Source organism: Helianthus annuus, chromosome 13, assembly GCF_002127325.2.
Source record: "Helianthus annuus cultivar XRQ/B chromosome 13, HanXRQr2.0-SUNRISE, whole genome shotgun sequence".
In the NCBI taxonomy this organism is placed as follows: Eukaryota; Viridiplantae; Streptophyta; class Magnoliopsida; order Asterales; family Asteraceae; genus Helianthus; species Helianthus annuus.
The window spans coordinates 94,270,545-94,342,633 of record NC_035445.2 but is presented as its reverse complement, the minus strand read 5'-3'; the positions used below and the strand labels follow the sequence as shown (position 1 = coordinate 94,342,633).

The 72,089-nt window shown below is 36.7% G+C and overlaps 5 protein-coding genes and 1 long non-coding RNA gene across 6 annotated transcripts; 2 read left to right on the top strand and 4 right to left on the bottom strand.

Moving 5' to 3' along the window:
• The first annotated feature begins 30,487 nt into the window (after positions 1-30,487).
• On the top strand, positions 30,488-32,280 carry LOC118479266 (annexin D5-like). Its single transcript, XM_022145583.2, has 6 exons — positions 30,488-30,647; positions 30,836-30,981; positions 31,107-31,325; positions 31,442-31,657; positions 31,752-31,841; positions 31,926-32,280. Exons 1-6 carry the CDS (start codon positions 30,572-30,574, stop codon positions 32,127-32,129), a joined length of 951 nt encoding a protein of 316 aa, XP_022001275.1. The 5' UTR covers positions 30,488-30,571; the 3' UTR covers positions 32,130-32,280.
• Positions 32,281-33,727: 1,447 nt separating this feature from the next.
• On the top strand, positions 33,728-38,439 carry LOC110898747 (annexin D5). Its single transcript, XM_022145582.2, has 6 exons — positions 33,728-33,884; positions 33,958-34,103; positions 36,961-37,179; positions 37,575-37,790; positions 37,898-37,987; positions 38,074-38,439. Exons 1-6 carry the CDS (start codon positions 33,806-33,808, stop codon positions 38,275-38,277), a joined length of 954 nt encoding a protein of 317 aa, XP_022001274.1. The 5' UTR covers positions 33,728-33,805; the 3' UTR covers positions 38,278-38,439.
• A 1,790-nt stretch (positions 38,440-40,229) lies between these two features.
• Positions 40,230-42,939, bottom strand: LOC110898746 (G-type lectin S-receptor-like serine/threonine-protein kinase SD3-1). The gene has a single exon (XM_022145581.2). The coding sequence runs from the start codon at positions 42,733-42,735 to the stop codon at positions 40,327-40,329; it is 2,409 nt and encodes an 802-aa protein (XP_022001273.1). The 5' UTR covers positions 42,736-42,939; the 3' UTR covers positions 40,230-40,326.
• A 1,738-nt stretch (positions 42,940-44,677) lies between these two features.
• Positions 44,678-47,547, bottom strand: LOC110903010. The gene is made up of 3 exons (XR_002571592.2): positions 47,413-47,547; positions 46,169-46,258; positions 44,678-44,825 (listed from the first exon to the last, which is right to left on the bottom strand). It is a non-coding gene; the product is annotated as an uncharacterized LOC110903010 (long non-coding RNA).
• Positions 47,548-56,407: 8,860 nt separating this feature from the next.
• On the bottom strand, positions 56,408-61,449 carry LOC110898745 (IQ domain-containing protein IQM2). The gene is made up of 9 exons (XM_022145580.2): positions 61,281-61,449; positions 59,865-60,262; positions 59,222-59,336; positions 58,829-58,894; positions 58,618-58,706; positions 58,099-58,189; positions 57,762-58,001; positions 57,579-57,680; positions 56,408-57,141 (listed from the first exon to the last, which is right to left on the bottom strand). The coding sequence occupies exons 2-9, from the start codon at positions 60,233-60,235 to the stop codon at positions 56,485-56,487; spliced, it is 1,731 nt and encodes a 576-aa protein (XP_022001272.1). The 5' UTR covers positions 60,236-60,262; positions 61,281-61,449; the 3' UTR covers positions 56,408-56,484.
• Positions 61,450-70,151: 8,702 nt separating this feature from the next.
• LOC110901346 lies at positions 70,152-71,003 on the bottom strand. Its single transcript, XM_022148178.1, has one exon. It carries the CDS (start codon positions 71,001-71,003, stop codon positions 70,152-70,154), a length of 852 nt encoding a protein of 283 aa, XP_022003870.1.
• Positions 71,004-72,089: the final 1,086 nt, after the last annotated feature.

Below are 72,089 nucleotides of genomic sequence, written 5' to 3'. Positions count from 1 at the left end.
GCAACATATTTGCAGAAGAATGGAAAGAGACAGAGAAACAGAGTAAGAGAAGGAAGAAAAGAGGAGAATACCTGATCAATCTTCGGACGAGATTATAAAGGGAGTTTCTCTTGAATTTAAATGAAAATTGATCCTATCTCTATCTCCTATTTATAATGATGATCTGCAGGGCTGTCACTTCTGTGACGTAAGAATTGCAACGGCTGGTCCGACTTCAACGGCTAGTTATCCGATTAACTTGTTGCGGATAAGATCAAGCAAAATATAACTCATTTATTTACAATATTACTCCTTATATTTTGGGGGCAATTGTTAGGGCTGGATTTTTATGACATATGATCCTTACATGTGATCCTAACCAGTGATCCTTATTTCTTTGGCAGATAGTGATCCTCAGAAGAGTTCCAGGATCAGGATCACGGACCATCATAGGGATCCTCATGCTAACAGTTGTTTTCATTGGATTTAATGTTATCTTGCAGGAATGTCTAGCAGGATCCGCTCTTAGCAACGTAATCAAGGGACTCGTCTTTACAACTTTGGCATATGCTTAATCAGAGATGAACGTTGTAGAGGATATGGAAACTCAGCATGATTTAAGGGCGATAATTTAGGCTAGATTTACTTTTATTCCTAAAGGGGTAATGAGCTGATAGTTAGTCTATTTACCTAAAATAGGGCTACTCACACTTGTATATATAGCACTCTTCCACATTCGGAAGACACACAACACATTCCTCACACGCTTAGACACAATACTATAGTGATCCTTGTACTCAGCTCGTTACCATCCGAAGTTGTAATCATTATTGGTTATATTGAAGTTTGGTGATCGGTAGTTGCCATCACCCGAGGTTTTTTATGCCGGAGATCGTTCATTGATCAAGGGCTTTTTCCTCGTATAAATCCTTGTGTCACTTGCATATTTCATACTAAAGTGATCCTTTACTTTTCCATCAAACCAAGCATCATTCCCCGTTTACATAGAGTTTGGTTGCATTATCCTTGTGTGATTTTTTGACCAAAACAGAAGTCTTTTAAAACTTCTTGGACTTCAGGATCCTCAATGCATCTTAAATATGGTCCTGCAAGAGATCGCTTATACAACATATTATTTAAGATTGTGAATTGAGATACCTTGATTTTGAAAGCCCTAGGATTTTCTCCCGTAGGAATCTCTCCGTGTTGTAAGTATCTCATGATTGGTGAGATCCATGATCCTGATCCTGAATAAGATTGAGTATCCTCACTAGGGATAATTGCAGAATCCTCCCCTATTTCCATGGCCACATGATCCTCGATGGCAGGAGCCAAGATATGGATAATGGGGATACTTATATCCTCCGGGGTCTTCAAGGATGATCCTAAGTTAGCCAATGCATCAGCTTCTGTATTTTCTTCCCTTGGTACCTGTGTCAAACTGAAGGAAACAAAAGAGAGTGCCAACTCTTTGACTATCTCTAAATATTTTGTTAGTTTTTCACCTTTAACAGTATAGGATCCATTAAAGTGATTTGCAATTAATAATGAATCTACATGTACCTCAAGATACCTGATTCCCATATGCTTAGCAATTTGCAAACCAGCAATCAAGGCTTCATACTCAGCCTCATTATTGGTGGTTTGGAACTCACAAGCTATAGGGTGGGGTATTATGTCCCCCTGTGGCGATTTTAGTAGTATACCAAGCCCTGTGCCTTTGACATTCGAGGATCCATCAGTATAGAGTATCCAAGGATCCTTGGTCTCCTATAGCTGCTGGACTTCTAACTCAGCTTCTTTTTGTAAATCACTACTGAAATCAGCCACAAAGTCAGCCAATGCTTGGGATTTGATGGCTGTCCTAGGCTCATATCTTATATCATAGGCACTAAGCTTCACTGCCCACTTAGCTATCCTTCCTGACATCTCTGGTTTCCTGAGGACATTCTTAATTGGAAAATTAGTTTTAACAATAATAACATGAGTTTCAAAATAATGTCTCAACTTAGTAGATGCCATGATTAATGCAAGAATAAGCTTTCCAAGGTGTGAATACCTGGATTCGGCATCAAGTAAACTCTTACTTACATAATAGACATGATGTTGTGTACCTTCATGATCCTTAACAAGGACTGCACTTACTGCTTTTGAGGATACTGCAAGATATAAGGATAGCACATCGCCTTTTTCTGGTTTCATCAAGGCCGGGGCTGAGGATAGGTAATCTTTGAGAGCTCTTAAGGCATTTTCATGCTTCTCAGTCCACTCAAATTTCTTGTTCTTCCTTAGGATATCATAGAATTCTTTGCACTTTTCTGAGGATTTGGATATAAATCTGTTCAAAGCTGCTATCCTGCCTGTTAGCCTCTGGACATCCTTAGCATTGGCAGGAGATTTGATATTCACTAAGGCTTTGATTTGTTCCGGGCTAGCTTCAATGCCTCTCTTGGTCACCATGTATCCTAAGAATTTACCTACTTTTACACCAAAGTGACATTTTAAAGGATTAAGTTTCATGTTATATCTGTCAAGGATATCAAATGCTTCCTCCAAGTCCCTTAGGTGATTCTCAACTTTTATGGACTTTACCACCATATCATCTATGTAAACCTCCATAGTTTGTCCAATCTGATCCTTGAACATCATATTCACCAGCCTTTGATATGTTGCACCTGCATTCCTTAATCCAAACGGCATAGCAATATAACAATATATACCGGTTGGAGTCATGAAGGCCATATCCTCTTGATCAGATGGTTCCATCTGAATTTGTTGAAATCCAGATGAAGCAACCATAAAAGTCAACAGTTCATGACCCGCCGTTGCATCCACCATGGAGTCAATGTGGTGTAATGGGAAAGGATCCTTGGGACATGCCTTATTTAAATCTGTGAAATCGACACATACCCTCCACTTTCCATTTTTCTTTTGAACAACAACCACATTGGCCAACCATCTTGGATACTTGACCTCTCCAATCATACCTGCCCGGAGCAATTTCTCTACCTCTTCCTGGATAATGGCATTTCTTTCCTGTGCAAACTTTCTCCTTTTTTGATGGATTGGTTTGAATGACCTGTCAATGCCAAGTTTATGAGTGATAATATCCTTAGATATACCTGTCATATCCTCATGCTTCCATGCAAAGGTAGTTTTCCTCCTTTTGAGGAAGGATACGAGGTCTTCTTTCATTTTGCCAAGGATCCCTGATCCGATATAGATTTTGGATTCAGGATCATCAGGATCCATGAGGATTTCTACCACATCCTGCTCTCTTGCCTCCAAGACATCCCTTGGAGGATACTTTGATTGCTATTGCTCCCTTGACTTCGAGGCTAGTTTTATTGATGAAGTGTAGCAGTACTTAGCCTCCTGCTGATCACTGTCAATCTTGACTATTCCCCAAGGACTAGGGAGCTTCACACATTGATGGTAGGTAGATGGGACTGCCTTCATATCGTGTATCCAAGGCCTGCCAAGGATAACATTACAACAAGACAAACAGTCAATAACACAAAATTTTTGATAATTATGTAATCCTTCAACATAAATTGCGAGTTTAATGTCCCCTAGAGTATTCTTAGTTTTGCCACTGAATCCCACGAGCACAGAAGATCTTGGTATGATATCTGATTCAGGTATACCCATCTTCTTTAGAACATCAAGCTGGATAATGTTCACTGAGCTTCCTCCGTCTATAAGGATCCTGCGGACAAAATGGTTAGAAATGAAAAGAGTGATAACTAAACCATCGTGATGAGGATCCTGGATATCAACACGATCATCCTCATCAAAGGTTATGACTTTTCCTTCGGAGACACTTGATGTTCGAGTGGGTCTTTCTCCATTATCCATTTTAGTTTCCTTTGCATGCCTTTTAGCTGCTGAGAAGGATGTACCACAGATGTCTGATCCTCCAGAAATAAAGTTTATTACTTGTGCATCTGCTGGAGGGGCCGGAGCTTTCTTAGGGATCCTTTCAGGATCCTGAGTCCTTGACTTTTTTCTACCCAACAATTCTTTTAGATGCCCCTTGCTCAACAAGTATCCAATTTCCTTTCTCAATACAATGCATTCTTCTGTTAGATGCCCAAAATCTTCATGGTATGCACACCACTTTGATTTATCTTTGGTTGCAGCTGGTCTGTCATTTTTTCTAGGCCATCTGGCTTTATCACCTAGGTTCTGCATCGCAAGGATTAGTTCATTGTTATCAACGGAAAAACAATATTCAGAAATTGGAGGATAATCCTCAGCATCCTCTTCTTGATCAACAGCATGCACGTTCTGGTTATCAGATCTGTTATAGGATCTGAACTTGTTATTTTTGAACGAGGATCCTTGCTTCTCTGGCTTTGAGGATCCTGCTAATCTCTCCTGGATCCTCTTGTCATCCTCTAGCCGGATGAACCTGAGTGCCCGGGTTCTTACCTCATCTAAGTTCCTGCATGGTGTCATAACAAGATCATCATAGAACAATGAATCCCTAAGCAATCCCATTTTGAAGGCCTCAACAGCTGTGGCTATATCCAAGTTGGGAATGTCTAAGGATTCTTTACTAAACTTGGTAATATAATCTCTAAGTGATTCATTATGACCCTGGGTTATCCTATATAGATCACTAGTTAATCGTTCAAATTTTCTACTACAAGAAAACTGATTATTGAATAAGTTAACTAGATTAGCAAATGAGGTAATAGAGTAGGGGGAAGACTTAGCGGCCATTTGAGAGCTGATCCAGTAAGAGTGGATCCGAATCCCTTGCATAGGCATGCTTCCTTTAACCTCTCTGGAATTGGATTGATCTCCATCCTCTCCCGGTATTGTGTTATGTGTTCCTCAGGATCCGTCGAACCATCGTACAGCTTCATGGTTGGCACATGAAACCTTTTGGGTATCTCAGCATCACAAATTGGTGGTGCAAAACGAGATATCTTATGGCTTCCATCTGCAATCTCCGGGATAGGTTTGACCACTCCTGGAACACTTGATATCATATCCTTCAATTTTTGCAACTCTCTGGCCATGGCATGGTTGATACCTGTATCCTGCATGAATCCATGGTTAGTTGTAAGAGAATTATTAAAAGTGTTACCTCCCATCGGGTTTAAATTGGGAACATCGGATGTGAATCCATATTGCTGGGACTCTGGAATGACCGAAGGGCCAGTAGAAGCAATGGTCTGCATCGGCATAAAATCTCCTTGATGGACGTCGGAACTTCCTGTTTGCAAACTCCTCAAGGATCCTGGCATCTGGAAGGATCCCTGAAACTGGGACGATCCTGGAACAAAGGAGGATCCTTGACCCTGAGATGATCCTGGAACAAAGGAGGATCCTTGACCCTGGGATGATCCCGGAACAAAGGAGGATCCTTGAACCTGGGATGATCCTGGAACAAAGGAGGATCCTTGACCCTGGGATGATCCTGGAACAAAGGAGGATCCTTGAACCTGGGATGATCCTGGAACAAAGAAGGATCCTTGAACCTGGGATGATCCTGGAATCTGCTGCGCTCCTGGGTATCCTCCTGAATTCATGAAGGATCCCATATGCTCAGGATAGGATCCTGCTGGCTGGAAATATGAACCTGATGCCTGAGTCACTATTGCTGATCCGTAGTGCACTCCTTTTGGTCCACCCACATATTGAACATCTGGAACCGCTGATGGCTGAGAAGTAATCACTGGAGTATCAAAATTCAACGATCTGGGCACCAGTGGGGAATGATCCTCTGCCGCTTTCTTTTGTTTCTTGAGATCTCCGATTTCTTTGAGAATCCTTTCATTGGTCTTATCCTGTTGCTGTATATGATCCTTCATCTGCAAAATCAAAGTAAACATGTCACTAGTAGTGGGAGTGTAAGAAGCAGAAGAAGTTGGAGGTTTGGAGAAAATGGGAGTTGGTTTCTTCTTAGCATTTTTCTGAGATCTAGCAGGTGGTGGAGGCAAAGGTGGAATGCCCTGAGACGAATTGACCGCAGACATTGCAGTAGAGGTATTCTTCAATGATGAAGCCATGTACTTGTATGCAATGAACCGGAATGATCACCAACAGAAAAACTTCTTAGGAATGAAGCACCAATTGCCCCACGGTGGGCGCCAAACTGTTTTGGTCAAAAATCTAATGAGGATAATGCAACCAAACTCTAAGTTACGGGGAATGATGCTTGAAATGAAGAACAATAATAAGGATCACTTCGATGTAAATTGCAAAAACAGCGCAAGGATTTATACGAGGAAAAAGCCCTTGATCAATGAATGATCTCCGGCATAAAAAACCTCGGGTGATGGAAACTACCGATCACCAAGCTCAAATAAATCAATAAATGTTTACAACTTCGGATAGCGACGAGCTAGGTACAAGGATCACTATGGTTAATTGTGTAAAAGTGTGTGAAAACTGTTAAGTGTTTGCTGAAAGCTTCAAGAGTGCAGTTGTACGAGAGTGTGTGTAGCTGAAAGTGACTAAGTGTTCTAATTATAGCTCGTCACCCCTTTAAAAATGAAAGCTAACTAAGCTAACAAACTATCTGATTTTTGTGCCATGCTCCCACGTTCTCCACAACGTCCATTTCCATTCAAACGTGTGCGAAATACCCGTTGAATATTCCATAGTTACGTTGCCAAGACCAAGTCAAGCCTATTACTCCTGCAAAACAATACGAAACATAAACAGCCAATCGTTAGTATGAGGATCCTTAGGGTGATCCATGATCCTGATCCTGAAGCTCTTCTGAGGATCACCATCTGTCACAGAAGTAAGGATCACTATTAGGATAACAAGTAAGGATCACTAATTGTTAGAAAATCCTCCCCTAACAGTAGGTAGCTTATTTCTTTTCTCAGGGCAATGCAATCCTCAGTAACATGTCCAAAATCCTCATGGAAGGCACACCATTTGGATTTATCCTTCCAATCAGCTTTTTGTTGATTCTTCCGAGGCCACCTGGCTTTATCTCCCAAACCCTGCATAGCATACATTAGTTCAGGTATATTGACAGAAAAACAATATTCAGATAATTCAGGATATTCTTCAGGATCCTCGTCTTCAACAGCATTCACTCGCTTGCTATCATTTCTGCCATATGGCTTAGAGCGATATGGCTTATATGAGGATTCTGATTTCCTGTTGGTTGATTCGTAGGTCGAGGTAGAATTCATCCTCTCTTGCATTTTCTTGTCATCTTCCAAACGGATATATCTCAAAGCCCTGTTACGAGCTTCGTCGAGATTCCTGCAGGGATTCATTACAAGATCCTGATAAAACTGAGAATCCTTTTGCAACCCCATCTTAAAAGCTTGCACGGCTGTTGCAACATCAAGATGTGGGATATCCAAGGATTCTCGACTGAATTTGTTCACATAATCCCTCAAGGATTCCTGAGGCCCTTGAGTTATCCTGTATAGATCACTGGTTAGTTTCTCAAAGCTCCGACTACAAGAAAATTGACTGTTAAATAAATTAATCAAATGAGCAAACGAAGTAATCGAGTGAGGATGAACGTTTAACAGCCATTTCAAGGCTGATCCTGTCAGAGTAGAACCGAATCCCTTGCATAAGCATGCTTCCTTGAGCTCCGGAGGGATAGGGTTTATCTCCATTCTTTCTCTATACTGGGCAATATGCTCTTCAGGATCCGTAGTCCCATCATACAGCTTCATGTTGGGAGTTTGGAATCTTTTGGGGATTTCAGCATCACAAATAGGACGTATAAACCAAGATATCCTGTGGCTATCCTGGGATACTTCAGGAATTGGCTGAACCACCCCATGTACACTGGATATCATATCCTTTAGCTTCTGAAGCTCCCTGGATAATGCTGATGTTACAGCTGCATCCTGCAAAGATCCAGCACTGTTAGTGGCAAAAGTAGTATTATTATTAGGCACGTTACCAGTCGGAGGATTCTGCCCATATCCTGAAGCATATCCTGAGCTCCTCACGGTTGAGATCCTAACCGAGGAGGGTATTTCAGGAGTATGATTCTGAGGGAGGCTGGGCACAATATTCCCCCTATTATCCTCAGTATATACAGCTGAACTAAAGTTCAAAGCTCTGGGTTGTAGTGGAGTGACGATATCCTCAGCAGATCTGCTCGAGCCGGACTTCAGGAGTTGTATTTCCCTCAACAGCATTTGGTTTGTTTCCTGTTGCTGCCTCATTTGTTCCTGCACACTTCCAAATAAGGTTAGAATTTCATCATTAGAAGCTAAAATCGGAGCAGATCCCTGAACACTCTGAGTAGGGATAATATCCTGAGGTTGTGAAGAAGATTGCATCCTTAGAGGAGGTGGTGGAAGCACCGGACCAGTAGTAGCAGAAGTTGTAGCAGACACGGTGGAGGAGCTCATGTTTGATCTCGAGGCCATTGTAAACAATGTGGCAAAAAGTTTTGAAAACAGAAAACTGATTAGCGATTTCACAAAAATTTTTAGTAAAGAGAGCACCACTTGCCCCACGGTGGGCGCCAAATTGTTTTGGTCAAAAATTACCTAAGTAATTAAGTGATCAAATTAGTTTTGTGAGGTAGTGTGCTAAGAGAATGTGTTCAAAAAATGTGTTAATTAAGTTATTTGCAAAAACAGTTTCAGGATACGGCTCAGGATATCGAGCTGTATCTATGATCAAACAATGAGCAGAAATGTAAAGGTTGACACGTGATGTACGAGGAAAGCCCTTGATCAATCTAGATCTCCGGCATAAAACCTCGGGAGCTGACAATCGCAGTTGCCTTGTTCTTCTTATTACTTCAAATTTTAGGATACAGTGCAGGATGTGGTGCGGATCGACTAAGTGTTACAACGTAATTTGAATACAAGTGTTTGAATGTGGTGTTTGCGGTGAGCTAGAGTAAGAGTGTACGAGAGTGTAAGTGGAAGATTGTGTGCCTTAAACTGATCCGCCCCCATCTATTTATAGTAAAGATAATGTAACTAACTATCCTATATAACCGGGATCCAACGAATATTCCTTAGCCGAACGTTGTAGACCTAGTCTTTCGGGTTCAACGTCTCTCCCTTTGTAGGATCGTGTATCGACCCGAACGAGTCATTCAGAGGAGTTTTCGTCAATTACAGGTGCGGAAAACAAGTAATCAACGTAGGAACAGCTATCAAATCACTTTAAACACCTGTTTCTATTGATATTTAACAGTTTACAGTCCAATCTCGATCCGGCAGCACTTCGGTACGAGTTTCAACAATAGTTACAAATGATTCGCTCTAGAGACTATATATAGGAGATGTAGGTTCGCTTCAATGGTCAAGGTTCGTATGAGCGAACCTACATTGGTCATATAAGCGAACCTAGCATTACATCATAAGCGAACCTATCAACATGCACTATAAGCGAACCTAACATGTCATATGAGTGAATCTCCCTCTAAACTCTCATACAATATCCTATTTTCTCGTAATTCGTGCCCTGATCTAACACTCTAAGACTATGACTCGATCCAAGACGAAGTCAACAGATGAAATGCACCAACAGACTCCCACTCAGATGTTGACGGAGTCGTCCATCGAGTCACGACACTGTTAAGTCTTCACATCTTCAGTCTTGATCAGTCACTGGGCTTCTCTCTCTTTATCTTCATCTCTTTCTCTTTTATCATCAACAGACTCCCTCACTTTGATGTTGACATCTTTTGAGTTTATCAAATCCAACATGTGCTCCCCCTCAAATGTTGATTCATCATACACAACAACTCAACCACAACATAAGTTTTATGATAGACATTTAAGCATAAAAACATCACTAATCACAAACTAATCGACCAATCAGATACTGATGAACCACTTGGAATTGTGACGTTTTTTTCTTATCAAAACAAACACAAACACCCAAACCAATTTTTCATCATGTTTAGCACTTAGAATTTTGAAAATCAGCTTTTCAATATCAGTCGTCGAAAATCTTTTTGTCTTTTCAAAAATTTATACTAAAACATACCAAAAATCTTTTTGGATTTTTCTGAAAGAAAATAAAATGCAGAAATAAAATATTTACAGACAATATTTTTTGTGAGCTCGTGCAAGAGGATCATATCAGTTTTGAGACATATCACTAACACCCTTAAGCTTTAAACATTCTCAGTTCTAAACAATTTACCTAGATTGTCAGTATATTGGTCCACTTTAAATTTTCACACAAATTTCAATCAATTCGAGATACGATATTAATGTTTTAGAAACTTAAACTTAATTGTGTATCACTCCACTCGAATATACTCCTGTATCCAGATCCCAAATATTCAGTCTTACAGGTGAGTATACCACCACTGATATCTGTAAAGGGTTATGTGCGAGGGCTGTGAGAGCTCAGGTCGATACTTCCGTATACGCAGAGAGATGACGGCTTCGACTTTAGGTGGGTCCCCTTTAGAGGATCTTTTTATTACAACAGCAGCGACTATAAATTTTATTGTTTCATCAGCTTGCTGAGGGCGATGCTATGTTTCAAGCATTTGCAGAAAGTATTATCCGGGGACTAGGTCAGTATTTCCATACAACAGAAGTCCCGGGATAATACCCCAGATATCACTGAGTATAAAGACCTAGTATCTCAGAATACGGGACCTTTCAAACAAGATTTCGGGGGTTACCCATATATCCAAGAATAGTTACCCACAAATCAAGTAAGTTTGAATTTAGATTTATATCTCGTTTCAATTTACTAAACGTGCGAAAATCTACTGACACATCCGCAGTAAGATTGTTTATCACATTTTTACTTTACATTTCTTTAGCGTGTTGTGATAGTCTACTGATGTACTATCATTTCCTCTTTTATGCAACAAGAACTCATTTTTCAGTTTTATCATGTTTTTGGCCTTTTCAAATTTTCTAATGTATTTGGATTTTCTGAAATTTTCTTACTCCCCCTAAAATGCAAACACATTAACGAAAATATGAAAACAAACTGTACAGAAACATGACAACCGATATCAAATCACATCAATTCGCCATTCACTAGTGCATAAACAATCAGAACTCCCCCTATCAACAAACTATTTTCCCATTTAGATTTCAAAACACTTAAGTTTGTTTTAATCAAAATGGTTTTTCCAGAAAATAAGTTTGATTGATTTTACCACTTGTAGGTTACCATTTGTAGGTTTATCAAACAAATGTTCGGGGATATGGTTCATCATCTTGTCTTCCAACCAGATGTAGGAAAATACAAGTACAAATTAATGTCCTTGATTTACCATTTGCAGTTCAGAAACCTCTGTACCACTTGTAAAACATAAACTCGTCAAATACCACTTGTAAGAAATACACAAACAAACCTTTTACCGTTTGTATGATTGACGTTACCGAATAAAATTCAAGAAAGATGCCGATTCATGCTCCACGCTTACCAACCTGGGAGCTCCGGCAAGTCCTGAGACTTACTGTTCATAATATGTACCATCCCAGTCACAAACCAGGGATGGTTCAACCTAGGAACAGCTATCAAATCAAGTAATCAACGTAGGAACAGCTATCAAATCACTTTAAACACCTGTTTCTATTGATATTTAACAGTTTACAGTCCAATCTCGATCCGGCAGCACTTCGGTACCAGTTTCAACAATAGTTACAAATGATTCGCTCTAGAGACTATATATAGGAGATGTAGGTTCGCTCCAATGGTCAAGGTTCGTATGAGCGAACCTACATTGGTCATATAAGCGAACCTAGCATTACATCATAAGCGAACCTATCAACATGCACTATAAGCGAACCTAACATGTCATATGAGTGAATCTCCCTCTAAACTCTCATACAATATCCTATTTTCTCGTAATTCGTGCCCTGATCTAACACTCTAAGACTATGACTCAATCCAAGACGAAGTCAACAGATGAAATGCACCAACACCCTTAACAGATACGTCCGAGTCTTGAGGAGATGAAGTCCATTTGACCGTTAGCAAGTCCCAGTCTTAACCTGCACGTGATTAATTCGATATACCTCAGGATATTACCCAGGATGTTAGCAATTCCCCGTCCAGTATCCTGATTACAAATAAACAATCACAATCAGAATATTAGTCAGGATATATGTTCAGAAAATGGCCCATAACACTAACCATCTTGGATACTTGACCTCCCTAATCATACCTGCTCAGAGCAACTTTTCTACCTCTTCCTGGATAATGGCATTTCTTTCTGGTGCAAACTTTCTCCTCTTTTGATGGATTGGTTTGAACGACCTGTCAATGCCAAGTTTGTGAGTGATTATATCTTTAGATATACCTGTCATATCTTCGTGTTTCCATGCAAAGGTAGTCTTTCTCCTTTTGAGGAAGGATATTAGGTCTTCTTTTATTTCGCCAAGGATCCCTGATCCTATGTAAATTTTAGATTCAGGATCATCAGGATCCATAAGGATTTCTACTACATCCTGCTCTCTTGCCTCCAAGACATCTCTCGGAGGATGCTTTGATTGCTATTGCTCCCTTGACTTTGAGGCTGGTTTCATTGATGAAGTGTAGCAGTTCTTAGCCTCCTGTTGATCACTATCAATTTTCACTATCCCCCATGGGTTAGGGAGCTTCACACATTGATCATAAGTAGATGGGACTGCCTTCATGTCGTGTATCCAAGACCTGCCAAGGATAACGTTACAACAAGATAAACAATCAATAACACAAAATTTTTGGTATGAATGTAGCCCTTCAATATAGATTGGGAGTTTAATGTCCCCCAGAGTATTCTTAGTCTCGCTACTGAATCCCACGAGCACGGAGGATCTTGGTATGATATCGAATTCGGGAATATTCATCTTCTTAAGAACATCAAGCTGGATGATATTCATAGAGCTTCCTCCGTCTATAGGGATCCTGCGAACAAAATGGTTAGAAATAAAAAGAGTAATAACCAAACCATCGTGATGAGGATCCTGAATGTCAACACGATCATCCTCATCAAAAGTTATAATTTTTCCTTTGGTGACACTGGATGTTCGAATGGGTCTATCTCCATTATCCATCTTGGTTTCCTTTGCATGTCTTTTAGCTGAAGAAAAGGATGTTCCACAAATGTCTGATCCTCCAGATATAAAGTTTATAACTTGTGCGTCTGCTGGAGGGGCTGGAGCTTTCTCTGGGATCCTTTTAGGATCCTGAGTTCTTGACTTCTTTCTCCCCAATAATTCTTTCAAGGGCCCCTTGCTCAACAAGTATCCAATTTCTTTTCTCAATGCGATGCATTCTTCTGTGAGATGCCCAAAATCTTTGTGGTATGCACACCATTTTGATTTATCTTTAGTTGCAGCTGGTTTGTCATTTTTTCTCGGCCACCTGGCTTTATCACCTAGATTCTGCATCGCAAGAATTAGTTCATTGTTATCAACAGAGAAACAGTATTCAGAAATTGGAGGATAATCCTCAACATCCTCTTCCTGCTCTACAGCATGCACATTCTGGTTATCAGATTTGTAGTAGGATCTGGACTTGTTGTTCTTGAATGAGGATCCTTTCTTCTCTTGCTTTGAGGATCCTGCTAACCTCTCCTGGATCCTCTTGTCATCCTCTAGCCGGATGAACCTAAGTGCTCGGGTTCTTACCTCATCTAGGTTCCTGCAAGGTGTCATAACAAGATCGTCATAGAATAATGAATCCCTAAGCAATCCCATTTTAAAGGCTTCTATAGCCGTTGCTATATCCAGGTTAGGAATATCTAAGGATTCTTTACTAAACTTAGTGATATAGTCTCTTAATGATTCATTATGACCTTGGGTTATCCTATATAGATCACTAGTTAAACGCTCAAATTTTCTACTACAAGAAAACTGGTTATTAAACAGGTTAACTAGATTAGCAAACGAGGTAATAGAATAAGGGGGAAGACTTCGCAGCCATTTAAGAGCCGATCCAGTAAGAGTGGACCCAAATCCCTTGCACAGACATGCTTCCTTTAACCTTTCTGGGATGGGATTGATCTCCATCCTTTCCCTGTATTGTGAATGTGTTCTTCAGAATCCGTTGAGCCATCATATAACTTCATGGTCAGCACGTGGAACCTCTTGGATATCTCAGCATCACAGATGGGTGGTGCAAAACGAGATATCTTATGGCTCCCATCCGCAATCTCCAGGATAGGCTTGACTACTCCTGGAACACTTGATATCATATCCTTCAGCTTTTGCAATTCCCTAGCCATAGCATGACTGAAACCTGTATCCTGCATAAGGCCATGGTTAGTGGTATAAGAATTATTGAAAGTGTTACCTCCCATTGGGTTCAAATTTGGAACACCGGATGTGAATCCATATTGCTGAGACTCTGGAATGATTGAAGGACCTGTAGAAGCAATGGTCTGCATTGGAATGAAATCTCCTTGATGGATATCTGAATTCCCTGGTTGCAAACTCCTTAAGGATCCAGGAATCTGGAAGGATCCATAAAACTGAGAGGATCCATGAACATGGGAGGATCCATGGACCTGAGAGGATCCCTGAAGCTGAGAGGATCCTTGAACCTGCGAGGATCCTTGAAGCTGAGAGGATCCTTGAACCTGAGAGGATCCTTGAACCTGCGAGGATCCTTGAACCTGCGAGGATCCTTGAAACGGCCAGAATCCTTGAATCTGCTGTGCTCCCAAGTATCCTCCTGAGCTAGCGAAGGATCCTATATGCTGAGGGAGGGATCCTGCTGGTTGGAAGTATGATCCCGAAGCCTGAGTCATTGCTGATGATCCGTAGTGCACTCCTTTTGGTCCTCCCACGTATTAAACATCTGAAACTACTGAAGGCTGAGAGGTCATGACCGGAGTATCGAAATTCAAAGATCTGGGCATCAATGGGGAATGATCCTCTGCCGATCTCTTCTGTTTCTTGATGTCTCCAATTTCTCTAAGAATCCTTTTATTGGTCTTATCCTGCTGCTGTATACGCTCCTTCATCTGCAAAATTAAAGTAAACAAGTCACTAGTAGTAGGAGTATAAGAAGCAGAAGAAGTTGGAGGTTTTGAGAAAATGGGAGTCGGTTTCTTCTCGGTATTCTTCTGAGATCCAGAAGGTGGTGGAGGCAAAGGTGGAATGCCCTGAGACGAATTGGCTGCAGACATCGCACTGGAAGTGTTCTTTGATGATGAAGCCATCTGTTTGGATGCAATGAACCAAAATGACCACAAAAACAAGAATTTCTTAGGAATGAAGCACCAATTGCCCCACGGTGGGCGCCAAACTGTTTTGGTCAAAAATCAGACAAGGATAATGCAACCAAACTCTCTGTTACGGGGAATGATGTTTGAACTATTGAACGATATGAAGGATCACTTTATGTTGTAATGAACAAATGATACAGAGATTTATACGAGGAAAAAGCCCTTGATCTTTAAAAGATCTCCGGCATAAAAAACCTCGGGTGATGGAAACGACCAATCACCAACTCAAATTAAACAATAAATCTGTTACAACTTCGGATGATAGCGAGCTAGTTACAAGGATCACTACAGTGCAAAATGTATGAAAATGTGTAATCGCCAAGTGAATGGTAACGAGCTGAAGAGAGCGGTTTGCAGTGTGTGTGTTTAGCCAAAAATAGCCAAGTGTTCTAAAATTAGCTTGCTATCCCCTTAAAAATGGAAAATATCTAAGCTAACTAACTATCCGCATTTCATGCAAGTCCCCCACGAACTCCATAACGTCCATATTGGTCAAGCACGTGCAGAAGAAATAACGAATATGCTCCAGGAATCTCGCCAAGACCAAGTCCAAGCTCGTACTCCTGTAAAACAACAACATATTCAAAGTAGACAACCGTTAGAGTAAGGATCCTTACCATGATCCATGATCCTGATCCTGCAACCCTCCTGAGGATCACTGTCTGAAGCAGAAATAAGGATCACCACATCCAATCATTAAATGAGGATCACTGATCATAGGTGAATCCACCCCTAACAGTATTTAATATACAAAAATACATTTATTTAATATGTGTAATACACATGGTTTTTAAAAATATAACTCTTTTTTAGATTTATTCAACACGTGTAACATACGGGGTTTTTAAGGATGTAATATTTTTATTATTTGGTAGATTTATTCAACCCGATTATACACGGGTTTTTTAAAGATACGACGTTTTTAGTATTCAGTATACAAAATTATATTTATGTAATCTGTGTAAGACACATGGTTTTTAAAGATATAACTATTTTTTATTATTTGATATATAAAATTACATTTATTTAACCCGTACAATATACGGGGCTCATAAAGATATAACTTTTTATTCTTTAATATATAAAATTACATTTATTCAACCCGTGTAATACACGGGGTTCTAACCTAGTTCTCCTATATATTAATAGTTTAACTAAATGAATAGTAAATTGTAATATAATAAAATATTAAATACAAATTTTTTATAGTTTTTTTATTTTCATACTATAATAATTGTTATCTTATTTACTTTTTAAGTTTGATACGCTTGGTCTTAACCGGTACTTGTATCGAAAATACCGGTCCGTTATCGATACATGAAGGTTAAAAACAGCACCAGACTGGTACATAAAACGCCAAAAGTCGGTACCGGATTGAGTTTGATAATCTTTTAGTTCGATAAATTTGGTACTACTACCCAGTACCATTTGTTCATCCCTGATCACGGGTACCGTACGAACAACAACGGTATCGTACAACTTTTTTTTAGTTTCAGGGGTAGGGATGAGCTCGGTACCAACTGATACCGAATCGGTATTGGTACCGAAAATACCGGTTACGGTTTCGGTATATGAAGGTAAAAACCGGTAGCGAACTGATACCAGGAACGCCAAACGTCAGTACCGAACTGGTAATAAATAAAGGACTAATTTTGACAAACCTTGAAAGTATAAAAATTCGAGGGTTATAAAATGTCAACAAGGGTAAATATACTGTATAGTATCCCTAAATAATGCTTAAACCTTCAAACGAATAAATTAAAGATCGTACAAAAACAAAACGCGGAAGAAAGTGAGAGATTACAAACTACAGGGGTTAACTGTGTCAACATGTTTAATAATACCTCTGAGTGACCCTTTAACGTTCCAAAGACTTTGTAACGGTATTATACCCTCACTAAAATAATATATATAAATTTCGCGAAGTTTCGATATGAAACAAGAAAGTTACGATCGAATTCGTAGAAGAAGGGTTAAAAGCGTCAATAATGAAAGTTAAGGCTTTCTGAACAATTAAATAAATAAACCGGGGACTTAATAAAGCGGGTAAATAACACGAGGCCCCTATCGGTAAATAACCGAGGGCCAAACCGCAAAGTTACCCCTTCAAATCCGAAAGGTCAGGCAAATCATTACGAAAGATTTCGTTATTAATGGCCCGATTCTGTAATCATTATAAAAGATTTGAAAAATTCAGAAAATATAACCTTAGGCGACCCGCGTGAAGTTTAAGGTTTAGTTGAGGCGGGCCGCGAGCCTCTTAAATAACGCGTCTGTTATATGAACTTTAGGCGACCCGCGTAAAAGAAGCATGGAATGTCCATGCGGGTCGCGTAAAGTGCCCAGATGCAGAAACTTTGTAGTTTCTTGACTTTTGGAGCTTGTGAACGATCATGCACATAATTATGGGGCATGGGCACCCTATGCTCGACCCATAACACTTAGGGGACACCTACCATCACCTCTGGTCTGATTGTGAGAGTTGTAATGATCAAAGATGCTTGGCATTGGCTATAAATAGCCACCTTAAGCTCATATCATTCACACAACTCAAACAACTCCCATCTGATCATTTTAAGTGCTCCCAAGTGTTCTTCTCTGCTCCATATTCAAGTCCTAACTTCTGTAAGTTGCCTTGATCATTCATACTTCAATTTATGCTTAGTATTTAGCTAAAAAACCAAACCGTCGTAAGTACGGTTTGACTTTAAAATAACTCAGCGATGGTTCAGTCTTATGACGAACCAAAAGTAGTTTTGAGTTGGTAGTTATGTGGGTATTAAACCTCTAAAATGGTTCCCCCTGATCACCACTCTAACAATGTCAATTATCGAGTCAAACGTGCGGTTAAAAAGTCAACAGAAAGCTATTTTAGCGATTTATGCATAATCTGTAATATATATGTTATGGAACCTATTTTGACAATCATAAAACATGATAATAAGTATATAAACCTGTTTGCGCTCGTTTGAATCGATCATTTACTATATAGAACCGGTTCGGAGCCGAATATCGCAAAAGTTTGACTTTTGCTTTGACTTCAGTTCTGACCCGTTTTAGTGAGGTATAAATATACCTTAGGACTCTCTTAGGACCAGGTCACATGTTGGTATAAGCCTCTGTGGTCGGTTCATGAGTTATCCGAGTCTTTAGCGCATTTCCGTCATTCGCCTAAAAGTTGACCGTAACGGCCTTTTAAAATAAAAACGAGTATTTCGGACACGTGAACGGACCAAAACCTTGCTTATTAAATTATAAGCATGTCCCTAAAGTTTCACGTCAAACCAAGGTCTAGAATGAGAGTTATGCTAAAAGGCGCACTTTTAAGAAAGTTTTGTAATTAACGGCGCAATTAGCATAACGCCCATCTAACCCAAGTTTTCGTCACCAAAACTTTTACCCACTGTGGTAAAATAATATTTTGGGAATTTTAAAGATTTTTAATAATTTTTACCTTGCTCATAACCTGCGGTTATGGCTACGGTTCGGTTAATACCGAATATGCCCTTTTTGGCCAAAACGGGAGTTCTACAAGGTCTTTTGACCCGATTCCAATTGCCACTGGTTTTAAATAATAAATAAAGTATTTTAAGCTTTATAAGCTGTTCGGGAAACTCAGATTTCCTGTAGAACTCGAAAAGCCCTTTTTAAAGTCTTTAAAATGACCGAAAAGCCCCTTCGGGGCATAATATAAACTTAAACTCGTTACGGGCATTGCGGAAGGTATCCTACTGATACCAAAATACTTTTAAGGCATATTGACTTAGGAAATAAGCGTACGACTCTTATGGTTAACCGTTTCGCCTATTTGCGCACACGGTACGGCTCATGGAACTAGTTTTCGTGCAATAGCCGATATGGGTCAAATTATATTATTTGAACCCCAAAATCCAGAGTATGAACTATAAACCCATATAAAACAAGTCTCTGAACTTGTTGGGTCCAAATCATACTCCATTCTCGGTTTTCGCCTCTTCGTGCGAATTAACCATATCTATATATCGGAATCAACCGGTTTAAGCTACGGCTAATACAAGGACCGTTAGGATTCTAAGAGGTTAATTAAAACCTTCGTTCCAGATTAGGAGCCCCAGTAAAAGCTATCGGTGACTTGATCTAAATTAAGGATTAATACTTGCAAAGGTAAATACTTTTGACTTATTTCCCCTATATGGGCTTGGGTTACGGTATATTAATACCGCTTGATTGAGCATTATATAATTCCATCGCTTAGGTGGTTAATTGATTAAATATGATCGGCTCATTTAAACAGTTTTGTTGCTTATAAGCCTTTGGGGGGTTTAATGACCGTTGTCCCGGATATCCTCGGCATCATTTTACGAAATGGCCACGACCATCGACATCCCGGTGTAGGCGTACACCCGGTATAAAGTGTCGACATTAAAAACTAAAAGACGTAGCCGTTGGTTTCTGTACTACGGTTTTACGCAAACGTGGTGTGTCTATAAATCTTTAACCCGGCACGACCCGGGCTACTGAACGCATAAAAGAACATGTAAAACGTTCACAAGATCATTATGAATTTTCCCAAGTTATAAAAGAGTTTGTGCCTTGTGCATTCAAATCAATTTTAATAAACATTTTCAAATGTGTCAGTTGAATGTATTTACCAGTGTAAACTGACGTATTTTCCCCAAAAAGATTAAGTGCAGGTATCTAAACGTAATTGGCTGGTATTAGCTCCCTAGCGTCGGGATAAGCCTCGCAAGCTTGATTGCAGTATCTGATGGAACAATAATTTATGACTATTTACGATCCACTGTGGATATTCGACTTCTGTAATACATTTTGATATTACAATCAGAGGTTGAAATTTATATATTTATCTTATGCTTCCGCTGTGCATTATATAATTGTGTGGTTTGACTATATTGTTGCCAACATCGTCACGGTAATCCCCCACCGGGCCCACCGGTGAGACACGTGGAAAACGGGGTGTGACAGGTTGGTATCAGAGCCAACATTGAGTGAATTAAACACTATCCTATTTGTGTTTAATCTCAATGACACAATTGCACATACTTGAGTCTAGACAAGAACTTAGGACAAATTCGGATTAATACTCCTTTTTGTCTTTATTTTCGATTTGATTTTTAATAAGTTTTGGAGCAGGAAAATGCCACCTGTTATATTCCGAGGAAGAGGAAGGGGACGTAGAGGCCGAGGAGAAATCGTGACACATCACGATCAAGAAGCTGGACCATCTGGTACAAGACATCCTTCGATGACACGAAGCGAAGAGCCACAACGACGAAGAGATCTTTACGAACCAGCGAGGCATTCCACTTCGCACAGCTCAACGCCATCCTACCGGCACTCCTTTGGGCCAGATTCAGAAAATGATCCCCAACAACCCACAACCTTCCTTCATACCTCTACAACGTTCGGTTTCGCACCGGAATTATGACGACCCTACTCCATACTACGTAGCTCAGTTTAATCCGGCTGACTACATACAGGAACCTTCAGGATTTGTTCCGCTTGGTCCTCAAGACCACTTTTCTGAAGATCCCATGGAGGAAGATGAGGATCCAACTGAACCAGCTCGTGGTACGCCCACACATCCGATAGAAGTATCTGATGGATCTTCATATCATGGTCCACAATATCAAGGCCCAGACAGCTTTATGGCCTTGTTTGACCGACATGAGTGGTACAACACACCATCTCATCAGACACAACAACCGAGACATCCACAGGATCCATCTGAGGATTCACGCTTTGAGGCAGTTACGCCACCACCTCCGCCACCGGCACAACCAGTAATACCTGATCCGCCGAGGCGTAGGAGGACCAATGCTCGTATGTCTACACGAGGAGGAGGGGGTAACCACTTCAGCACTCCTCGACATTCTAGTAGTAGCCACTATCCGCCACTACATGAAGAAGGACCTTCAAGTCCTATACAAGAAGCGAACTCCGCACCTACTGCACGAAATTCGCCACCATTTGGGTATGACCAACCCATACCAGCTTACACAGGTCCAACGGCTTACAACCCGTTTGAACCGTCACAAGCACAATACAACTACGGCTATGAGCGTGACCCATATGTGGTGTCGGCTAGATATAATGCGCGCTACCCTGACGGAGCACATGGAAACATGGGACCACCGGACTACTCAGCTCATGGGTATCCAATACCTCCCAGACCTCCAGTTCCACATCAAGCGCCACTACCACGATTTTCTCCTCCTGAACAGGAAGAAATACTCCATCGACTAGATCGTGTGGAGAGAGAGTTCGAGGAAGAGAAGAAAAGCCACCGAGGATTTCTCAAGGGCTTGGCGAACCTACTAAAGGGCAAAAAGAAGAAACGTGACCATAGCCCTTAATAGTAGTACTACTGTAATTTCTACTTTGAAATAAGTCCCTGCGTGGACAACTTATCGTATTTCAGTCCCTACGTGGACTTATATTTAGTCCTTGCATGGACACCTACCTTGTATTAGTCCCTGCGTGGACTTGTCACTTATTTTAAAACCTCTATGGAGGTATGTATTATTTGAAAGACCCGTTTAGGGCAATATGTAATTGTATTTGAGGTTTTGGAATGTATGTTATGAGTTTTGTTTTAATATATATAAAAATAAATCAAAACCATTCCTTTTACATTGATCTGCCTAAATAAAGAATCTTAAGGGGGTGAAACCTAGCTTGGGGTCTTTTAAGATCAGTCAAGATGGTACGACCTAGCTGAAAAGATTCTGATTCCCTGTTAACCTCTGTACGCATGTTAACATTCATGGCAGATGTGATTCGTTAAAATCACGCACGTCATTCTTATACAATAATCCTTTAAAGGATTTCAAACCCAACTAAATGATTTATAAATCGTGGGTTAAATCACCAATGAAGGTGATCAATACTAAAACATCCATTAGTGATGCAGTGCCTACGGGCCAGAACTATTAAAACATCCATTAGTGATGCAGTGCCTACGGGCCAGAACTATTAAAACATCCATTAGTGATGTAGTGCCTACGGGCCAGTATTATAAAGACATCCATTAGTGATGCAGTGCCTACGGGCCAACATATTAAAACATCCATTAGTGATGCAGTGCTTACGGGCCAGAATTATTAAAGACATCCATTAGTGATGCGTTGCCTACGGGCCAATATTATTAAAAACATCCATTAGAGATGTAGTGCCTACGGGCCAACCATATTAAAAACATCCATTCGAGATGTAGTGCCTACGGGCCGACCATATTAAGACATCCATTAGAGGTGTAGTGCCTATGGGCCATAATAATTGTCTTATAAAGACAAAAGGCAGTGGTAGTCTATGACTCCCTGTCAAAAGGAGATAAAAGAACTACGGTTCAAATCTCTATGCCTTTGATTCTATGAAATCTCGGCTAATATTATAAAACATCATCATGATTAGGCTTTATGCCGCCAATACTATTTATATAGTTAAAATAGGATATATTCAGATCCTAATATTTAATGAAATAAAAAGTTAACCAAATATGGTCTCTGTACCATGGTTGACAAATTGTCATAAAAGACAATCATATAATAATCTCCTAAATTAAAATTTTGTTATCTTCTGTAACAGATTCAAGTTACAATGGCGGATCCCAATGGAGAGAACAGCCACACAAATGAAGATGACTATGACAATGCGTCAGTACATTTGACAGGCGCACAACTGAAGGCTCTGATCAACAATGCTGTCCAGGCAGCGATTGATCGTCAAAATACTGAGTCTCAAGGCAGAACTGTGTCAAAACCACCCTCTAAACCAAAGACACACTCCAAACCACCCTCTGAACCCAAGAAAGATGACGACAAGCATTCGTCTACTGAGCACAGCGTTCATCGCGACAGAGAATATACCGATGCGTCCAGTGCTAAGGGTTGCACCTACAAATACTTTGTATCATGCAAGCCCCGTGAATTTACAGGGGAGAAAGGTGCGGTTGACTGTATAACCTGGCTGGACGAGATGGACACGATTGTGGACATCAGCGGGTGCGCTGAGAGGGACGTGGTTAAGTTTGTGTCCCAGTCATTCAAGGGCGAGGCCCTGGCATGGTGGAGAGCTCTGGTGCAGGCTTCAGGTAAGTCTGCCTTGTACAAAATGTCATGGGGGGAGTTTATTACCCTCATAAAAGAAAACTACTGCCCTCAGCACGAGGTTGAGAAGATTGAGGCTGATTTTGTCTCACTAGTGATGACAAACCTGGATTGTCAAGCTTATCTGACAAGCTTTAACACTATGTCACGCCTGGTGCCATATCTTGTGACACCAGAACCTCGAAGGATTGCCCGATTCATTGGGGGCTTAGAGCCGGCAATCAAGGCCAGCGTAAAGGCTTCTAGGCCAACGACCTTCAGGTCAGTTACTGACCTCTCCTTGTCTCTTACACTTGATGCTGTCCGTCTGAGGGCACAAAGGAGCAAGGAGGCTGAGAAGCGAAAGCGTGAGGATGATACCTCACGAAAGTCCGGTAAAAAGCACCGTGGAAACGGTGAGGGCAAGAAAGGGTCGGAGGCAAGGAAGGAGGGGCAAGCTGATGGAAGACCTTACTGCAAGGTCTGCAAGAAACCTCACTCCGGAAAGTGTAGGTTTGCGTCTGGTTCGCAGTCGCAACAAAGGACTCCACCCTGTGGGCTATGCAAGTCCAAGGAGCATAAGACAGTGGAGTGCAAAAAGATAAAGGACGCAACCTGCTTTAATTGCAATGAAAAGGGGCACATAAAGAGTAATTGCCCGAAGTATGCCAAGAAGGCGGAAGAGACTAAGAAGACAAATGCGAGAGTTTTTCGCTTGGATGCAAAGGAAGCGGTCAAGGACGACAATGTGCTTACAGGTACCTTTCTCGTAAATAATATATTTGCAAGAGTACTGTTCGATTCTGGCGCTGACAAATCCTTTGTAGACCAGAAATTTTGCCAACTACTAAATATGCCAATCAAAACCCTAGACGTAAATTACGAAGTAGAGTTGGCAGACGGCACGATAGAAACCGTCTCTACCGTTCTAGAAGGATGTGAAATATCCATTAGGAACCATTCTTTTCCTTTATCTCTACTTCCTTTCAAACTTGCGGGTTTTGACATCGTGCTAGGCATGGACTGGTTATCCCATAACCAGGCCCAAATCATTTGCGGTAAAAGGCAAATAGTTTTAAAGACTCCGAGCGGTGAATCTCTTACCATTCGAGGGGATACGCATTACGGATTGCCCGAAGACGTATCTATGTTGAAAGCTTCAAGGTGTTTGAACAGAGGCTGTGTAATTTACATGGCTCAGGTGATAATAGAAGAACCAAAGCCAAAGATCGAGGATCTTCCTGTCATTTCTGAATACCCCGAGGTTTTTCCTGAAGAACTACCTGGTTTGCCACCAGATAGACAAGTGGAGTTCAGAATTGACATCATTCCTGGAGCAGCTCCGATAGCAAGAGCACCTTACAGGCTAGCTCCAACGGAAATGAAAGAACTGAGGACCCAGTTGGATGAACTGCTGGCGAAAGGTTTTATCAGACCTAGTTCATCTCCCTGGGGAGCTCCTGTCCTATTTGTAAAGAAGAAGGACGGATCGATGCGGTTGTGCATCGACTATAGAGAGCTGAATAAAGTTACCATAAAGAATAGATATCCTTTACCAAGGATCGATGATCTATTCGATCAGCTGCAAGGAGCAAGCTACTTCTCCAAGATCGACTTAAGGTCGGGTTATCATCAACTAAGGGTCAGAGATGAAGATGTACACAAGACTGCATTTAGGACTCGCTATGGTCATTACGAGTTCCTAGTGATGCCTTTTGGGCTCACAAATGCACCGGCTGCGTTCATGGATCTCATGAATCGCGTTTGCAAGCCATACTTGGATAAATTCGTCATAGTCTTCATCGACGATATCCTTATCTATTCTAAGAACCAAGATGACCACGAGAAGCACCTCCGTTGCATTCTCGAATTACTACAACGTGAGAAACTCTACGCCAAATTCTCGAAATGTGAATTCTGGCTACGAGAAGTTCAGTTTTTAGGACACGTTGTGAGTGAGCGTGGTATCCAAGTGGATCCCGCTAAGGTAGAGGCGGTCATGAACTGGCAAGAGCCAAAGACGCCTACCGAAATCCGTAGTTTCCTGGGATTAGCAGGATACTACCGGAGGTTTATTGAAAATTTTTCAAGGATTGCTGCGCCTTTGACTTCCTTGACCAAGAAGAAAGAAAAGTACATTTGGGGCCCGAAGCAGCAAGAGTCTTTTGAAATACTGAAGCAGAAGCTAAGCAACACACCTGTGTTGACCTTACCTGAGGGTACAGATGAATTCGTAGTTTACTGCGATGCATCACATACAGGCATGGGGTGTGTGCTTATGCAGAAGGGCAAGGTGATTGCCTATGCTTCAAGACAATTAAAGGTGCATGAAAAGAATTACACCACCCATGATTTGGAGTTGGGTGCCGTTGTATTTGCACTTAAGTTGTGGAGGCACTACCTTTACGGTATTAAATTTGTGATTTATTCAGATCACAAAAGCCTTCAGCACCTGTTCAACCAGAAAGAGTTGAACATGAGACAGCGCCGCTGGATGGAAACCCTGAATGATCATGACTGTGAAATCAGGTACCATCCCGGCAAGCAGGAAAGAAAGGGTAAAACCCATTCGAATCAATGCCAAGAGCATTGAGGTTAAGAATAATTTGATGGAAAGGATATTAGCTGCGCAGCGTGAGGCTGTGTTGGAAGCTAATTATCCAAATGAAAAGCTGGGAGTAACTGAGGAGCAGTTGACTCTTAGCAAGGATGGAATTCTTAGGCTCAATGGACGTATATGGGTTCCGATTTATGGGGGACTACGAGATGTTGTTCTCCAGGAAGCCCATAGTTCCAAATACTCAGTCCATCCTGGTGCTGATAAAATGTACCAAGACTTAAAGGCAAATTATTGGTGGATAGGCTTGAAAAAGTCTGTAGCCGCCCATGTAGCAAAGTGCTTGACTTGTGCTCAAGTCAAAGCCGAGCACCAAAAGCCGTCTGGCTTGCTACAACAGCCTGAACTTCCCGAGTGGAAGTGGGAATGCGTAACTATGGACTTCATAACCAAGTTACCCAAGACCAGGAAAGGAAACGATACAATATGGGTCATAGTCGATAGGCTGACTAAATCAGCTCACTTTCTACCCATCAAGGAGACGTATAGCTCCGATATGTTAGCCCAACTATATGTTGATAAGATTGTAGCCTTACACGGCATACCTGTGTCTATTATCTCCGACAGGGATACTAGATACACATCTCACTTCTGGAAAAGTTTCCAGCAATCTTTGGGCACATGTTTGAACTTTAGTACGGCTTACCATCCACAGACGGACGGTCAAAGTGAGCGTACTATCCAAACGCTAGAAGACATGCTTCGTGCATGCGCGATCGATTTAGGTGGAAACTGGGATAAAAACCTACCCCTGATCGAATTCTCCTACAATAATAGCTACCACACCAGCATAAAGGTTGCGCCTTTTGAGGCATTATATGGTAGGAAATGCAGATCGCCTGTTTGTTGGGCGGAAGTAGGAGAGGTCCAATTATCGGGACCAGAGATTGTTTTCCAAACAACGGACAAGATTGTCCAGATCCGAGAACGTCTCAAAGCTGCCCGCGATAGGCAGAAGAGCTACGCTGATCCAAAGCGTAAGGATTTTCACTTCGAAGTAGGTGAAAAGGTATTACTTAAGGTGTCACCCTGGAAGGGGGTGATGCGTTTCGGCAAGAAGGGCAAGCTGAGTCCGAGATACATAGGGCCTTTTGAGGTCATTGAACGAGTCGGATCAGTGGCCTATAAACTAAACTTGCCTGAAGAGCTCAATGGAATTCACAATGTGTTCCACATCTGCAATCTTAAAAAGTGCTTCGCCGACGAATCGTTGGTGATCCCACACACAGATGTGCATATAGATGAGAGCTTAAAGTTCATAGAAAAACCTTTGTCGATTGAAGATCGACAGGTGAAGAAGCTTCGCAGAAAGCACGTACCGATTGTAAAAGTCAAATGGGATGCTCGTAGAGGTCCTGAATTTACGTGGGAAGTCGAAGCTACAATGAAAGAAAAATACCCCTATTTATTTGAGTAAATCTCGGGTCGAGATTTATTTTAAGGGGGTGAGGATGTAACACCTCGAATTTTTGTGTCCAATGATGTGCTAACACGTGTCATTTGTTTACATTCATACTTCAATTTATGCTTAGTATTTAGCTAAAAAACCAAACCGTCGTAAGTACGGTTTGACTTTAAAATAACTCAGCGATGGTTCAGTCTTATGACGAACCAAAAGTAGTTTTGAGTTGGTAGTTATGTGGGTATTAAACCTCTAAAATGGTTCCCCCTGATCACCACTCTAACAATGTCAATTATCGAGTCAAACGTGCGGTTAAAAAGTCAACAGAAAGCTATTTTAGCGATTTATGCATAATCTGTAATATATATGTTATGGAACCTATTTTGACAATCATAAAACATGATAATAAGTATATAAACCTGTTTGCGCTCGTTTGAATCGATCATTTACTATATAGAACCGGTTCGGAGCCGAATATCGCAAAAGTTTGACTTTTGCTTTGACTTCAGTTCTGACCCGTTTTAGTGAGGTATAAATATACCTTAGGACTCTCTTAGGACCAGGTCACATGTTGGTATAAGCCTCTGTGGTCGGTTCATGAGTTATCCGAGTCTTTAGCGCATTTCCGTCATTCGCCTAAAAGTTGACCGTAACGGCCTTTTAAAATAAAAACGAGTATTTCGGACACGTGAACGGACCAAAACCTTGCTTATTAAATTATAAGCATGTCCCTAAAGTTTCACGTCAAACCAAGGTCTAGAATGAGAGTTATGCTAAAAGGCGCACTTTTAAGAAAGTTTTGTAATTAACGGCGCAATTAGCATAACGCCCATCTAACCCAAGTTTTCGTCACCAAAACTTTTACCCACTGTGGTAAAATAATATTTTGGGAATTTTAAAGATTTTTAATAATTTTTACCTTGCTCATAACCTGCGGTTATGGCTACGGTTCGGTTAATACCGAATATGCCCTTTTTGGCCAAAACGGGAGTTCTACAAGGTCTTTTGACCCGATTCCAATTGCCACTGGTTTTAAATAATAAATAAAGTATTTTAAGCTTTATAAGCTGTTCGGAAAACTCAGATTTCCTGTAGAACTCGAAAAGCCCTTTTTAAAGTCTTTAAAATGACCGAAAAGCCCCTTCGGGGCATAATATAAACTTAAACTCGTTACGGGCATTGCGGAAGGTATCCTACTGATACCAAAATACTTTTAAGGCATATTGACTTAGGAAATAAGCGTACGACTCTTATGGTTAACCGTTTCGCCTATTTGCGCACACGGTACGGCTCATGGAACTAGTTTTCGTGCAATAGCCGATATGGGTCAAATTATATTATTTGAACCCCAAAATCCAGAGTATGAACTATAAACCCATATAAAACAAGTCTCTGAACTTGTTGGGTCCAAATCATACTCCATTCTCGGTTTTCGCCTCTTCGTGCGAATTAACCATATCTATATATCGGAATCAACCGGTTTAAGCTACGGCTAATACAAGGACCGTTAGGATTCTAAGAGGTTAATTAAAACCTTCGTTCCAGATTAGGAGCCCCAGTAAAAGCTATCGGTGACTTGATCTAAATTAAGGATTAATACTTGCAAAGGTAAATACTTTTGACTTATTTCCCCTATATGGGCTTGGGTTACGGTATATTAATACCGCTTGATTGAGCATTATATAATTCCATCGCTTAGGTGGTTAATTGATTAAATATGATCGGCTCATTTAAACAGTTTTGTTGCTTATAAGCCTTTGGGGGGTTTAATGACCGTTGTCCCGGATATCCTCGGCATCATTTTACGAAATGGCCACGACCATCGACATCCCGGTGTAGGCGTACACCCGGTATAAAGTGTCGACATTAAAAACTAAAAGACGTAGCCGTTGGTTTCTGTACTACGGTTTTACGCAAATGTGGTGTGTCTATAAATCTTTAACCCGGCACGACCCGGGCTACTGAACGCATAAAAGAACATGTAAAACGTTCACAAGATCATTATGAATTTTCCCAAGTTATAAAAGAGTTTGTGCCTTGTGCATTCAAATCAATTTTAATAAACATTTTCAAATGTGTCAGTTGAATGTATTTACCAGTGTAAACTGACGTATTTTCCCCAAAAAGATTAAGTGCAGGTATCTAAACGTAATTGGCTGGTATTAGCTCCCTAGCGTCGGGATAAGCCTCGCAAGCTTGATTGCAGTATCTGATGGAACAATAATTTATGACTATTTACGATCCACTGTGGATATTCGACTTCTGTAATACATTTTGATATTACAATCAGAGGTTGAAATTTATATATTTATCTTATGCTTCCGCTGTGCATTATATAATTGTGTGGTTTGACTATATTGTTGCCAACATCGTCACGGTAATCCCCCACCGGGCCCACCGGTGAGACACGTGGAAAACGGGGTGTGACATTTTATTAAAGAGATTAGTGGGCTAACTTGTTTACGTAATTGGGTTGGGTTTCAATCCGTGTTCACAATTTTTTTATATAAATTCCTAACATATTTTTTCTAAGGGGTGCGGACCAAAATCCAAGGGGTGCAGTCGGAATTTTCCAAGGGGTGCGGTCGGGATTTTTCACGGAAAATAGCACTAATTTATTTTTCAAGGGGTGCGGCCACCCACCCACGCCATAAGATGGGTCCGCCCCTGATCATAAAGTTTAATGATTGTCGATGCCGTGACAAACCGAGCCGGTACCGACATCGGTACAGGTTATCAGAACCGATATCGGTTATCGTTTTTATGGTTTTTAGATCGATGTAAAACACAGGTCGGTATCATTTTAGGTATATCACGACTTTATTTTTTTTCTATTCTCTTTCGGATGTTGTACCTAACGGCTAACGTTGGTCCTATAACAAAACGAACCAATACCAACTGACTTCCCACATAGTTAAATTATATTATATTGTCTAAATTGGAACTAATGGCTGTAATTATCATAAACTCGATCTTCTTAGAATGCTCTCCTAGTGCCTAAACTTTAAAATTCTAGGAACGTGATTGGCTAACTTTAAGATATTATAAAATAACAAAGTTAATAAAACTAGTCAACTATAGACAATAGGTGTGAATCAAATCCAAAAGCACATGACTCAAATTTCAACTAATCATTTTATTTTTAACTTCTTAGACGACTTGGCTGACTTTGACAAGTCTACTCGAGTAGGATCAAAACTAAACGGTAGAGGAAACATGACTTTGTAACACGTTTATGACAATCAGGTAAGTAGTTTCTATATAATCCCTTCATTTCTTTCTCTAAACTCACTTCATTTTATTCTCTCTAAACGATCGAATCGATTATGGCTACTTTAACTGTTCTTCCATCAGCGGTTTCACCCCGAGAGGACGCTATTCAGTTGTATAAAGCTTTCAAAGGTAATCGCCTTGTACATATATGATCCTTCGATATGATCAGATGAACAAAAGGTTAAGCCAAATATGGTTTTGACTGATGCACTCTTTGTATTTTTTTATTATTTTTTTTTTTTGTTTTCCTATTTTTAAATATAGAATGTGATTGTTTGGATTCAAACTTCATCCAATATCTTTAATGAAATAAACAGGATTTGGGTCTGATGATGTGGCCGTGATTGGTATTCTTGCTCATCGAGATGCAACCCAACGCGCGTATATCCAGCAAGAGTATAAGACAATGTATTCCGAAGACATCCTTAAACGTTTGTCTTCCGAACTTAGGGGCAAATTAGAGGTATATTTCAAAGTTCTAGAAATGTTATTATCCTATATAAATTATTGATCACAATGCATAAAACCATGAAAGTGAATTTTTAATTTGGAAATCATAAGGTTTGACTGTTTACAATCATGTCACAGACCGCAGTTCTGCTTTGGATGCCTGATCCAGCACAAAGGGATGCCAATATATTAAGGGACTCATTGAGCCCGGGTTTTATAGATCTTGAAGCTGTAACCGAAGTCATATGCTCTCGGACATCTTTGCAACTACAAACTCTCAAGCAAATTTACCACTCGACTTGTGGAACTTATCTTGAACATGACATCGAACTACAAGCTTCTGGAGATCACCAAAAGGTCGAATCTTTACCCTTTTTCGTTCACCAAGTTATAGTATTGAATTTTGCGTCATTTTCTTGGTCTTTTGAATGATGAGAAGACTTCATGTAACTGAAAATGGTCTTCTTGTGTAGATTTTGCTTGCTTGTGTAAACAAACCGCGTTATGAAGGACCGGAAGTAGATAGAGAAATGGCTGCAAAGGATGCAAAGGCTTTGTATAAAGCTGGTGAAAAGAAATTAGGAACTGATGAAAAGGTTTTTGTGAAAATTTTCAGTGAAAGAAGTAATGCACATTTGATTGCTATAAACACATGTTACCATGACATGTATGGTGGATCACTCAAAAAGGTTCTCAAGAAACATGAAATTTTTTTCTTTATGTTCCCTCAAGATTGTTTACCAGATTTTGCTAACCAATGAATTACACATGTTTTTTAACCAGGTTATAAAGAAGGAAACTTCGGGGTTATTTGAACGGGCACTTTTGACAATCTTACAATGTGCTGAAAATCCCGCGAAGTATTTTGCAAAGGTGAAATCTTTAGTTAACCATAGTTCGGTTTAAGGTTAGAAGATGATACTCTCATGCTTATATATAGTTTGAAAATGATTGTAGGTGCTATATAAGTCAATGCAAGGCTTAGGGACCAATGACACAACACTTATAAGGGTGATTGTGACCAGAACTGAAATCGATATGCAATACATCAAGGTTGAATACCATAAAAAGTACAATAAGAGTTTGAATGATGCAGTTCACTCTGAAACGTCAGGCCATTATCGGACTTTTCTTCTCTCGCTTCTTGGCCCAAATCATTAGCTTGATAATTCATTGTAATTTTCTGGAATTGTTCTTGTAATTTGTGTTGGTTTGGCTATTTGCAGTCGGGCTTGTACTCGTTTTCTTTTTGAGTCGTGTCATATTATGTAACGTTGCGAAAGCAAGAATAAATGAGAAAATAATTTCAAGATGTTACATATTTGATGATTAAACCAATATATAAACTCTCTTTTAGAGTAAATCAAATATAGTAGGTCCGGCCAACATAATTATGAAATGACTTCCTAAAAAGACACATGTTTTTACATTATAAATCAAAGGAATTAAAACTTATAAATTTAGAAAAATTATTGAGAGTTTGAAATCAGGACTCCTAAAAATGGAATTCATGTTCGAGAGTTGGGACAAAACCCCCGTCTAGACGTTTTTATTTATTACTTATAGAATTGTAACGCCAGGCACACCCTAGAATATGTCATTTATAAGTTACGTCTTTTTCTAGCTCGTTTGCCTATCTCTAGTCCAACTGGTTCGTTCAAGTATTGCTTTGTTTACCCTTGTATCCATGTTGTATATTTTCAATAAGTTTCATTAAAATTCTTGAATTAGAGATTTTAAGACTGCCAAGATTTAACATTTATCCGGGTCCACCTATTAAAAAAAGAATTGGATGTTGGAGTCTTAGAGTGGTATGAATCACTTTCAGAATGAAACAATTTTAAGGTTCACTTAAATTTCTCAATCAGATAAAACTCTAAGAAAATCTTCCGGAACAAAGTATGTTATCTATGATGTTTTTGGTGAACCATATTGTATGACCCAATAACTCCTATCAAGCAATCATCAAACAATTCAAAATTTTGTATTCAAATTGCTTTAAAATCAAGCAATTATAAACAATTTAAAAGGCTTAGTTTTGCTATTCAAAAAGTGATAGCGGCGCAGCTTGTTGCCCGTTTACCAACTATCTCGATGTAAATTACCTGTAAACACTTTACGGTTTATAGTCAAACTAAAAAAATTCTAATTGCTTTAAAAATGGAGCCAAATTCTATCCCGTAATTTAAATGCAATTTTCAGAACCCCAACCCAGGGCTCAACCCTTGCACCCCGCTAGAGGCTACCGCTCCTTGAACCCCGCTAGTTGCCCCTTGAAACCCCATTGCTTAGTGCCTAAGACACTAAGGGGCTGTTTGACAACTTCTGAATGGTTAAGTGTTAAACCAATAAGAGGTCTGAACCATTAAATGTTCAACCAGTAAGAGGTCTGAACCATTAAGAGCCAGTACAATATTTAACCGTTCAGAAGCAAATGTCTGATCAATTTAGATTAGAGATTTTAACAATTCAGACTCAATATAATGCTTAACCATTCAGAGTCAAATGTCTAAACTATTCAGACATTTGTTCGCGAAACAAACAGTCTGAATCATTAAGTACAAAACCAGTAAGAGATCTGAACCATTAAAAGACTCGTTAAGAAGTAAACAAAGAGTCCTACTCATTGATGATAAGATGAAATTTTAGATAATCTTTTTATTTCATATTTTAACTCTTTAGACGACTTGGTCCACTTGGATGACTTTAACAAGTCAACTCAAATTTAATAACAGAGAAAAAAAATATGACTTCGACTCTTTATCTAGTTAATCCCACCATTTGTTTCTCTCCAAACTCAACTCTATTTTTCTCTCAGAAGTCTGAACCATCGGTCAATGATGGCGACTCTAACGGTTCCTCCATCACTGGTTTCACCCCGAGAGGACGCAATTCAGTTACATAAAGCTTTCAAAGGTAAACATAAACACCATGAATTTAAATCTTTGTTTGTTTGTTTTTTTTTTTTTTCTGATTATTAGGTTTCCAGGATATGGGTGTGATAATGCTGCTGTGATTGGTATTCTTGCTCATCGAGACGCAACACAACGGGCGTATATCGAACAAGAGTACCGGACAATGTATTCTGAGGACATTAATAAACGTTTGGCTTCTGAACTTAGTGGCAAGTTAGAGGTATGGTAACAGACTTCAGTTTTGACTTTTACAGTCAAACAAAGGCTAATTCATATACCTATATTCATATACCTATATTAATTTCAAACATAACTGAACAATAGTGAATTGACGGTAACGGCCGTTAATATGTTGAAATTAGAGTAAGAAAGAACCAAAGTAAACTCACACTTGCAGTTTTCTACACCGATGAATGACAGAGAGATCGGGTCAATTACATATCAGAAATTTATTTATTTTCTGGCCAAAAGTATGCTAAATCGTTTTGGCCACCAGAAGAAACCGTTAAACTTCGGAGGAAGAACCGCCGACACCGATTTCAACGGCGTCGGTGGACCTCCTAGAGTGGCGGTGACTGTCGGTGGGTTTCTGACGAAGACGAGGAGACTGCGTGTCTAGATCTATACCAGATCCGGCTTCGGTAGCGACCACGTGGTTGTTCAACAAGATGGTTTTTTTACAGGGACTTTGTAAACATATACGTTCTAGAGAGAGAAAGACGGCGATGTTCTACAACGTTCAAGAAGAACCACAGTGGAAATGGCGGTGGCGTGTATGGAGGTACATGGGTGGGTGAACTGGTGAAGGAGAAAGAGGGATAGATATGAAGTTAGGGGTTGTGAACCCTAGGTGAGTATGAGTTTTTGTAAGGGAATGAGGTTGTGTTCAATTACCGGTGGTGGTTGCGACGGTGTTTACATTTGTTCCATTGGTTTTGTTTTTTTTTTTTTTTTGGTCAACATAAGAACATTTTATCATCCCAAGCATGGATTCCCTTCGCAAGCAATTAAGGGGAGCCCAATACAATCACAATCACCAAAGGAACAATACTAAACAAGTAAACATACAGGCCAAAAATACAGAGAAACAAAACGACAAAAAAATAATAATACTCACACTGGAACCCTTCAAATCTTCACCATTTTTTCAACTTAAGACCAGTTTTCCGGTGATTGTGCCATGGTGGATGAATTTGGAGAAGTTGGATCTTGGGGTTGGGGGTGGGTAAAGGATGAGAAAGCAGAGTAACATTTGCTTATGGAATTCTCTATGTTTTAATTTAAATTGATTTAATTAATTACTAGGCATAAACATATTTCATTGTTTGTATCATAAACATATGGGTTTATTTCATTGTTTGTATTTCAGTTTCTAAAATTCATTGTTTGTATCATAAACATATTTCATTGTTTGTATTTCAGTTTCTAAAACTTATATGTTATTTAATCGCTTTTGCTCTCTTATTAAACTTTTTTTATATCTATAATAAACAGTCATAGCGCCTCTTTTATTTTTAGGTTTTCCTTTTCGATAATAATAACGTAAAGAATCGAATTGCTACCGATTAAAAGCCGCCGCGGAGCGCGGCTGGATTTACATCAAAAAGGTGTTACCCTTGGTTGATGTACACGAGCCTTTAAAAGAAAAAGGAAATTCACTTGGTATTTTATCCTTTGTTTTTTTTTAAACCATAGGCTAATTTGTTTCTAAATTGATTGGTTTAACAAATGTCAAACTCCAATGTGGAGATACGTGTTCTTAAGCGCCTTGCATCTCTTCTTGAAGATCTGATCAAGTCCGATCGTTTGGTTATGGAAAAGATAAATACACTAACCGAGCGTGTTAGGAAGATATGCGACGAACATTCAAGTCATTGTTGTCATGTTTAGCCTAAAAATGTTAATAAGAACTAATATGTTTAGGTGTTATAATAGTTTTACATTAATTGTAAAATTTGTAATATTTTTATTAACAATCAAATGTTATAATGCATCACAACGGGCAATAAAAAAAGCAGTTGACTAAAAAAATTAGTTTCGGAAAATAATCCGAAATCAATCTGATGGAAAAACCGGGGACTATGAAACCGGATATACTGAGCCGGATCCAATTCGAATTTCAAAAATTTTAACCCACTTGAATTTTTTTCCCGGATCTTCTCGCATTGGATCTAATCCGGATAATTTGGATCCGAATTCAAAAAAACTGGTTTCTTATTTTTTATATGATATTTATTGAGGTTAGCCTATATATTTTTTATTTATCAAGTATTTTTTATCTGGTTTATATTTTTTATAAATTTGGTTTTATATGATCCGGCTTTGACCATCGTTTGATTTATCCGGATGGGATAAAAATGTGATCCAGTTTTTTTAAGAAATCCGATTTGTGCACCTCTAAGGAACCAGAAGAGGTATTAAAACCGGTTTGGCAAGAACCGGTTAGGAAACAGGAACCGACCCGAAACATAAGGTTGATATTGGGTTGTAACACTATACTTTCAGCCTGGTTTCAAACAGCTTAAACGAGCATTAGGCTTTCTTCAACCCAGTTCCAACCCGGACCGATTTGAAAAAAAAAAAAAAAAAAAAAAAAAAAAAAAAAAACCCAGGTTTGTACACATATGCTCTCACACTCCTTAAAAGTCCAAACTCCCAATTGTTGTCTATCAAGGCCAGGTGAATTAGAGAAAAGAGTTGGGCCAATCCAAATAATGACTTTTTTTTAGATTTGATCCCTAAGTTTTCATAAGTACACGGATGATCCCTGTGGTGTGCACTTTGTAACGCAATTAGTCCCCAGCCAACAAATTTAAAGGTTTTAGCATGTTCAAGTTAGGGACTAAATGCGTCAGAGAATGCAAACCACAAGGACCATTCATGTAATTCTGGAAAAAGCTCAGGACTAAATGCGTTACAAAGTGCAAAACACAGGGACCATTTGTGTACTTTTGGAAAGTTAGGTACTAAATCCAAAATTTTGGTAAGGCATAGAGACTAATCCGTGTACTTTACGGCTTACATTCTACATGAAAGTGAATTTAAATTCGAAAATCATCATGTTTGGCATGTCTTAGACTGCAGTTTTGCTTTGGATGCATGATCCAGCAAAAAGGGATGCAACTATACTAAGGGGAGCACTGTACACAGGTGTTATAAATCTTGGAGCCGTAACCGAAGTCATATGCTCCCGAACTTCCTCGCAACTACAAACTCTCAAGCAAATTTACCACGCGACTTTTGGAACTTATCTTGAAAATGACATCGAAATACAAGCTACTGGGGATCACCAAAAGGTAGAATCCTCACCCCTTATCGGTTTTACCAAGTTATAATTTTGAATATAATTTAACAAGTTAACTACCATTTTCATCCTTGTGGTTTATCCAATTATACCAGTCCAGAGTTCCAGACCAAATTTTAAATTTGTACCATTTTCGTTACTGAAATTCTTGGAACATGTCAGTTCTGTCCAAAAAAAACTAGCGTATGCTCACATAATTGGACAAACCACAGGGACGAAGCTGGCATAACAATGTTAGTTTTTTGGATGGAACAGGCATGTTTCAAGAATGTCAGACGGAAATTGTACAAATTTGAAATTTGGCCTGGACTGATATAATTGGACAAACCAGAGGGACGAAAATGGCAGTTAACTCTAATTTAACTGAAAAACGATCTTCTCGTGCAGATTTTACTTGCTTGTTTAAGCAAACCGCGTTATGAAGGCATGGAAGTCGATAGAGAAATGGCTGCAAAGGATGCAAAGGCTTTGTATAAAGCTGGTGAAAAGAAATTAGGAACTGATGAAAAGGTTTTTGTGCAAATTTTTAGTGAAAGAAGTAGAGCACATTTGATTGCTATAAACACATGCTACCATGACATGTATGGTGGATCACTCAAAAAGGTTCTCAAGAAACATGAAAACATTTTTTTTCTTAATTTTTCTTCATGCTTCTTTCCAAAATTTTGCTTACCAATGCATTTATACATGTTTTTTTTATTATTTTACAGGCTATAAAGAAGGAAACTTCGGGCTTATTTGAGTGCGCACTTTTGACAATTTTACAGTGTGCTGAAAACCCCGCAAAGTATTTTGCAAAGGTGAAATCTTGTTAACCATAGTTAGGTTTAACTTTACAAGATGATAAATAATCTCATACTTATATGTAGTTTTAAAATGATTATAGGTGCTATATAAGTCAATGCAAGGCTTAGGGACCAATGACACGACACTTATAAGGGTGATTACGACAAGAACTGAAATCGATATGCAATACATAAAGGTTGAATACCATAAGAAATACAATAAGAGTTTGAATGATGTGGTTCACTCTGAAACGTCAGGCCATTATCGGACTTTTCTTCTCTCACTTCTTGGCCCAAACCATTAAGTTGACGATCCGTTGTATTTTTCTTGAATTTTGCTTCTGATTTGTGTTTGTTTGAATATTTGCAGACGGAGTTATACTCGTTTACTTTCTAAGTCATGTATATGTAACGTATAACGAAAGCATCATTAAATGAGAAAATAATATCAAGCGAATATTACCACCCGTAGCTCTAGGCGTACCCAAGTTATGTCATTTATAAGTAAGGCTCTTTTTTAACCTGATTGTCATTTTACAGCCTACATGAGGTCTAAGGGAATACGGTGTGGGAGCGGCAAACTCACCATCACCGATCGGCAACCCACGGCAAACCAATGCCAACCCTTTGCCGCGTGGGTGTTTGACGAAATGGGGGGGGTAAATCGGTGATGGAACACCGATTCGGCAAGAGGGAGAAGGAGAGAGAGGGAGGGTATTGTGGGTGGGGTCCATTCCTATCTCAACCAATTACACCTTTTTCCTTTTTTTTTTAAAATAGTTTACCACTTCACCAAGTGTTTAAACCATTGCCAACATTTTTCACCAAAGTTTAAACACTTTTGCCTAATTGACATGGCGCGCTCTCATTGGTCGGTTTTTTGGTTTGCCACTTTAAAGTGTTTAACCACTCCTTATACCCTAAGTATGATTTTGATAACTCCGTAAATTTCAAGTACGAGTCCGCTTGCTTCTAAATTATCTTTGTATCAATATACTAGGGCTGTAAACGAGCCGAGTCAAGCCAAGCTAGACCCAGCTCGAGCTCGGCCCGGTTCGATCTAGCTCGAACTAACAAAAAACCCGCAAAAAATACTACTTAAAAAGCCCTTAAAAATGAATTTCTTCATAGACTAAGGGCCATAATTGCCATTTAATTTAACCATATGGCTAAATATGCAAGTATAAGTAGTTAATTTACTTTGTAGATTGTCTTTACCTTCTTTTATAGGAGAAACTAGATTTTAGCCAGTGCCGCGCGTTGCGGCGGCAACGTCACGTCTGTAACTTCGTTACATGGGATACGATGATGACATTAACGTGTGATGCTCACACGTGATGTGACGCGTTTTTTACTTTGTTATACATATTGCGTTAGTAACATTAACTTGGTTAGAAATAAATAAAAAGATATGTAAGAACTGCTCAATTTACTTCAAATATAATTGTTATGATTTATGACAAAAATGATATGTAAGAATTTCTCTAGTTTCGTAATGGTTGTAAAGTATTTTGATTAGTGTTGTTTTATTTTTCTAAACAAAAGATTATGAGAATGTAAATGATTATTATTATTACGCTTCATATAAATCATTATGAGAATATTAATGACTATTATTAGGCTTCTTATAAATTAATGTATTATCACAATATATGAAGGTTGTCATATATTGAAGGTTAAAAAAGAAAGGTTGTTAAAGGTTGAGGGTTAGTATGTATATATATTAAAAGGTGAAGGTTTAAAGAGAAAGGTCCACATATATGAAGGTTGTCATATATTGAAGGTTAAAAAAGAAAGGTTGTTAAAGGGTAAGGGTTAGTATGTGTATGTATTAAAAGGTTAAGGTTTAAAGAGAAAGGTCCACCGACCTTTCTCTTTAAGATATAGTTAATATTCCCTTAGTTTTTGTTTTCTAAGCGATGTGGGACAAAAAAATGAAGGATGTAAACCTTATCGAGCCAGCTCACGAGCCGAGCCAGACCAAGCTCGAGCTCGGCTCGTTTACAAACCGAGCCGAGCTGAGCTGGCTCGTTAACAACCGAGCCAATTTCGAGCCGAGCTTTTTTCAAGCAAGTTTCGAGCGAACTCGAGCCACAAGTTTTTTGAACACCCCTACAATATACATATACATATGTATACACAACACAAAGTCACAATACCCTTAATATTCTTCAATTTAGGATTTCAAAACTACCAAGATTCATATTCACATGGGTCCATCTATGAAAAAAATTATTGGAACCCCAACAAAAAAAAAAAAAAAAAAAAAAAAAAAAAAAAAAAAAAAAAAAAAAACCTAGTAAACTACCATCTAAAGTCAGACTACTATTACAAAAGTCAAGTAAATTACAAAACTACCCTTTAGACACTTGTTCTATTTCTCCACCACCTGCATCTGTTATCTCTTGAACATCACCATTTCTATAAGCAAAACTAGCAGGAGGTCTATCAACAGAAAGTGTACCTTCTAAAACCTTCACCACTTCACCAACTGAAGGTCTTAAAAATGATTGATTTTGCATACACCACAATGCAATTCTCACAACTCTTTCAACCCCTCTTAAATCCTCACTATCTAAATACTTTTGTTCTTGCATCACTTGATCCATCACTTGATCTAAACTTTCTCCGATCGCTTCTCGACTTAACAACACAATTTCGGTCAGTAGTTTCCCGAGCATGTAAATATCTCTCTCGGATGGCGACTCGCTAGATGAACACGCGCCATCGCTTTGTAAAAAACTCTTGATCCCGTAATCCGTCACTTTCGGGCTTAAATTTTCATCGAGCAACACGTTTTCGAGCTTCAAGTTCCCGTGTGGTATGCATACTTGACATTCGGTATGTAGATACGCGAGTGCGCGTGTAACTCCAACCGCGATATCAACTCTTTTTTCCCAGTTTTTCTTGTTTTTGTCGAATAACCATTTATCAACGGACCCGTTTGGGACACACTCGTAGATTAACACCTTATGTTTCGGCTCGAAACAAAATCCCTTTAAAGACACTAAGTTTCGATGGTGGGTCCCGCCCAAGATCGAAACCGCCTTCATAAACTCCTTTTCGGTTAAAACCGTTGCATCAAGTACCTTTGCAACTACAACCGTTTCTTCGAAAAGTAAACCTTTGAACACGAAAAACCCGAGTTGATTCGAAAACCCCGATGTGAGTTCGTGTACCTCTTTATACGATAATCGAATTAACGCGCTATTTCGAAGATTCGTTTTCGCCCCGTTTAGTGATCTTTTTATCGGATCGTTTCGCCTTTTTTGGTAAAGAAACATAACTACGAACATTTCAAGCACTAAGATAACCAAAACCGTCACAAGAACTACGAAAGCGACCGCGCTTATAATCTTCCGATAATTACCTCGAAACGGGATAGATACGACTTGCGGGGTGGAATTCGGATTCGCGCCTTTTGCTGCAACCGCTTGTGGGACTAAACAAACTTTCAAAAACGAAGTTGAAGGGATCGAAGGGGACGTGGATCCACTTATAAACCCGGTTCTTTTCAACGTGCATAAACCCGACCCATCGTTTTTCGAAGTCAAAGCGTAACAAGTGGTGTCATTAGAACAATATTCTTTACAATCTTCTTCGTTTAACATCATATCAACATCATGAGGCGGGAAAAGTCCGTAAAGAACCGTTTGTTTCAAAACCAACATGCTCGTATGCGCTTTACAATTTCCTAAATCGACCATTTTATTACAGTTTCCGTTACCAGAATCAGATAACGGAAACTCATTACTCCGATCTAACGAATCGGAATACAAACAACCGCAAACGGGTGCAGTTGAATTATACCCACAAACACTATACAACCCACACGAACCAAACACGTCGCATTGATCTTCCACCGCTTGCCAACCGACTCTCCAAGTATGAGCAACCTTATCCCATGAATAAATCCTCAAGTTCCCATCTTGATCCATTCTTAAATGCCGCAAACTCACCGAACTTTCGCCAAAATCTTTACTCGAAACCGACCAAACAATCTTTTCCATTTCATCATACATTTCCAAAACACCGTTCGGATTAAATCTAACGTCTTTAACACTACTAGACAATGAACTCAAACGGGATTGCCAATAAGTGACATTACTTTCCCACATTAACGCCACCCCTTCACGATCAACCACAAACGTGTAGTAACTAGTAACCGATTTCGTCGACGGGGCTCTAAGGTTTCGAGGGTAACTAAGGGTTTGACCGGGGAGCAACGTGTTCGTCGGCCGGTCAAAGCTTTGCCAAATCACTTTACTTTCACTTCCCATTAGTACCAAATTACCATTATTCAAAAGGGTAAGTTTTTCCACATTTAAATTTGAAGTATCAGTGCTCCAAATTATGGAATTTTTAAAATTTTCAAACAAGATTAGTCTCCCATCCATTGAAAGTGTGAATGTTGAGTTAATTGAAACCCTAACTCCCCCACCAACAGTCCAAACAGGAATGTTAACTAATTTTGGGCCTAAATTATACCTAATACCCACAACAAATTCACCATCTTTTTCCAAAAACCCAAACTCAAAAACCCCATTTTCAGACATCAAGGTGTTAGCTTTATCATCATTATTACTACTAAACCCTTTAATTTGGAAGCCTAATGAAGCTGAATCTTTAGAAAGATTATCACATAATACAGAATTAGGAAAACCCAACAAGATTATAAGAGTGAATGAACAACATATGATTGTAAAGGTGTTACCTTTGACATTCTTGATGGGAATAAAGAAAGATTGCAGCATTTTTAGCATAAAGAAAGGGGGAAAGATTGTACCTTTTTGGGTGTGTGATTGAAGGGAATGAAGATGAGGTTGTTGTTAAATTGAAGGGATTGTTATGTGTTGGTGTGGTGTGGTGTGGTGTGGATTCAAAGTGATTAAAGTGGGGTAAGAGTTAAAGAACTAGAGAAGCATGTTGAGAGATTGAAGGAGAGTAGTGTTTTAGGATGGTGGACCTTGGTTGTGTGTGTATGTGTGTCAGTGTGTGTTTTGTAGGGGTCAAATCTTTTTTATTTTTTAATTTTTTTTTTTTTTTTTTTTTTGGATGGTGACTGATTTTGAATCTTGAGATGATGGGAAAAAACAAATTTTGATATACTGTTTGGGGATATCCAGGTTGGTATTAATATTATAATCTTGATTACTAATTTCTTTTCCACTAATCAGGGAATCTTGCTTAGTTCACTCCTTAAATTACTCATCCAACCATTTGGTTTTAGATTATATGTGTTTTAAGTAGGAGTGTTAAAATTCGGATACCCGAAAATTTTGATCCGAAATTTTCGGATACCATATTTCACTATCCGAATCCGTATCCGAAATTTCGGATATTCAAAATTCGGATATCCGAAATTTAGAATATCCAATCGGATAGTAAATCGGATATCTGAATATCCATTTTTTATTTAATTTTTAATTTTTATTATTTTTTAATATTCAGAACTGGATATTTTGGATATACGAATATAAATTTTCGAGTATTTATCGGATATTTCTCGGATATTCGGATATTTTTCGAATATTTCGGATATTTTTGGATATTCGGATATCCGAGAAAAATAAAAATTAAATTTTCGGATATTTCGGATATCCGAAATATCCGAAAATTTTTAAAATCGCTATCCGAATCTAAATCCAAAAATTCGGATATCCAAATTTTTTAATATTTCGGATTCGGATATCGGATAATTCGGATCGGATTTTCAGATACGGATAATTTTGACACCCCTAGTTTTAACAGCAAACTAGCCTACTCTTCAACCATCAATGTTTGCACCTTCAATGATTTAACACTCCACTTCAAGAATAGAAAAGAGACACCTTACCTTCATACCATGTCCTTTGTGGACAGTTTTAGACTATGTAATGTAGAGTACAACATCTCTACATCATACCCACGTTCATGAACCGCGTCGCGGTGTTGTGAGCCTGGTTTTAGTGGGGTAGGTCATGTTCGCGAGTGGAAGATTTCGCTTGGGTAGAAGCTTTCTGGCTGCTAGATATAACATGAAAACGTTCATAGATACCTAAACTATTTGTTATTATTTTTCACACTTCTCACTTTCTGTTCTCATATGATTTGTAACCTCTCTCCAAAAGGTTTCTAAACATTGGATTCATCGTCATTGTCATCTTCATCATCGAGGCCGGTGAGATTTTCACGGGTACAATCATAGCCGTCATCATCACCACCCAAACTTTGTAGATTTTTTCAAGGAAGAGAAACAAGCAAACGCATGAGGCGATCCACAACCAAGAAATACATAACAAACTTCGCGCAATAGCATATTTGAAGTCTTGATTTACAAGATTATGACTAGTTTTTATTTATGTATTTCTATTTGAAGTGTTTTTCTTTATAAATATGTAATGTTAAAAAAATATTATATTAATATTAAGAGTAAAATGCCAAAATGCTCCCTAAGTTTAGACGACTTTTGCCACTTTAATCCAAAAATTAAATGTTTTGTATCTGGGTCCCTAAGATTTCAATTTCGTTGCCAATTTCATCCAATTGGCGAACTGGGTTGGAATTTTTTGTTAACTTCTTCCCTTTTTGTCTTTTTCCTCATTTAATTATGTAACACCCTAACACGCTTTAACTAAAAAGACGCAGCGGAATTACGTACCATAAAATTTCTTTCATTAAAGACATTTTATCTTACTTGAAACTTCATTATAAAATAACCTTTTACAATATACGCATCCTTCGTACTCATTTACAAAATGAAAGTTTAACTTATGTCTAACATTTTACATACTCCAGGATCCCCGTACAATCTATCTTGCAACTCGGACCTTGATCGCTACACCTCATGATGATAATTTGTCATTCGTACAACCTGCACCCACCACATACATTCACAGCATTAGTATACATCATATACAAACAAGATTCTTAATCATGTAGTCTCGCTACGTTCTATCCACATATACTTTTCGTCCCGTTTTATTTCTAGATCTAGTCATTCCATCCGGGCGTCTAATCCTTGACGAACTTCAATATAGTACCTGCACCATATTTCATTCTCGAGGCACACTGTTAATAACGTCAATACTTAAATGTATTGAAACTACGCATACATTACATACCTGACTGTGTACATACATCCCTACCCTCATACATGCCTACATACATACATAACTACATACAACCATAAATACATGCATACTTTACTACATACAAACATACCCTTTTCACATACATACATACATACATACATACACACACACACACACACACACACACACATACATACATACATACATACATACATACATACATACATACATACATACATACATACATACATACATACATACATACATACATACATACATACATACATACATACATACATACATACATACATACATACATACATACATAACTACATACAAACATACATTCATAATACGGATCATAACTACACATGTGCATACCTTCGCTCACACGTACATGTACTTACCTGATGACATAAATACATTCATACTTACATACTACCTCATATTCATGATTACTTATTAGCTTAAGCGTATTGGGAAGAAGTTAAATCTATACATACTGACCCACATACTTAATTCGTTTCCCGCACACGCGCTTACCCTTTTCCATTCTTACTCATGCTTCCTAAACACTCTTTAGGTGACTTTCGGGTACATTTCGGATCTTAAAGATGAGTTCCATACTTAACCGTAGCTTATCAAGCCATTTGGTAGGGTTGAGGTGCATTATAGAAGCTTATCGGGGCTTGGGATGAATTCACGAGGCCCGAAATTTAAAGGAAAACAAAGAAATGCATAACTTACATTTTGCACCTGACCTCCACCGTAAGCTACGGTGGCTACCGTAGCTTACAGTGGCCCCAAAACCCTTACGGTGGCATATAACTGTCTTACGACAGAAGGAAGGGCCCAGCACCCACCGTAGCTTACGGTGGGCACCGTAAGCTACGGCGATGCCCAGACCAGCCCCCTATAATAATACTAAAATTTGCATAACTTTCTCGTTTTGCATCCGTTTCACTTGAAACTTGTTTCAAATTGTTCATAAAACATTCCCCTACCTAATTAACTAAAAATTCATACCTTGGGGTCCTTAAACTTTATAAATTACATTATCGTTACACGATTCATGCATATATGTTCGACCCGCTTGATCTATATCATGCATTTCCCAACTTACCTTGAGCATCCGTTTTCGCATCCGCTTCCTTGTCTCCTCTTGACCCGTTTGTCTTTCTTGCTTGAGTCCATTTCCACATGATCCCTAATGCTTTCGTGTCGCCACAATCACATCCTTGTTAGTATATATGATTTTACATATAAATGATCATGTCGAATGCATAACTCGCAATTAGCTTTCATAGTCAAGTCTAACAAACATAAGGCATACGCCCAAATCATATCTTTTCAAACTCATACAATCCATCATGTTAACGCATAAAACGCATATTAATTTAACACATACCATATGGCGTTCCAAGATCTTACATTTGTGTCAAAAATCTAGCTATGTCCCTTATGTCCAGTTGACTTCCAAAAGTCAACGGTTTAATGTATAAACTTCCGACTTAACTTCATATATTCACTACATCATATTAGGCTATACATATGACACTATATACATTTCCTACTTATGATGCAAATGTACTTACAACCACATAATCATACACGCATACATATTTACTCACACATACATTCGTTTCATTACACACACGTTCTTGTTAGCATATGAAATTATACAAGGGAACAACCATATTAATTCACAATTCACATTCGACTTCCATTAAACATATCAATAACATGTGGTACACTCATGGTGAGATACTCATTTAATCGCATGATCACTTGTTTACATGTACACACCATACTAGAAACCTCATTAATTCTACAATTGCACCATAATCCATACTTAGCAATGAACTATATCTAAACTCAATTCTCATGTTAATTTACTATCAAACACCCCTTTATCACCTTCCATATCTAATTACCACTTTCTTGCATACTATTTCACCTTCTAAATTCACCTAGTCATTTCATCGAACACTTGGCATGCGTACAAGTTTCTAAACATAATGTACAAGTAACCTTCATTCTTTTCTTCCTAGTTCTTGTTTTCAATCATCCAAACTACCAATAACAATTCAATTTCATACCATGTTCAATATAACTAACAATTTGGTCACATGCAACATATCATATCAAGAATCAAACAAAGGTTGGACATGGGTGACATACCCATGTCGCCATTTCTACTAACCCCAAGTGGGTTTCATCTCCAAGTCTCAATTAACATCAAATCTTGTATAATTCACATTCCAAATGATAATTCTAACATATATTCATGCTTAATTTTAGTAAATTTTGTGGATTGATCCTAAGCCACTTCATACAAAAATCATCAAACTCAAAATTACAACTTACCATATGTTTGTTAGGGTTAGATTATGAGAAATCTTCATCCATGCACGGCTTTCCATTCGATTTTGGCTTTGATTGGGCTGAATTTGTGTTGTTCTTAAGAGCTAGGGTTCACACCCCTCTGCTCTTCTCCTGGACGATCCCACCACGCACACACACCTTGTGTGTGTGTGATATTTTGTTTTAATAACTTGAGTTTCCATCTTGGCACCCTTAGTCCCTCAAGTTTAACATATCATCTTAATTGCCACAAACCTCATTCTTTTATTTATTTATTAGACACTTAACTAGGCCTAATAACTTAGTTATTGTACTTCATCTAATTACATAAGGTAACCTACTAACGAATTTAATAATTCGAGTTTTGGGGTGTTACAAATTAAAATATATTATGACATAAATGACGATTATACCCTTCACTTAAATGAGGAAAAAGACAAAAATGGGAGAAGTTAACAGAAAATTCTAACCTAAATTGCCAATTGGATGAAAATGACAACAATAATGAAACCTCAAGGACCTACAAAAAGTAAGTTTTATTTTTGAATTGAAGTGACAAAATGGCCTAAACACAGGGACCATTTTAGCATTTTTATGTTCTTATAATAAGAGTTTATAACTTTATACCAAGTATTTTTAAAATTAATCAGTATTAATTGTTTAAAATATAATAGAAGACCCGTCTTGCCTACGTGACACACTTTTACTTCTCTCACTTTAGACTATGTGTAGCCATAAAGCCTTTTAGGGGGCGTTATGCGACAAGTGACGAAACGTGTAAGAGAAGGGCTTTATTGGGCTTTATATCACAATAAGGTGTAGTGGGTTATATATGTACGGGACTTTATATATGTATGTGTATATATGTGTGTGAGTTGGTAACGGTTGGATTTTTGAAATACTCCCCCTCACGCCGCTATCCATTTCGCGAGAAGACAAAGTATTCAACCCAAAGCGCCGGTAGTATTGGTGTTGCCGGGCACTATGGGGCACGATCGATGTTGTCGGCGTGATATAAAGCCCCACTACGGATGACCTTAGTAGTTAGTATTATACAAGGCCTTAATTAAAATAAAGAAAATACACTATAGTTTATTGGCTACAGGAAATTCGTACAGCAGTTAATGGGGGTCCTGGTCCTGGATGCTTCTGGTGTTCAACAGAATGGGGTAAGGGTGAAAATGACAAGGTGTGGTCAGGATTGCAATTTGTGGTGTGTGACGATTCCATCATATAGACTTAAACGTCATCACAAAATAGCAAATCTTACTGGTGGGCTACGAATGGGCTGTTTGTTATCAGGCCCACTTGTGAGGGGTAAAGAATTGATATGAGCCCATAACTTTTTATCTTCCACTGGGTTTTTGTTGGTCCACAAATCAGTGCCTTTTTATTACGAAATCCATAAATATTATTCTAGTTGGTGGTTTTAATAAATCGATATAGGTATGTATGTATAAATAGTGTACGTCACTACTAGGCGTCTCCCACCAGCGAGTCTCCCTAAAAATATGAGAGAGGTAAATCACGTGTCATAGTGTAAATCGGGTGATGTCGAGGTTTGAACCTACATTTCATTTGTTTATCCATTCACACAAATTATTGTTATGGGTTTCGTTGTCAAAAATTATTAGGTGTCGCTTGGATTTCAGTTACTTATACTACACATGAAAAAAAAACATGGCCCAACCCACACATGTGGGTCCGCCGCGAGGTATGAAGGTAATTTATGTTGGATAGGATTGTCGGGTTCCCGAGGAGTATCTTTGGTGAGATTGTTATTGTTATTATTTCGATATGGTGTTTATTTGCTTTGCCATGATGATCATGTTTGAACATATGCCTAATATGTTACATGAAATAATCTATAAGACGCTAGACTTTGACCTAGCGTTGTGCAAATTAAGGGCCTAAAAGACTAAATAAACATTTAAATAAATATAAAGGATTAAAGAAAAGTGAACAACCCCGATTGAGAGTTTATAAACTCTCTTATGCCAAACTGACTATTATTACATTATAATCTTAAAAAAGATAATAAATATGTTCTAAGTTGTTAAAAGCTTGAAGTAAAAAAACATAGATTTTTGAAAATGTAGTTGAGTATTTGGTACTTTCTCAGTTTCTTGGATGGGTTTAGAACCATATAATAATATTATGGTACTCTCTTGGATGTGTTTAGAATCATATAAGATTATAAGCATGTATGGGCCTGTAGCCGCTAGAAACTAGGGCTGGCAATAGGTAATCTCTATAACACACGATTAAACATGTTTACTGAAAAGTATATCATGTGATTTTTCACCTTTTTAAAAATAAGGGTTAAATGTCATTTTAGTCCTTGTGGTTTGGGTCATTTTGCCAGTTTAGTTTAAAGGTTTCATTTTTCGCTTGTGGGTACAAAAAGGTTTCACCGTTACCAATTTAGTCCACTGGGTTAACTTTATCCATATTTTTGTTAACGAGAAGGGCAATTCAGTCATTTTATATGGTCGAATTGTCTTTCTGGTTAACAGAATTACATAAAAAATGACCGAATTGCCCTTCTCATTAACAGAAAAAATGGATGAAGTTAACCCAGCGGACTAAAATGGCAACAGTGAAACCTTTTTGGACCCACAGGAGAAAAATGAAACATTTGGACTAAACTGGCAAAATGGCCCAAACCACAGGGACTAAAATGGCATTTAACTCTAAAAATAATTAAAATTAAAGGGTTAGGATCCATCATTTATCATTCTTGGTACGTAAAACATACAACTGTGTAATAGACATTAAATATAAAGTAGTTAAACGAGTCGTATACATGTTTAGAACTTGTGTTGTTCGCGTCGTCAAAGACTTGTTAAACCCGCTAAAACACGATTTACCAGCCCGTGTAATAGACATTGAATATAAAGTAGTTAAACAAGTCGTATACATGTTTAGAACTTGTGTTGTTCGCATCATCAAAAACCTGTAAAACCCGATGGGCAATGAGTAATAGGTATAAAATTGCCAAAATCCATCTCATACCCGACCAATCACATCCCTAACCATAACAATCATATCGGATATGATTTGTAGATGACCTTTTTGCTACATTATTATTTGGATATCTAGCCGGAGAATCCACTCGGGTCAACTTTGTGGGCTATGCATGCAAATTCAGGACCCCATGCAGGCAGGCATGCATGATCTGTAAACCCGTGGAACTACACAAACCACATGGTCAAAAGCCGGCAGCCTCTAAAATATTAAAGTCGGTGAGATATCAACATGAGACAGCTAGTTTTGTTCATTATGTTAAATATTTGTTGAGTGCAAGTAATTATTTTCGTGAGTCAAGGAAACAAGATCGAGTCGTATTTATGATAACTTCAAGTTAATTAGTTTATGTTCTATATTTGTATAATTGTATCTTTGTTTGATTAGAGGTGTTCATAGTCTAGTTCGGTCGGTTTTGAGAAAACTTCTAGCTTGAATTGTAAACTATGGTTTTGAAAAACGACAAACCAAATTGCATGGTTTGTTTAGCGGTTTGGGCAGCTTGTGGCGTTTTTTACGCTTTTTTTATATATATTTTTTTTAGTTTGTATTCCATTTTAAAAATATTAATGATAAATATAGTTAATGAGCATTATACATATGCGTAAATGGTTATCTATAAGTAGAAAAAATGTTGGCCCAAACGGTTTAAACAATCGTATCAAACACAAACACAAGATATTTGAGACGGGGGGACCCACGACTCTTTCTATTGAATTAAAAAAACTTAACAAATTTACAAGGAAAATTTGACAAATAAAAACAATAACTTACACCCCTATTTATCGTTCTACTAAACTTCCTTTCAAAACTTTAAATCTTTCCTAAACCTATTATAATTCCAATTTCATAAAAAATAAATCAAACTTTTAAATAATTAAGTAAAAACTAATCCATATTTTGGAGAAAGAAAAAAAATTGTGACCATTTTACGTTTAGACATAAAATGTCTAGATCTATAAATCTATTTAAAAGACGTTTAATGTCTAAACAGATTCGTGACCATTTTACGTTTAGACATAAAATATCTAAATCTATAAATCTATTTAAAAGATGTTTAGACATAAAATGTCTAAACATATACATCTATTTAAAAGAGCATACCATTACAAATCAAGAGTGCCTTTATCAACAAACATAGTTAATATATGTTGGTGAAGCTAGATTAGAAATGGCATTAACATATTCATCATCAAAGCTTTGCCGGAAAACTGAACTTGGGTAAAGACTTCAACAACGGATGTTCAAAAACCAACAAAATGCGCTAGTGTGCAACGCTGGCTAATTATCTATTTGCGATTTTTTCATCGGTGAAAGCTATTATTTTGGCTTAACTTTCATATCAAGGTTTTCTATCTACATTGTAAAACGCAATAAATCAATGCTAATATACCTTAATTGTTCATGAATTTAATCAAAGTCAAATTAGTATGATCTAAAGTCTAAACTTGACCAACAGGCAAAATGTTTGACTTATTGAGCTTAATATCAAGATTCTCTCACCAAAATCATACATCTAGTCGATCAGTTTAAAGTGGATGAGGATAAGATTCTTCCTAATCACAATTATCAATAATTAATTAATTAATTAATTACTCCATGATTGATCTACCATGCATTGTTGTAGACATGCATGAACTCAACAACATAAACCAACAATCTAAAATACGAATCATAGTACCTTAATGTTTTTTGTTGTCATCTTCTTGTCTGTTCTATGAACCATGATCTCAAACTCAAGAAAAACCATAATCATAAAACCATTTTAATTATGTTTAGTTGGTTGACATTTTTACTTCAAATATTAATTCAAAAGTGTTGTATTCTACACCTTCTGAAACTTAATGATGTGTTTTGTATTATATATTAGCGCGTGTGTTTATATGTATATATCAAAATGTAGTATATTCGACACGTTTTATTGTTGTGTCACATGCTAAAATCACCGTTATCGTTACTATAATAGGGGACTAACATAAATATGTTATATTTGACACGTTTTATATGTGTGGTACATGCTAAATTCATCGTTATCGTTACTACAATACAGGACTTGAACAATGGGTAACAAGTAACAAGACATTTAATTTATTTTTATTTTATTTTTTTCTAGCTTTTTAATTATTCTAATAAGAATAAAATTGTTATTATCATTAAGAAAATCAATGGATGTCTTGGTAGTTAAGTAGTGTGCTTAAGGATTAAAAGTTGTGAGTTCAAATCTTATAGGATACATATTTACCTTGAAAATCTAAAAGTTGCTAGTAAAAATTAGAATTTTTATTATTAACACTAATACTACCAAAATCAACAATTTTTTTTTTTATTTTTGACTTATAACATAATTTTTATCTCAATTTCCCTTACATCATTACACAAATCTAAAATTTTCAAATTCTTTACATATAAAGATAATAATTTAGTAGTGTGCTTAAGGATCAAAAGGTTGTGCAAAAAGTTGTGATCAGGTAGATTAACTAATTAGATAAACAATTAGTGAAATCTTTTTAACATAAACAAATAAATGCAAGTGGGAATCAAATTTCTTGATTAAATCACCAATGTGAAAGCATTAAGATCTCTATACAAATTTATGTAAATCCTTAAGATTGCATCTCAACCACATGTAGTCACATTGTTCCATTTCTCAAAGGAAATCTGGGGCCTTGAAGATGCAGTTCTCCCAAGGAGTACAAGTAGAACTGCCATTTGCATTAATCTATGATTAACCAACTTCATTATACTAGTGTACCAAAACCTAGGGCCAAGAATATAGGGATCTCATGAATCTTTGTTATATTTCATGCATACTTACTGTTACACTATCACCTACACATGCTATTCTTTTATATATTCTCTTTTGTGTTTATAAATGCGATATCTGTATATTTAACGATTAATTTTATGGAATCCAAGTTTATTGTACGTAATTTTGTGTAATTGTATCGTCATATATGTCTTGTAACTAGTGAAATATACCACGCGATGCGGCAGTTCTGTTATGAACACTAAAAGTAGGTTAAAAAGCACGTCAACGGTATGCACTGAATTCACAAAAAGAGTTATGTCGTCGTGAAAATGAATGTTAAGAAAATGAAAGCGATTGAAACGTAGATAAAAAATCATGTCGCAATGGTATATTTGAAATCAAGAAACATGTCATGTCCTTGTAAGCACGAACGTAAAAACACGAAAGCATATATAAATAAAAGTATAAATATATCACATTTGACCCAACTCGGTTTAGAATAAAAAGTTTTTGAAACTTTGACGGGTTTGGACGTCAGTGGCGGACCCAGGATTTTTAGACAATCGGGTTCCATTTTTTCGGTGTTCAATTTTTTTGGATCGGTCGTTGTTCGGGTCGGGTCGAGAAACATAATAGAAAACAATATCATAACTAAACTACAAGTTTCATTTAAAGTCAAGTTTAAAAAAAACACAAAAAATGAAAGAAACAGGTATTGAACCCAGGACCTTTTGGGTGAAAACAAGGGGTTTTACCAATGCACCAGCTCACTCCTATTGTTATGGGGTCCAACTAAATTATTTTATGGGGTCCATAGAAAATTTTATATACCGTTTCTACTACTTTATATAAAAAGATTGGGGTTCGGGGACCCCATTCCGCTTAATGTGGGTCCGCCCCTGTCGGGCGTAGACACTAATAATCGTGTCTCAACGGTGTATTTGCAATGTAGGAAAACGTTGTATTTTAAAAGTAATAATATATATATATATATATATATATATATATATATATATATATATGATTAAGATCATGAGTGAACAACTTCTTGAGAGTGAACTGAGTGAACTAATCTTGGCCATTGATCATTTTTTAGATTAAAAGAGTAAGATTGACATTAGCCAAGTACTTTTAATAAAAATCCCTTAATTTTCTCCTCTCTTAACTCTCTCTCTTTCTCTCTCTCTCTCTCTCTCTCTCTCTCTCTCTCTCTCATTTATAATTATTTCTCTATTATTTTAATTATAAGAGATTGAAGGGCTAATGTTTTTTTTTTAAATAAACTGTTATGTTCCTTTTAAATTAAATATTAAACCTAACTAAATTATGATTTTTAACATATGTGTATACAAGTCAGTATATACAAGACTTATACACTTGTGTATTATTACATCTTGTTTTCACGGGTCAGTATAAACCAGATTTATACACTTGTGTATTATTCAAGTACGTTTGTGTATACGGGTCGGTATATACCAGACATATACACCTGTGTATTATTCAACTACATAGTGTATACATGTCGATATATACCAGACTTATACATCTTTTCATCAAACATTGGTCTAATACATATATGTATGGAGAATGTAATTAAATATTTTTAATTGTGTTCTAGATGGAATAATATTTGATAATGTGTGTATTTTTTTAAAATTATGAAATATTAAGTTAGGTAATATGTGAGAGAAAAAAAAATATAGAGAATGTAATTAAATATTCTTTTAATTGGAAAGAGAAATCAGGAGAGAGAAAAAATTAATTAACTTAATGAAGATAAAAATATACAATTATACCTTTGTCTCTATTAAAATACATGTAAGTTACAAAAGATAATTACAATCTTGTCATTTAAGAAAAAATCTAGATCTACAAAATCAATGGTCAGGATAAGTTCATTTTGTTCACAAATAAATCATTGTTTCCTAATGAACCCTACCCTATATATCTATATATATATATATATATATATATATATGGTAAGGATAGTGTAAAAAGGGCCTAAAGTGTGAGAAGTGTATTATAACACTATATATAATACTATGTAACACCATATAAACACCGTATAACAATATGTAACACCATATAATACCATATAACACTATGTAACACTATATAAAAATTATATAACAAATATAACACTATACATCTATCATAGACATTCTATCAGACAAACTATAGTGTTATATTTGTTATATAATGATATATAGTGTTACATAGTGTTATATGGTATTATATGGTGTTACATATTGTTATACGGTGTTTATATGGTGTTATATAGTATTATATATATTGTTATAATACACTTCTCACACTTCTCAGAGCACTTTTTACAGGATCCTCTACATATATATATATATATATAAACCATCTTGCAATTCTAATAGTACTAATATACAAACCCGAACGTTTTTTATTTATAAAGACCTTATGGAAGCTCACATTTTTTTTGCAATCAGGGAAAAAGCTAAGAAGAATATTAAAGGTATCATTATAATAACATGTTAGTGCATTTGGAAGGGAAGAAATGAGGTGGTTTTTCAAAACTTTAGGCGTGGCCCGATATCTTAAGAGGGGTTAAATCTAAAGGGTTTGGGTGGTTAAAAAATAGGTTTTCGTATAATTCTATTAGATGAGAGGAATGGTGTAAATATCCTTTGTACATGTTGTAATTATCTTGCGTGTCTTCTGCCCGTTCGGGTCGAAGGTTTGTAATTATCTTGCTTGTCTTCTGCTCGTTCGGGTTGAAGGTGTGTTATTTGTTGATCTTTTGCCTTTTGGGATGGAGGTGTGTACCTTTAAAAATAATGTTACTTTTCTTACACGGTTTCAACAAGCAAATGACCTCCATTTCCCCATAAAATCCAAGTAAACTCAAAAGCAAAGCATTGATATTTGATACTTTGACTAACCAAGAGTCAAAGTCATCCCTTTTTAATTAAAAAACAATCAAATATCATATCAATCTTCCAGCAAATCTTCTGCATTTACGCGTTTGAAGATATAAATATTATAGTAACAAGTATTTATGAGAGAGTGTACGGTCCAAAAGTACATGTAACATGTTGGCAAGGTCAAACAAATTTAATGAACATTTTGCCATTTTATTATTTATTATTCAACTATAAAATAAAGTGATTATTAATGAATATTGAATACACATGTAACATCTACAATTTTCTTTCACTACATGTATGAAAAAAAAAAAAAAAAACTAAGTTGTATAGATGTTTGATCATCTTAACTTCAAAAAGAATGAATAAAATTTCCTATGTCAATTTCATATTCACCCTAAAAAATCAAAAAATGTTTGTAAATTCACCTATTTGACTTGGCCCAGATCTTGTTCTATAAGGTCCACAATTTCTTGAAAAAAAAGTTTTATTAGAATTATACTTATGATTGCAAGGAGCACTTTTCGGAGATAAATTCGCTTGCTCCAATGCATGCGACTGCAGCTCGGTTGGGTAGTCTCGTAAACAACCGATGCGGGGCCCAGCTCCCGTACTCCATTTGCTCGACAGCTGTCGTCCCAGTTGAAACGATTTCGTTCCTTTATGTGAACCAATCCGTTGTAAGATCGATTTTTTCGGGACCGTGTTATTCTCTACACGTGGCTCGACTTCATCGTCCGACATGTCATGTGCTGACGTGGCGTGAATCGGGTGGGACCCGACTGGGTCCTTCGCTTCATCGGCTTGATCTTCGGTTTTGAAGTTTGTTAATTTCCTACTGGATGATCGAGATAGTCTCGATTTCTTTGGTGATTCCGTAGGTAAATAAGGAGTAATTTGCTTCATGATGATCGTCATTTGTGAGGCGTGATCCTCTACGCACGCGTCTTCTGTATCTGCGTGCTCCTTTTCGCACACGTCGTCTTCGGAAGAGTGAGTTCTTATATGAAGGCTAGTACCCTGCTTGTTAAAAGATTCATTATCATCTTCATCTGCATCCATCTAATTAATGAAAAAAAAAACATAGAATTAATCAGCATTATTATTTACTAAAAAATAAAGGAGTAAAGTACACAGATAGTCCCTGTGGTTTATCAAAATTTTGGATTTAGTCCCTAGCTTTTCAAAAGTACATAGATGGTCCCTGTGGTTGTCACTTTGTAACGCGTTTAGTCCCTAGCGTTTTCGAAAAGTACATGAATGGTCCCTGTGGTTCGCATTTTGTAACGCAGTTAGCCCCTAACTTGGATATGCTAAAACCTTTAGATTTGTTAGCTCGGGACTAAATGTGTTACAAACTGCAAATCACAGGGACCACCCGTGTACTTTTCGAAATCTGGGGACCAAATCCAAAATTTTGGTAAACCACAGGGACGGAGGGACCATCCGTGTACTTTACTCTAAAGAAAGCTCAAAAACTTTAAATATCTGTTTTTTACCTTGACATAAGTAGTATCCACATCGTTGTCTTGAAGAAACGAAACGAAATCTTGAAAATTTTCTTGTGTTGGACGATAATGACCGCTGTGAGGCCAGATTGCCTGTTAAATAGCCACAAACCGGAACAAGATCAGCGTAAATTTCCATAAAGAGTTTATATATCGTTACGAAATTATTATTACCTTTAAAACGCCTTTCTCGGAAACTAGTCTCCCAGCTGCTAACGTCGCACCACCAGCTAAAAAACTCGAATGTTGAAATAAACCTTTCTTTTTTATTCCAACATATAAAGTTCTAGATGTACTTAAAACAAAGATCCATTTAGAACCCTTGGATGATCCGGTTGTGTCTATGTATTCGCCGGTTTGTTTATATAAAAGCTTTCCGTCCTCTATTACAACCTCGTATTCCTTCCTCTCCATCTGTTAAAAATAAATAAATAAATAAAACGGTAAGCATTCGTTCTTCGTGTTTAACGATTAACGAAAACAAAACTTTCGTAGATGAAAAGTGACATACGGGTCCGAGATACTTAATGCATTGTTGTTGAAGCTTTGATCGCGGACATTTGTCAACGAGATTCACTTCTTTCCCTTCTCCTATATCCAGCCTGAGTTTTTATAAAATATACTATATTAGATTCGGTTATATACGGGAACTACGTATATTAATATAGGGGATGGTTCAAATGAAAACCACTTTTAACGCGAAAACTCGAAAACTAACTAAAAAATTGCCTAAAAAACACACCAATTTTTTTTTACAATTTTTTTATTAAAAATCACTAGTTTTGTATATTAAAAAACTTTAAACAAAAATTCGTAGTGCACATGTGTAGTACACATACACTGCACTACAAAAAAAAAATCGAAATTTTTTTTATATACATAAAATAGTGAAAATCGGTAAAAAAATTGGTATGTTTTTTAGGCTTTTTTTAGTTAGTTTTCGAGTTTTCGCGTTAACTAATGGTTTTCATTTGAACCTTCCCCTATTAATATAATACGAGAACTGTGTATATTAATACAATGTATTTACCAGTAGAAGAAGGGTTCTTTGCTTTGAGAATCCAACCATTTTCCATAATAGAAGTGAAGATTATGCCCGTAACGATGTCTCGGATCAATCTGTTTTATAAAATCAGTTCAAATTAATATATAATAATCATATCACTCAAATTGTAAAAAAAAAAAAAAAAAAAAAAAAAAAAAAAAAAAATATTAAATGTAATGACTTTAGGAGAACTTACTGCCTCAAGCCAATGTTGCAAGGCAAGCTTTTGTGCTTTACCATTCTTTGATAAGCCTTTTCCAACCTAAAAAAATCAAGAAATTATTCAATTTTTTATTGAGTAAAATGCCAAAATCGTCCCTGAGGTTTAGTGATTTTTGTTTGTTCCATCGAAAATGACTTTTTGTGCATTTGAGTTGAGTCCCTCAGGTTTGTGTTTTATTGCCGTTTTCATCCTTGAGTCTGGCAATTTATTGCGACTGTCGTCCCTCGAAATTTGGCCCTCAGGGTGGCAAGATATCAAACTTTTTGGATGAAAATGCCACCTCAGGGAAGAAAGTCGCAAAAGTAGTCAAACCTCAGGGACGAAAACGACATTTTACTCTTTTTGATATAAAGTTTGTATATTTACCTTGGCAGCCCTTGTTCTTGCTCTGGACCAACGCGAAATCGCAGTTTCTTGTTTATCAAGATCGAAAAATGATATCGAACTTCTTTTAAGTTCCGCAAAATCTAACAGCTTCCACCTACAAAAATGCATTAAAATACAAATAATTCAGAAACACTACAACCTGCATGATTTCAGCAATTAAATTATTTAAAGAGTAAATTACAAAAATCGTCCTTTATGTATGTCACTTATTGCAAACTGTGTCCTTTGTCTTCAATAATTACAGAAAACGTACTCAATGTTTGCAAACCCTTGCAAATTATGTTTTTTAGCCCTATCTCAGCTAATTTTTGTGGTTAAATCTGACCAAATGGACCCCACATGAGGGTATTTTGTGGTTAAATCTGACCAAATAGACCCCACATGAGAATAAAATGACGAAAATACCCTCACGTGGGGTCCATTTGGTCAGATTTAACCACAAAAATTTAACTGAGTTAAGCTAAAGGACATAACTTGCAAGGGTTTGCAAACATCGAGTACGTTTTCTGTAATTATTGAAGACAAAGGATACAGTTTGCAATAAGTGACATACATAAAGGACGATTTTTGTAATTTACTCTTATTTAAAAATTTTGAAAAAAAATAATAAATAAACACATACCAGCTTTGTTCAATAAGAACTGCACAATCTGCAAGCTTTCTTCTTGTTCTAAAACTTTTATAAACTTTTTGCAGCTTTGTGGCAGCTTCATGTTTGGGACTACCTGATTCAAGATCTTCAAAAACAATACCAGATCTTGGTGATTCAGAGGGCATTTCAGTCTTTTCAACTTTAAAGCTAACAGATTTATCAATCTTTTTCATTACTTGAGACCCCATCAACTGCATGGCCAATGGGTCAGAATCATTGATCTTAAAACTGCAAGATAATCCCAAAGTGTTGACTTCATTATCTTGGTCAAAGTTGATGGATTTTAGGGCTTGTTCTATATCTGTATATGCTGCAAATGGGCATGAAAATGATAGCCCCATGCAAGTTCAGAATCTGGTATGATTTTCCTGTTGAAATATATTATTAGTATGTATGTGGCCAAAAGTGACAACTAATAAAAACAAGAGTAAATTACGTTTTTAGCCCCTGTGGTTATATCACTTTTACTATATTAGCCCAAAATACGAATTTTTAACATATCTGCCCCCATGGTCTCTATAACTAACCATTTTGGCCCTAAGTCTAGAGGAGATCATGGGGGCCAAATTGGTTATTTATAGAGGGGGTCAAAATGGTTAGACTTAGGGGTCAAAATAGTTAGTTATAGAGACTATGGGGGCAGATATGTTAAAATTTTATTTTGGGCTAATATGTAAAAGTGATATAACCACATGGGCCAAAAACGTAATTTACTCAAAAAACAAACAGCAAACAAGATGAATTGTAATGAGCTGTGACATCACCAAACTGACAAAAGAAAACTATAAAACAAGAAGGTAAATAGAGTAAATAACCAAGAAGTAAATTATGCTAATTATAAAAAAAAATTAAAAAAAAAACACATAAGCTTATTAATGCTTATTGTCTATTTGAAGTAATCAAGAATGAAAACATACATTCAAACACCAAAGAATTCCTGAAAAAACATCAAGAAAACAAGAAATCTTGAAAAAAGAAAACTTTTTTTAAATGAAAAATCAAATCTTGATGTAACTTGGCAAGTATGAATGAAATGAAGGTAATTCTTTCAAAAAAAAACCTTGAAACTCTCAGAAAACAAGAAATCCTTAAAAAAAAAAAAAAAAAAAAAAATCAAACAAACTTTTTTTAAATGAAAAATCAAATCTTGAAACTCTCATTGTCTATTTAAAGTAATCAAGAATGAGAACATACATTCAATCACCAAAGAAATTCAGTAAACCCATCAAGAAATCTTGAAGAAGAAAAACAAAACTTTTTTTTTATGAAAAATCTTGAAAAAGTTTCTAAATACCCATTGAGGCATTTCATCGAACACCTTATGGGGATCAAATAAAAGATGCAAAGATGGATTCTTAAGAATCAGAGAAGTGAAAAAGGTGATACCTTGGAATGAATTATATTGGGTTGGTTTGGTTGTATATACCAGTAGTTTTTTTGATCTTATGAGAATGAATGACAGAGGAAATTGTATTTCAAAGTTGATGGCAAAGAAGAGCTTAAATAGATAGAAGGCATCAAGCAGTTTCTGAGTGTGTGTGTGTGTGTGTGAGTGTGTGCCACTTTGAGGGGGTCATGGTGGAAAATGAAAAATAATTGTTTTGCAAAGGCGTGTCTCTCTATTGGTTATCTAAACTGTGGAACTTATTTTATTATGAAAATAGTTTTTTTAGATAGATAATTTCATATTGTGTTTATTTTATTTTATGTGTTATAATATTATATGTATTCAGCTTTAAATAATAACTAGTATTTTGGCCGTCGCTGGAAACATATAGTAAGACAAAATACGATTCGTAAAACGCAGTGTCTAAAAGACAATTACAAAAAAAATGTAAAATACAAAGTGCAAAACACAATGCCTAAGACATTTCGTAAAACACAATACATTGACATTTGCAAAAGTAGGAGTTGTAGTCTAGGGGTTACAATTGCAATTTTTTTAAAGTTGGGCGGGTGTAAAAATGGAGTAATAATACAAGGGGTAAAAAAGCAAAGTCTATAAAAGACACAGTGTAAAAATATAAGGGTGGTGGCGGAAATGTGTAAAAGATGAGGGGGTGTTGGTGGAAATGTAAAAGAAGAGGGTTGGTGCGTAACTATGTAAGAGCTTAGGGGGTGATGGATGAAAACCAAAGTAGAGGGTTGGTGCTGGAAAAATTTGAAAGATGAGGTTATGGACCTGTGGTTTTGAAAATTCAAAGTAGAAGGTTTAGGTACTAAATTTACCATTTTATGAAACTTTAAAGATTACAAAGTTAAGGGGCTAAAATTGCAATATCATGAAAATATGGGGGGCAAGGAGGAAAAGCCAGTGGGAAACCCACCGACTTTGTCCTTTAAGATTGTATAGAATTTATAATATAGTATAAAAAGATGAATGGTTTAAAGACATAATTAAATAAAAAATAAGATAAGAAATTGATTATATTGAAAAGTTGATTATCATTATTGTGGTTAAAAAGTTAACTTTCATAATTTAAAAGAACATTAGGCTAGAGGTTATGGGGCGTGATTGCTCATCTATCTCAGCAATTTCTTCATCAGTAGCGCCCTTATACCATACCATGGGCGCTATTGAATGGTCGCTAGCGCAATAACGAGATGTTTGTGGGGACATGTGAATATTAAAATCAATAACTGGGTGCTATTGAACTTTTAGGGGCTTTATTACATTTCTTGGGTGTTAAAGGAGGGGACGCTATTGGTTGACTTGGCATAATGTGGCTAAGATGGCGCTAAGGTGGCACAATGGAGCCCTAGGGGGTCCATTCCGTACCCTCTAGCCTTTAGAGCATTCACATATTCAAACCATAAAATTTAAGAAAAGTATCTAAAAACACAACTTTATTTCATTTTTAATCCTTATATTTTATCCATATGGTTTAAAAAAGTGGATTTTATATTTAAGAAAAAAACACCATATATTTTTATTGAGATTCAAAAAAATGAGATGTGAAAGGGTATAGAAAAATAAGAGATAAATTTGTAAAATGGTGATTTTTATATCTAAATTATATGGACAAAAATAAAGAATAAGATGTGAATGCTCTCTTAGAGCAACAAGTAGTTTTAAATTTTAACTCATAAGATTTAAGTTTAGTTTTAATTCTTAATTATATGGTTGTATATGTAAAGATAATAAAAGAAAATAAATACATATCTATTTGACTATTTCAATTTTGTTATGTTGCAAATGTACTTTTATATGTTATAAAAAATGTTCTGATTTTTATTTTGAATATGATGTTTTCTTTAGTATTTTTTTTTATATCTAACGCATGTTCCTTATGGTATATATGAATAAGGTTAGGTTCATTTGTGAATAACTTATTCATTGTGAACACTAATAAACTAATCCAGTAAACTAATCATAGCTCTTGATTATCAATACACAAATATATATATAAATGTAAATCAATGGTCAGGATTTGATAATGAAAATACACTGGTGTATTTTATGATTCGATAATGTAAATCAATGGTCAGGATTTATTCACTCAGTTCACAAATACACTATTGTTCACTCTAAAACCTCACCCTCCTAATATGAATATCCCTAACCTAAATAGTAAATACTGTTAGAATTTTTTATTTTATTTTTTTAAGTTTTAATTTTTTTTAATTTCAAGTTTTATTATAATGTTACTAGGTTAGAACCCCGTGTATTACACGGGTTGAATGAATATAATTTTATATATTAAATAATAAAAAGTTATATATTTATGAACCTCGTATATTGTACGGGTTAAATAAATGTAATTTTATATATCAAATAATAAAAAGTTATATCTTTGAAAACCATGTGTATTACACAGATTAAATAAATGTAATTTTGTATACTAAATACTAAAAACGTCGTATCTTTAAAAAACCCGTGTATAATCGGGTTGAATAAATCTACCAAATAATAAAAAATTGCATCATTAAAAACCCCGTATATTACACGTGTTGAATAGATCTAAAAAAGAGTTATATCTTTAAAAACCATGTCTATACACAGATTAAATAAATGTAATTTTGTATATTTATCTTTTTAAAAGCCTCCTTTATTGTACGGGTTAAAGAAATGTAATTTTATATATTAAATAATAAAATAAGTTATATCTATAAGAACCATATGTATTGTACGGGTTGAATAAATGTAATATTATATACCAAATAATAAAAAAAATTATATCTTTAAAACCATTGTATTACACGGGTTGAATAAATGTAACATTGTTTACCAAATAATAAAAAAATTATATTTTTAAAAACCCCCGTGTATTACATGGGTTGAATAAATATGATTTTATATACCAAATAATTAAAAAATATATTTTAAAAAACTAACAGATTTTTTTATATTCAAAGTAGGATAAGATTGAATATTAATCTAAACTAACAGATTTTTTTATATTTAAAGTAGGATAAAATTGAATATTAATCTTTATTTATTTAGTTAATATAAGATTGAAAAATCATATAAAATGAGAGAATGACAAGTGTAGATATAAATATAATCTTTTAAAGAATTTATAATAGTATACTCAAATTAAAAATATTAACTTTTTTTGTTTCAATTTTGTGCTATAAATAAAAAAAAGGAATACAATAAATTAAAGTTTGAGATTAAAAAAAGACCAACGTTTTGGTATATTTTTTCTTTTTTACGCTTAAGCAAATTCTCAATTTTTATTATTTACAATCATGCACGTTTTTTTAGCATTATCTTTTTTACCCTTAATTAAGCAAATTCTTAATTTTTATTATTTACAATCATGCACGGTTTTTTAGTATTATAAGATTGAAAAATCATATTTATATTTATTTAGTATTATTAATAATTTTAATCAACTAAATGAGAGAATGAAAAGTGTCCCAGGTTTCTTTTATTATATAGTATAGATTACAGAATTAGTTGAAAGGACATTGAAAGGTACATCCCCAATACCGACATTGTGGACGACTCGAAGAAGTCAATTCCAAGTTATAGTTTTGACTTTTACTTTGAGAAAATTCTTATTCTTTTATGCCATAGGTAAACTCTCAAGTAATCCCAAATTAAAATTAATATAATATACTTGGATGAGGTCTAGATAGAGAAACTTTCATTTTTTATTAATAATCATAACTACTTCTATACTTCGGTACTTGCATACGGGATCCCTGAGAAGAAAAAAAAAATGTAGAAAAAATACTAATCGATAACCGAAAAAAATCAACAAAAAATTTTTTTTATGGTAATGATATTGTTCATATGAAACTCGTTGTTAGAGATGAGCAAATGGTACTGGGTGCCAGTACCGAATTTCCCGAACCGAAAGATCATAAGTACCAATTCGGTACCGAGTTTTGGCGTTCTTGGTACCGGTTCGCTACCGGTTTTTACCTTCATATACCAGTACTATAACCGGTATTTTCGGTACCAGTACCGATTCGGTATCGGTTGACACCGAGCTCGTCCCTACCCGTGAAACACGTGTTTTCATGTGGCTTACACATCACATAACGTGCCGCCATAAATAAATAACTAAGGTGCCGCATCCGTAACGTGTGGCGTATGCCAGTTTTGACGTACATGTCAGTTTAAATTCACATTTCAAAGTAAACGACTCACATTTTGACAAACTTTTTCCTAAAACAAGTCTAATCAAATATAATATGTTCTTATACTTATTTTTTACGTTCGTAAACTGTGTTCGATAGCGAGTGGGTTAAATATATCACTTTTTCATTCGATGGCAACCTTTTTTTTCGAAAACAAGTCGAGTCAAATATATGGTATAAACTTGAGTTTTTTTTTAACTTTCGACGCCGCCGCAACGCGCGGCGGGTCGAAATTCTAGCTGTAATATTAAATTCAAACATAGAAGCTTGATGGAACTTATATTTTGTAAGAGCTGTTCGTTATATATATTTTTTTAACGGTAGGATTCTATGCTTATAGAATAGGACCAGCACATGTTGTAAAAACCTAGAGTTGTTCGTTACATGTACTTGACATAAATATACACAAAATCATAATTTTTTTTTTTTAACTATAAGATGAGAAATCTTTCACAAAATCATTTGTGGGCATGCATCAAATATGACAAATTTCTTTTTTTCTATATCTTTTCCAACAATCTTTTTTATTGTGAAAAGACATGTCCTCCTAATTTGAAGGGTAATAATAACAGTAACACAAGACAAGATATACCAACTTTGAAGACTTTAGATTATAAAGCATTCCACTAGGCCCACTATGTCAAATGTGAAAGAGACACGTTTTTCTTTTTGATCTTCTGTACCCAATAGTCATCAAGACGGTGAGTCGGAGACATATAGTAAAAGTGTTATATTTCCAACTTTCATAATAAGTATCTTCTTGGTATATTTATACAGTAAAAGTGTTGGACTATGGGGTGTGGAGGAGGGTAGTCTTCAAAAGACGTTCGTTACGTAAGCGGGTATAAGGATGAGCCTATATATATGTGTGTGTATGTGTGTATGCGTGTGTATAAAGAAGAAGAGAGAGGCCCGTCTTGGACATCGGAGGCAAGCCGGAGACGACGGGAACAGACCTAGGCCTAGGGGGCGGTGTGCTGGGGCGTCGCCGGCCCTAGGCCGCTCCCCATACCGAGCAGTCATATTTTCAATTTTGATAATAAGTATCTTCTTGTATATTTCTATAATAGAGATTTCAAGGTTATAACTAAAAGATATTTTCATAGTACTAAATATATTCGTATATTTATGTGTTATTTACGAAGGGATTTATAAAATTTCATGAGTTATTCTTATATTTTTAGCTAGTTTTTGAACTATTTTGCAATTTTGTAATGTTTTTATTATGGTTTTATAGTATGATTCCATTCCATTACAAATAAAATGACAATTTAAAACAAAATATTAATGACCCTCCCAATTCTTTAAGGTTTAAATTGCTCGTGGTAATGAAAGAAAACGACTTAAGAGACAAACCAAGCCTTCAAGATATTAACTATAGCAAAAACATAATATAAATAAATTATATTATTATAAAAAAATTTAATGATCAAATATTTAATTAAAGGACATGAAAATAAATTTAATTTGTTTTACAATATAACATTCATTAAGATTTTTGGTTCATGCCATTAGTATTTTGAAAATGATTATGTAATATTTTGGCAATTAACTAGTTGTTTAGGAGTTATTCACTATCCTACTAGATGCAATTAACATTTTAAGAAAGTGATAATTATCTTTCGAGTTTAAATTATCTTTTGTAAAATTATCTATAAATTATTTTTTTTTCTTTAATATACAGGACACATGACGTAATGAATAAGAAGGAGTGGTGAAGCTTGAACGAAAACTCAGTAGGGGCCGGATTCTTAAAATATAAATCGGTGGGGGGCAGACTCTTAAAAATCAAATATTTTACACTACAAGAAAATTCGGGTATTTTCGGTAAAATTAACACTATAAGCGAATAATCAGTGGGGCCGTGGGGTGCTTCGGCCTTATGAATAAGTATCTACCATAACATTGAATAATAAAAACACATTCATACAATATCTCACACATAATTTGCATATAAAAACGTTGATATCAAAACACACACGCTATTGGAAAAATGAAGAAAACAAGATGTTTACATGTTTGTTTGTTTGCATTGATTTGTTTACATTTTCAAGTTTGAATGTATCTAAAAAGTGAGATTTGAACCATTAAACCTTTGGACACTTTTGAATTTTGAGCCATTTCTTTACGTGTCACATGAATAATGAATTCATGCTTTTGAATAAACTATTATTGGCAAGTCAAAATAGTTAGCAACCCGTGTACCAAAATTTAAATAGTCTTATTCTTTAAATTCTTTAAATAGTCTTAATCAGAAACAAAAATAAAAGAAAGTGAGTCTTTTGATGTGTACGGAAAGAGAAGTAGATGGAAAACAAGCATAAAGAATATTATAACATATAACGCATGAATATAAAACTTTAAGAGCCTTTTCAATCGATTTTATTATTAATGAACATTATTATTATGATCAGTTGATACTATTATAAATTTATAATGATGTGTATAGTTAGTACTAAATTATTAATTGGCAAGTAAAATGAAATTATACAAGAAACATGATCTCAACTTGTTTATATGTGATGTAGACAAATAAAAGGGTAAATTACTTTTTGAGACCCTCTGTTTTAGTGGTTTTAACTAGTTGAGTCCAAAAGCAAAAAGTTTAACGACCTGAGTCCCTATAAGCATTTTCATTAACCATTTGAGTCCTTTTAGGTCCAAATTTTAACCTTTTGAATCCAATTTTTTGGACTCAAATCGTTATAAAATAAACAAAATTGGACTCAAAACGTTATAAAATTAATGGGTAGGGACTCAGGGCGTTAAACTTTTTAATTTTGCACTCAAGTGGTTAAAACCACTAAAATACAAGGACTCAAAAAGTAATTTACTCCAAATAAAATTATATATATATATATATATATAGGGTTAGGTTTATTTGTGAAAAACCATATTTGATAGTAAACTGTGTGAACTAATCATATCTGTTGATTATCAATACACAAGTGTAAATCAACGGGCAAGATTTGATCAGGATTTGATGATAAAAATACACTAGTGTATTTTACGATTTTATGATGTAAATCAATGGACATAATTTGTTCACTCAGTTCACAAATACACTAATGTTCACTCTAGAACCCCACCATATATATATAAGGTGGGGTTTCAAAGTGAACACTATTGTATTTGTGAACTTAGTGAATAAATCATGGCCTACATTTGTGAATTGATAATCAAGTGTTAGGATTAGTTCACACAATTCACTATTATGGGGTTTGTTCACAATGAACCTAACCCTATATATATAGGATCAAGATCAAAGGAAAACTCTCCCGAGTTGTGAGGACTTATAGAACTTTTGCCCCCATTTTTTTCACACCCTAGATTAAAATATTTAAAAGGACTACCGTAAAAATTTTTTAAAAAAATCAAAAAAGTGTTTTTCGGCCTCTTACAGCAGCTGTAAAAAAGCTTATTACATAAGCATGACATCACTTTTACAGCATTTAAGGCTAACGTAAATGAAAAAAAAAACAAGTTTTTTTGGGAAAAGTTGATTTTTTTTAAAGATTTTTGGTAAAAAAAAAATTGAAAAAACCTTTCGTAAGGTCGAGTTCTCTAAGTACTCACAACTCGTACAAGGTTTCATTTTATCCTAATCCTATAAATCGCACGTTTTGGTGGAGATGACGAAATCGCATGTGTTGGGTAGATGATGAAATCGCATGAGGGGGTGTTTGATCAGAAATCGCATGGTGAATTAGAAAATCGCACGTTGAAAAACAATCGCGTGCAGCGTACGTTAAGCCATTTTGTACGTTAACTGGCTTCTTTCTCTTTCTCTCTCTCTCTCTCTCTATATATATATATATATTATATATATATATATAGAGAGAGAGAGAGATAGAGAGATAGAGAGAGAGAGAGAAAGTGTAAAATACAATTGACTTTAACGTACGAGCGTAAGCGATGAGTATTCCGCATGTTATATGTTTCCGATTTTGTTAAGCCGCACGTTATAGGGTGTCCGGGTTTGTGAAGTAGTGTTCGGGGTTGTGATCCGCATGTTATATAGTGTCCGGGTTTATGATCCGCATGTTATATTTTCCCATTTTTGTGAATGTGCATGTTATAGGTGTCCGGGTTTATGAAACCACATGATATAGGTTGTCCGGGTTTGTGAAGCCAGCCGCATGTTATATTTTCACAGCGTATGCGTCGTACGTTAAGGCCAATTGTACAACAACCGGCCTATATATATATATATATAAAACTAACAAATAACATGTATATACGCCTAATAAGTATATAACAGTTTTGTATAATAAAGTTTATACAGCTCGGCTCATGTAAATGTGAGTCTAGGGGTGGGTTAGTGTTAGTCCATAGATTGATTGATGTTCGTATATACGCCTAATAAGTATATAACAGTTTTGTATAAAGTTTATACAGCTCAGCTCATGTAAATGTGAGTCTAGGGGTGGGTTAGTGTTAGTCCATAGATTGATTGATGTTCGGAAGTATAGATTGGTGTGGGGAATTGGGCTTGGTACTTGATAAGTGAATTGGGGATTGGATTTGGAAGAACTACAGACATGGAACTCTTAATGTAAGTGTAAGTTGCATATAAGTTTTTATTTTTATTTTTTTGAAAGATGAACTTCACTAAAACCAAAGACGGGAAATCTCTAAGCTAGAGATAACCCCAAAACCAATACATCAAGTTATAACAAATTTACACCAATCTTCCCAAACTAACCCACCCTTCTTCGACCTACTATTGAACCAAAGAAAGCTTAACGATTTAACGTCCGCCACAATCTTCGCCACATTAGCCTTAGCCTGCGTGAACAGAACCTCGTTCCTGGTAGCCCAAATCTTCCAACAAGTTAGAACAAAAATGCCGAAAACCAAATCTTTCTTGGAAGCCGAAAGTTGCAAGTGATCAACAAGCTCTAAAACATCCTTGACAGTGAAAACGAAAGTGGGAGGGATCTTGAGCCAAGAGACGATGCCATTCCAAACACCATTAGCCACCAAACAACCGGTGAAGAGATGCTCCGTAGTTTCCTCAACCTCACCACAAAGATTACATAAACCATTGCCAACTTGAATGTTCCTACAAATGAGAGCCGACGCCGTTGGGATCCTATCCAAGTTAGCTCGCCACATAAACACATTACATTTGCTTGGGAGCCACTTACACCATTTATAAACAAACCTCCCTTCGTTCGAGCTCATGCTAGCTAACCAAAGACGCGCTTCCTTCACTGAGTAAGAACAATTATGACCGACGTTCCATCTCCAAGTGTCGCTTCTATTACTTAGACGAACCACCGATATCATTCTATGACAATTGACAAGCTCCGAAACCTCTATACTCGTAGCCGGGTAACATTTCCAATCCCATTGTATAATTCCCACATCCCCAATTCTCTCAACCACTTTACACCATTTATTATTCTCGAGACGGAACAAGTTCGGAAATAAATCTTTCAAAGGCTCATCATTAATCCATGTATCCAACCAAAATATAATCTCTAAACCATTCCCGGGAGACCCACAAATCATATTAATAAAACTAGTACCTTGCATGTAACACCTCGAAATTTGTGTCCAATAATGTGTTGACACGTGTCATAAGTTTACACGTGGCATTAAATAATAAATAAAGGACTAAAGTTGACAAACCTTGAAAGTATGTAAATTCGAGGGTTAAAAATGTCAACGAGGGGTAAATATACTGTATAGTAACCCTAAATGATACTCGTACCTTCAAACGAATGAATCATGGATCGTACGGAGCGAAATGCGGAAGAAAGTGAGAGATTTCAAGCTACAGGGGTTAATTGTGTCAACATGTTTAATTTATACATCTGAGTGACCCTTTGACGAACCCGAGGCTTTGTAACAGTAAAATACGCTCACTAGAATATACGATATAAATTTCGCGAAGTTCCGTTTTAAAACGAGAAAGTTATGATCAAATTCGTATGCGAAGGGTTAAAAGCGTCAACAATAAAAGTTAAGGCTTTTCGGATAGTAATTAAACTAACCGGGGACTTAACAATGCGGGTAAAAGTCACGAGGCCCTTATTTGTAAATAATCGAGGGCCAAATCGCAAAGTTACCCCTTCAAAACCGAAAGGTCAGGCTAATCATGACAAAAGATTTGGAAATCTTGATTTACAGGCCTGAGGCGGGCCGCGTTAAAGATATGAATGATTTAATGCGGGCCGCGAGCCACCTGTTGATTCGTTTACTGACATGAGGATTCAGGCGGCCCGCGTCCATGTTGCCTGATCCTTAATGCGGGCCGCGTGAAAGTCACAGATGCAGAAAAATGTTTAACTTGCCTGTTCAGCCTTCTAAACGTCATGAAATGCATTTAAAACCTTCCAAGTGACCCCTAAACAATCCCTAAGCATTAGGGACACATGTTGATGAGTTGTGGTCAGTGGTAGAGTTGTGTGTCAACTTCTTATGGTGAGAAATGGACTAAATAAAGGCCATGATGTGCAACCCATTGTTCACACCTTCATCTGCATTCTTGGATCACTTCTGGAGCTCAAACCTTCTCTCAAGTGGTCACATTTCGTGCATAGGACTTCAGTAAGTGTTCTACTCCTTTCTTATTTGAGTTATCGCTTAGTTTTA

Coding starts and splice junctions, on each gene's coding strand:
- LOC110901346 (XM_022148178.1), bottom strand. CDS start 71,003: ATGATTTGTGGGTCTCCCGGGAATGGTTTAGAGATTATATTTTGGTTG.
- LOC110898747 (XM_022145582.2), top strand. CDS start 33,806: ATGATGGCGACTCTAACGGTTCCTCCATCACTGGTTTCACCCCGAGAG. Junction 33,885..33,957: donor GTTACATAAAGCTTTCAAAG/GTAAACATAAAC, acceptor TTAGGTTTCCAG/GATATGGGTGTGATAATGCT. Junction 37,791..37,897: donor ATGGTGGATCACTCAAAAAG/GTTCTCAAGAAA, acceptor ATTATTTTACAG/GCTATAAAGAAGGAAACTTC.
- LOC118479266 (XM_022145583.2), top strand. CDS start 30,572: ATGGCTACTTTAACTGTTCTTCCATCAGCGGTTTCACCCCGAGAGGAC. Junction 30,648..30,835: donor GTTGTATAAAGCTTTCAAAG/GTAATCGCCTTG, acceptor TGAAATAAACAG/GATTTGGGTCTGATGATGTG. Junction 31,326..31,441: donor CTTCTGGAGATCACCAAAAG/GTCGAATCTTTA, acceptor CTTCTTGTGTAG/ATTTTGCTTGCTTGTGTAAA.
- LOC110898746 (XM_022145581.2), bottom strand. CDS start 42,735: ATGCTAAAAATGCTGCAATCTTTCTTTATTCCCATCAAGAATGTCAAA.
- LOC110898745 (XM_022145580.2), bottom strand. CDS start 60,235: ATGGGGCTATCATTTTCATGCCCATTTGCAGCATATACAGATATAGAA. Junction 57,681..57,761: donor CCGAGAAAGGCGTTTTAAAG/GTAATAATAATT, acceptor GCTATTTAACAG/GCAATCTGGCCTCACAGCGG. Junction 57,142..57,578: donor TGGATACTACTTATGTCAAG/GTAAAAAACAGA, acceptor TTCATTAATTAG/ATGGATGCAGATGAAGATGA.